This window comes from Leucoraja erinacea, chromosome 21 (genome assembly GCF_028641065.1).
Source record: "Leucoraja erinacea ecotype New England chromosome 21, Leri_hhj_1, whole genome shotgun sequence".
Classification (NCBI taxonomy): domain Eukaryota; kingdom Metazoa; phylum Chordata; class Chondrichthyes; order Rajiformes; family Rajidae; genus Leucoraja; species Leucoraja erinaceus.
In genome coordinates, this window is record NC_073397.1 from 18,874,028 (window position 1) to 18,942,623 (window position 68,596).

Consider the following 68,596-nt stretch of genomic DNA (forward strand, 5'->3'; position numbering starts at 1 on the left):
GAGGATTAGCGTTGTGCAGGTGAGTTCAAGAACCTGATGGTTGTAGGAAAGTTTCTGTTCCTGAACCTGCTGGTATGGGGCTTGAGGCTTCTGTACCTCTTGCCAATGGTAGGAGTGAGATGTGGTAGCAGTGAGATAGCACCCTCAACATCCCTTTTATGATAATTGAATGTAGATTGATTGGTAATCAGTCAGACTAGATTTGTCCCAGCCAACTTTCCACTATTGTCTGAAGAAGGATCCCAACACTAAACGTCACCTATTCATGTTTTCCAGAGATGTATCCAGACCCGCTGAGTTACTCCAGCACTTTTTGTCTTTTTTTTTTTTTTTAAAAGCATCTGCAGTTAGAATTGGAAATACAAGGATGGAGTTAAAGGGAAAGAGAGTATAGGAAAAGTTAAGAAAGACACCAGAATTGATGGGGCAGAAACTCACGAAGGGATAGGAGAGTATGGCCAAGTCATATAGGAATCGATGTGAAAGGTGGGGTGAGTAATGGATTAAAAGTATTATATATGAATGCACGAAGTATTAGAAATAAAGTGGACAAGCTTGAGGCTCAGTTAGAAATTGGCAAGTATGATGTTGTGGGAATTACAGAGACATGGCTGCAAGAGGACCAGGGCTGGGAACTGAATATTCATGGGTATACGTCCTATCGAAAAGACAGACAGGTGGGCAGAGGGGGTGGGGTAGCTCTGTTGGCGAGGAATGAAATTCAGTCCCTTGCAAAGGGTGACATAGAATCAGGAGATGTAGAGTCAGTATGGATAGAACTGAGGAATTGTAAGGGTAAAAAGACCCTAATGGGACTTATCTACAGCCCCCCAAACAGTAACCTGCATATACGGTGCAAGTTGAATCTAGAGTTAAAATTGGCATGTCGTAAAGGTAATGCTATGGCTGTTATGGAGGACTCAACATGCAGGTAGACTGGGAAAATCAGGTTGGTTCTGGACCCCAAGAAAGGGAGTTTGTGGAGTTCCTCCGAGATGGATTCTTAGAGCAGCTTGTACTGGAGCCTACCAGGTAGAAGGCAATTCTGGATTTAGTGTTGTGTAATGAACCGGATTTGATAAGGGAACTCGAGGTAAAGGAGCCATTAGGAGGTAGTGACCATAATATGATAAGTTTAAATCTACAATTTGAGAGGGAGAAGGGAAAATTGGAAGTGTCAGTATTACAGTTGAACAAAGGGGACTATGGAGCCATGAGGGAAGAGCTGGCCAAAGTTGACTGGAAAGGGACCCTAGCAGGGATGACAGTGGAACAACAATGGCAGGTATTTCTGGGAATAATACAGAAGGTGCAAGATCAGTTCATTCTAAAGAAGAAGAAAGAATCTAAGGGGAGTAAGAGGCGACCGTGGCTGACAAGGGAAGTCAAGAATAGTATAAAAATAAAAGAGAAGTACAACGTAGCAAAGATGAGCGGGAAGCCAGATGATTGGGAAACTTTTAAAGAACAACACAAGGTAACTAAAAAGGCAACACGGGGAGAAATGATGTACGAAGATAAGCTAGTCAAGAATATAAAGGAGGATTGTAAAAGCTTCTTTAGGTGTGTGAAGAGGAAACATATAGTTAAGACCAAAGTTGGACCCTTGAAGACAGAAACAGGTGAATTTATTATTGGGGAACAAGGAAATGGCAGACAAGTTGAACAGGTACTTTGGATCTGTCTTCACTAAGGAAGACACTAGCATTATCCCAGATATACTAGTGGCCAGAGGACCTAGGGTGACGGAGGAACTGAAGAAAATTCACATTAGGCAGGAAACGGTGTTGGATACACTGATGGGACTGAAGGCTGATAAATCCCCAGGACCTGATGGTCTGCATCGCAGGGTACTTAAGAAAGTGGCTCTAGAAATCGTGGACGCATTGGTGATCATTTTCCAATGTTCTTTAGATTGAGGATCAGTTCCTGTGGATTGGAAGGTAGCTAATGTTATCCCACTTTTTAAGAAAGGAGGGAGAGAAAAAACAGGGAATTATAGACCAGTTAGCCTGACATCAGTGGTGGGGAAGATGCTGGAGTCAATTATAACAGGAAGGCAGATTATTATGGCCTGGGCGAGACCTGGGCGTCCTTGTACACCGGTCACTGAAAGCTGGCTTACAGGTACAGCAGGCTGTGAAGAAAGCTAATGGAATGTTGGCCTTCATAACAAGAGGATTTCAGTATAGGAGTAAAGAGGTTCTTCTGCAGATGTATTGGGCTCCGGTGAGACCACATCTGGAGTATTGTGTACAGTTTTGGTCTCCTAATTTGAGGAGGGACATCTTTGTGATTGAGGCAGTGCAGTGTAGGTTCACAAGATTGATCCCTGGGATGGCGGGACTGTCATATGAGGAAAGATTGAAAATACTAGGCTTGTATTCACTGGAGTTTAGAAGGATGAAGGGAGATCTTATAGAAACATGTGAAATTATAAAAGGACCGGACAAGCTAGATGCAGGAAAAATGTTCCCAATGTTGGGCGAGTCCAGAACCAGGGGCCACAGTCTTAGAATAAAGTCATTTAAGACTGAGGAGAGAAAACACTTTTTCACCCAGAGAGTTGTGAATTTATGGAATCCCCTGCCACAGAGGGCAGTGGGGGCCAAGTCACTGGATGGATTTTAGAGAGAGTTAGATAGAGCTCTAGGGGCTAGTGGAGTCAAGAGATATGGGGAGAAAGCAGGCACAGGTTATTAATAGGGGACGATAAGCCATGATCACAATGAATGGCGGTGCTGGCTCGAAGGGCCAAATGGCCTCCTCCTGCACCTATTTTCTGTGTTTCTATGTTTCTATATTACCTGAATTATGTCAAGTTAGGAAAATGAGAAGTACAATGAGATCTGGGTGTCCTTATTCATGTCAATTAAAGTAAGCATGCAGGTACAGCAGGCAGTGAAGAAAGCTAATGGCATGTTGGCCTTCATAACAAGAGGAGTTCAGTATAGGAGCAAAGTGGTCCTTCGGCAGTTGTACAGGTATTAGTGAGACTAAACCTGGAGTATTGTGTGCAGTTTTGGTCACTAAATTTGAGGAAGGACATTCTTGCTTTTGAGGGAGTGCAGCAAAGGTTCACAAAGTTAATTCCAGGGATGGTGGGATATGTTGATAGAATGGAGCAACTGGGCTTGTATACATTGGAATTTAGAAGGATGAGAGGATATCTTATTGAAACATATAAGATTAGTAAGGGATTGGACATGCTAGAGACAGGAAACATGTTCCCGATGATGTAGGAGTCCAGAACCAGGGGCCACCGTTTAAGAAAAAGGGGTTGGCCATTTAGAATGGAGATGAGGAAATACTTTTTCACCCAGCGAGTTGTGAATCTGTGGAATTTTCTGCCTCAGAAGGCAGTGGTGGCCAATCTTCTGGATACTTTCAAGAGAGAGTTAGATAGAGCTCTTAAAGATAGCAGAGCCAAGGGATATGGGGAGAAGGCAGGAACGGGCTACTGATTGTTGATGATCAGCCATGATCACAGTAAATGGCGGTGCTGGCTCGAAGGGCCGAATGGCCTACTCCTGCACCTATTGTCTATTATGTCTGCAATTTTCTATATTGTTGTGTAGAACCCAGTATTATGATTGTACTGATACAGCTTAGTTAGAGGCATAGTTGGAACATGGAACAGTACAGCTCGGAACAAACTCTTCCGTCCACATTGTCCATGCCAAACATGATGCCAAATTACTAACCTCTTAAATATTTATATTACAGCTAAAGCTAGAAGGCCACTGACCAAGTGCTGGTAGATGTGATTGGTACGGATGGGTACTTGATGGTTGGTCTAAGCGCAGTGGGAGAAAGGGCCTATTTCTGTGCTGAATGGCTCTGTGACTCTCCAGCTGAAATAGAAATTCAATGTTTTGCTGTTAACAGGATTAACAGGACCAGACCACCTCGGCAGCGCAAACTTTCTGTATCGATGAGGTTACGATAACAAAATGTAAATAGGCCACAGCTGCCAAAACAAATCTTGTGGAAATTCCAAATTAATTGAAAATAATCTAGCATGGACAGATATATTAAGCAGTGTTTTCTGAACCAAGCACACTCGAAGCACCACTAATCAAAGATAGAAACAGCCTAAGGCATGTGGATAAGAGTTTTCAAAGGATATGCCCATGGAGCTAATTTCAAAGAACATTTTTTTTTTTTTTAAATTTGATTCGGAGACAATCCTCCAACTGATTGAATGTTTGGGCAGGGAAGTGGCCTGCTTATGTTTTCTGCTACAGCTGGTGGATTACTTTTATATATTCCAAAGCCATTCAGTCCAATAAGCTTAGGCCAGCTTTCAGAGAATTTCTGAACGGCCCTTCCATAAAGTAAGGTACTGTTTAATTCACCTCTACCCAGTTGTGGACATTGGACTTTGTCTACGGAACTGATGGGCAATGATGCTGAGCTATTTTCTAGTGAGCTTTACTCGCTAGAATTTAGAAGATTGAGGGGGGGGATCTTATAGAAACTTACAAAATTCTTAAGGGGTTGGACAGGCTAGATGCAGGAAGATTGTTCTCGATGTTGGGGAAGTCCAGAACAAGGGGTCACAGTTTAAGGCTAAGGGGGAAATCTTTTAGGACCGAGATGAGGAAAACATTTTTCACAAAGAGAGTGGTGAACTCTGGAATTCTCTGCCACAGAAGGTAGTTGAGGCCAGTTCATTGGCTATATTTAAGAGGGAGTTAGATGTGGCCCTTGTGGCTAAAGGGATCAGGGGGTATAGAGAGAAGGCAGGTACGGGATACTGAGTTGGATGATCAGCTATGATCATGTTGAATGGCGGTGCAGGCTCGAAGGGCCGAATGGCCTACTCCTGCACCTATTTTCTATGTTTCTATGTTTCTGCACTCTTTGCTCTATCTATTGGACTTAACTTTGAACTGATCAATGTTATGGTATACCTGATTTGATTGAGTACCATGCAAAATGAAGCTTTTCACTGTACCTCTTTCCACATGACTGCTGTTCCTTCCTACACATTTTGTCTGTTCCACTGCAAAATCTCCTCAAGGTGTGCCTACTTTGAAGAACTTCTCCTCTCTTCAATGGGAGTTCTGCAACTGCCTCGCTTACTGCTCCCCCTCTGTGTATCGGTGTGAGCTCTGATTTTTCTGAACCTGTGACACATTTACATTTTGTTATTGTAACCTCATTGATACAGAAAGTTTGTGCTGCCGAGTTGGCCAGGCCCTGTTAATTCAGAGCATATTAGTCAGTGTAATTGAAAACATAAGCCTATTGTGAACGGATGATCAATGATCAGCGTGTGTCTTTAAACTAAACTAAAGTTAATCGAGTGTGTGGATGACAATGTAAAAGAAGGCTATTTGGCCCTTCTACTATATGCCGGTTCTCAGAGCAATCCCATTAACTTGATTCTCTCATTGAATTTCTCTGGATCCCTTCTTCTCCCACATCCCTTTTCTCTCCCTCCTTGCCCTTCAAGAGTGAGGCTTTCAATCAGTGTGAGTGTAAGAGCCATTTTGACATACACATAAACTGGCAGGGAGTGGAAGGATATAGGCAGTGCAAGCAGGCAGTCAAAAGACATAGAAATAGGCCCTTTAGTCCAACTCGGCCATGCTGACTAAGGCGCCTATCTAAGCTAGTACCATTTGCCTGTGTTTGACCGATGTTCCACAACACCTTTCCTATCATGTACCTACAATTTGTATCTTACAGAATTTAAAGTTAATCTCCATTGGAAGTTCACTTGATTCAGATCTGCTAAAACATGGTTCGCTCCTTGGTATTAGTGCTCCTGGCTAGGTGAAGAAATATCAACTAGGATTCCCCTCCTGATGACTAGCCTGTGTAATGGACTGTGGATTGTGCATTTGCAAAGAAGACCCAGGGAGGGGTGCAAGGTGTCTTGTCACAGCTCATCCCTAGCAGCTGTAGAACAGAAGACACTCCAATCTAGGGGCTATTCCCAGGGACTCAGAGAAGAACATTAGGTGCTGCTGGAATATCACCAGTGAAAGACACTCTATTGTCTGCCTGAAACCTGTTGCTCTCCCAGCACAGCGAGATGTCCATAAGGGACTGTTGCCAACTGGCCCATTCCAGACTGCAGGGGTACCTGCTGTGGGACGCACCAAGGCTTGTACACTGGAAGATCTTGTCGGATGACCTGTCCTGAGCCCAGTACATAGATGTAATCGCAAAGTAGAGCAGCACCTCAACTTTCTTAAAGTTTAAAGGGATATGGCATTGTCCCAAATGCTCGAACAAACCTCCACTGATGCAGTATAGAAATGATCACTGGTTGCATCATGGCCTGATGTGGCAATTTCAACATATCGGAATGCAAAAGACTGCTGAGAGTGGTGGACTCCAGCCTGTCCATCACAGACACAGCATTCCCACCTATGTACATGAGGCACTGCCTCAAGAAGGCGGCATCCATCATCATGCATTCTTCTCGCTGCCACCGTCAGGCCGGAGGTACAGAAGCCTGAAGACCCACAACACCAGATTCAGGAACAGCTACTTTCCTACAACCATTGGGCTCGTGAACAGACCAGCACAACCCTAAACCTACCTGAGTAATGTAACACTATAGACCATTTCTTACTCTACAATGGACTTGTCAACTAATTATGTTTTACACACTGTCTTGTATTACTTATGCTTTTATGTTTTGCACTAATCACACCTTTTTGCAGTCTTTTATATTTTTACTGTCTTGCAAGATTTTTATAATTTATGTTCTATATGCCTATGGTGCATATACAAAGCAGGATTTTCATTGTGCCTGTACTTCACTGTACTTGTACATCTGACAAAAAAACTAACTTGAACCCAGAAAGTGACAGTGGCAATGGTGTTCTATTCAAGAAATATAAAAATAATATGAATGTATAGAACTATAACTGAATGTATAGACCAAATGGCACTATGAATGTAAAGAGAGCCATTGAAAATATTATTTTATGAATAAAAGTTTAAAAGTTTATTTATGAAATAAATAAGTGTAAATTTCAGAGGAATAACACATCTGTTATACATCCCTTTACATTTAAAGCCTGTTGACTTTGGTCGCCAGAATCTCATTTGGGCGACTAACACAAAGATGCCAGAAAACACAAACTAAAGCCCATTCTCCAGCCTTGTGAGAGAGAACAAATTAGGCAGAAAAATGTAGGACAGTGTTTTTAAAGCCAAATAAAATATTCTCAATGTGGAAATATATTCAACTAAATGTTTGAGACCTTCTGAGCGATTTGTGAGACTACACATGGAGATTATGGTCCGAGAACAATTATTGCCTTGGCAGTAACAATGTCCACTTGGACAAAATCTATCAAAACAGATTAAAGTTCGTCATGTTTAGAATGATTTTTTTTTTAATCAGTTGATGATTAAGGTCCGCACTCCTGGACTCTGCCCTGGCTCATTGGCCCTCTGTGTCTGCAGAATTCACATCGCTGTAGCAACTCACCTGTTACGTCAATGGCCCTGGAAAATCTTCACCACATCATATGGGGCAGCACAGTGGTGGAGCAGCAGAGTTCGTGCCTTACAGCGCCAGGGTCCTGGGTTCGATTCTGACTACTTGTACAGTGCAGCGCAATCCAGTACATTCTCCCTGAGACCGCGTGGGTTTTCTCCAGGTGCTCCAGTTTCCTCCCACATTCCAAAGATATGCAGGTTTGTAGATTAATTGGCTCTGTATATTGTCCCTTGTGTGTAGCATGCAAAACTGGGATAACATCGAACATGTGTACGAGTGATTAATGGTCGGCCTGGATTCGTTGGGCAAAAGGGCCTGTTTCCACGCTGTATCTCTAAACTAAGTCTGATACCTTGAAGAGTGGGGAGGAGTCTGTGAAGATTTAATTATGTTGAGTATTTTAGTTGCAAGAAACGTTAAAGTAAATTTACTTTAGTTTAGTTTATTATTGTCAGGCGTACCGAGGTACAGTGAAGAGCTTTTCTTTGCATGCTATCCAGTCAAAGAAAAACCTATGCATGATTACAATCAAGTCATCCAAATAAGCAACAGTATGTGCGCTGTTAGCAATTTCTGAAATTCTGTGGGACAAAGGAGCAATCAATGACATCAGATGTGGACGTCCATGGTGAAGATGAGGGGGTGAGGGCCTAGAGAATTGAATGCGCGGAGACGACGGAGAGCGTCTGAGGTGTCTTGAAGATAGGTAGGGAGGGATTTAACCAAGGGTGATAGGATGGAGTCAAGGTATTTGGAAATGAGTTTGGTGGGGCACGAACAGGCGGAGACAATGGGTCTTCCGGGACAGTCAGGTTTGACATCAGATGTTCATGTTGGTAGGGATAGTGCATAATTCACTGAATAAATGAGGCTTTCATTCAAAAAGTTTGAGAAACACCAGGTTAGTTTACAACTGCTGCAAGAACACTGTCACTCGTAGTCACTCAATCTACCCAAAATCAGATAAGATGTGAGAATGGACATTGTGGGCCGTTGGGACCTATTCCTGCGCTGCACTATTCTATGTTCTATCTCCTCCTCATCTTATAGTCGTGATATCTACTCTTTCAATTCCTTCTTTCATACTTTCTTTAACAGGGGTGGCACAGTGACACAGCCGGTAAAGCTGCTGCCTCACAGCACCAGAGACCCAGAATTGATAGTGACGTCAGGTGCTGTCATTGGGGAGTTTGCACGTTCTCCTTGGGTTTCCTTCACCTATTCTGGTTTTCTATCATATCACAAGACGTGTGGGCTTGTAGGTTAATTGGACTTTGTGAATTGTTCCTAGTGTGTAAGGAGAGTGCGCGAAAGTGGGATAACATAGAACTAGTGTGAAAGGGGGATAGATGGTCTGTGTGGACTTGGGCATGTGGGCCTATTTCCATGCGGTATTTTTCGATCACTTCACACAATCAATAGAATACAGCGTTCACCTCACCTTCGGTGGTCTATTCTATTTGAGGGACAGTTACCGACCTACGACTATCTACGACTACCTACGACTACCATAACGACCTACTACGACCTACCTGTGACCTACCTACGAGTAAAAAGTATCAATTTTTTCCACGCTGACCTTTTTTTTACTCGTGGAAATTTTTTCAGGCTGGAAAAAACGCCGCGACCTACTTGAGGCCACGAGTACGCGGAGACCACTCACGAGCATGAGGAAGAGTTATGAAGACCTCCTACGACCTCGTGGCGGCCATGCTGCGAGTATGAGTCAAGGACAAACTCGGCAGAGGTCGGCAATTAGGTCGTGAAAGTGGGACGGGGCATTAGGAATGCACCAGAGAGCATGTGGTGCCTGTCGAACTGGCCCTGGTGTGAATCTGTGCCCAGGAGAGGAAATGAATAGACAAAGACAAAATAAAAGCAGAAAGGTAGAGATTGAATGTAATCTGGAACAGGTATGCACTGCAGAATGCCCATCATGCAATCACTACTAGTCTGTCAAAACATAGGAGGCAAAAGTATCCTTAAGACAGGGGTGTTTGCAGGAATTTAAATATAACTTCTTTCATAGGGACATTTTTTATTAGTGATTATTTTACATATTCGTGCATATGTGTACATCATTAAAATGCTGGGGTCAAAGAAAGCGTGTTCACATCGCGGCCCTGTTAACACTAATCTTTCCACCACCACGCACAAGAAGCACAAGAAGCGAAAGACCTCATTGTATGCAGATGCCGAGAAGTGTGTCAGCTCTGGCTGAACAATTTCTAATCTTGTGATGTGGACTCGATAAGAAGAGTAATATGCTTGATTTCTTTGAGGGTTATAGAGTTACTGCCTCACAGCACCAGGGACCCAGATTCCGTTCTAATCTTGGGTGCTGTCTGTGTGGAGTTTGCACGTTCTCCCTGTGATCGTGTGGGTTTTATCCAGTTGCTCAGGTTTCTTCCCACGTCCCAAAGATGAGTGGGTTTGTAAGTTAATTGGCCTCTGTAAATTGCCCCTAGTGTGGAGGGAGTGGACGAAAAAGTGGGATAACATTGATCTAGTGTGAATGGGTGATCGATGGTCGGTGTTAACTTGATGGGCCTAAGGGCCTGTTTCCTAGCTGTAACTCTACAATAAACTAAACTAAACCATCAGGTGTTGGAGCAACTGAAGAAGGGTCCCAACCTGAAATGTAATCTGTCCAGTTCCCTTTACAGATGCTGTTTGACCCCCTGAATTCCTCCAGCACTTGTGTATTTTGCTCAAGATTCCAGCATCTGCAGTCTCTTATGTCTCCTTAATGTGTTAAATGATATGCAATCCCCATGTACATGTATCTCTCACCTATACATAGTCATGTTCCAGTGTAAGGTTAAATTGATGATCTCAGATTAAACCAAGAATTTAGAGGAGTGATAATAAAGAGCCTGTATTTGAAATGGGCAAAATATGAACAAATTAATTGTTATTCAGATCTAAGTTACTTTATTGTCATATACGTCAGGGTGCAATGAAATTCCTTGTTTGCCTGAAGCTCACAGAATCAACCGTATACACGGTAGTTATAGATGAAACACAACAACAAAAAAAGCTGAAAGGTGCAAAGATTGTAGTGCAGTCTGAAGTCGTGCAAAATTAATGCTAAAGTGCAATAGTGCAAAAACCGAATGAGGTAAAGTTTAGGTTGAGAATATGTGACAGAAGCTCTGGGTATGGGGTTTAATAAAGGTGTTTGATTCAAGAGTGGGAAAGATGCTACTTTTGATTGTGGATGTCCAGGCTTTCAAAGTCCTGTATCTTTTCCCAGAAAGCATAAGAGAGAATGGGGAATGGCCAACATGACAGGCATCCGTGGTGACACTGCCAGCCTTTATGTTGCAGGGCTGGTGTTCTGGCCCCATGACGCAAGGTTCTTGATCTATTTCAAGTATTCCATCTCTTCGTGGCTGTTGATCTGGCCAACGCTGGAGGCATCAATAGTGAACTTAAATATTGAGTCGGCGCTGTATTTGGCCACATGGGCATGGGTGTACAGGGAGTAGAGCAAGGAACTGAACACACAACTCTGAGGGGTACCAGATTTGAAGATCAGGGTGGAAGAAATGTTCTGACCAATTCTAACCAACTGAGTTCCACCAGTCAAGAGATGGAGAAGACTGGAAGGCCAAGGTCCAGGATTTAAGAGTCTTGAATATAATCCGGTATACAAATTGTTTTGGAAGGAAAGAGAAAAACTAGTCACAGTATTATTGAAAGAGAATATTACCATGCTTAAGAAAAAGGATGTCATGAAGGAGGGGAGGGTTAATGGGGGATAGATGGAATCTTCAGAGCTAATAAACTGTGGTGGAGTATGTGTGAATGTGTATATATACTGTATACACACTGAACTTTTTTTTTCCTGTTGTGTACTATGCTTACATGTTCTGTTGTGCTGCAGCAAGTAAGAATTTCAATGTCCTATCTGGGACATATGACAATAAAACACTCTTGACTCTTGTCTTGGAACATTGCGTGCACACTACAATTTGTTAGCATTGCTGGACGTACACTACAGATCACCAATTTGTGGGAGACATGCAGAGGAACAAAGACGCAGGGAGAATGCAGAGATGTGTAAAAACAAGAAGGTAGCTGGAACGAGGGTCTTTAACTATTCTACTATAAACTGAGATAATGATAGCATTCAGGGCAGGGAGGGTAAGGAGTTTCTAAAATGCTTCAAGGATCGTTTTCTTGGTCAGTACGCTTGTGGTCTAATGAGAACAGACTTTGTTGGATCTTGTTCTACAAAACAAGGTGGGTCAAATGTACCAAAGTCTTGCTGGAGGAACATCTGGGCGATAATGATCACTACATCATCAGATTTTGGTTACCTCCGGAAAAGGAAAAGGACGTTCTCAACACAAATAATTAATTGGAGGAAGGCCAATTTGAATGGGATAAGAGTGGACCTTGTCCAAATGTTTTTAGGCGAAACTAACAGAACAATGGGCTGTTTTTAAGAAAGAAACAGTTCAAATATAGTTGAAGCTTCACTTCAAGATCCAGTGCCAGAGCGATGTTGCACGCACAGTGGAAGAAGAGCACCTCATATACACGGGTAGTCTACAACCCAACATCATGAGCATTGAATTCTCCAGTTTCAAGTTAAATACCAACCCCTCCCCACACTACCTCTGGCTCCCTTCTTCTCCTCTACCCAGCTTCTCCCCCAGCATTTTCTCTCCCCCCACGCCAACCCCCCCCCCCCCCAATTCTCTTTGGCCCACCATCCCTAGATTTCACTTCCCCACCTTCCTTTCTTATCAGATTCCACCATTTGCATCCTTGTGACTTCCAAACTTATCACACCCATCCTTCGTTAATATCACTACCCTTCTTTCCTCAACCTTTCATCTGCCTGTCAATCCCTCTTCATCTGGGTCCTCCTTTCACTTGGCAGCAATTTCTCCACCCCTTCCCCCAAACCTCTTACTAACAGCTTTCTCCCTTCTACGCCATCAGTCTGAAGAAGGGTCCCTGACCCAAAACATCATCTGTTCATTCTTCCATAAATGCTGTCTAACCTGCTGAGTTCCTCCAGCATTTTGGGTTTTGTTCAAGATTCTAGCATCTACAGTTCCTCGTATCTGCTCTATACTGTTAGTTTTTAATATATTGATAGTGTCCTATCAGTTTCAACTGTTACTTTAGAAATAGTATTTTCTCTCATGAAGAAAGATGCAAAGAACTTATGTTGTACCTGTACTGTGTTCTCAGCATCCATCTGCACATTCTTACTTTTGTCCTTAATGGGCCCCAAGCTTCCATGTAATATGCTTTTACTATTTATCTGCTAGGACAAATGTTTGAATTTATGTTTGCAGCTAACCTATTTTCCATATTTTCACTGTGCCTCACTTATTTTAATTTTCAGACTGATTCTTTTGTATGGTATTAGAAAAAATGACGGATCCTAAAATACTTGCCTTAGTAGGACCAGGTGGGATACATTCTAAGATTTTAAGGGAAGTATGGAGGACGTTCTTGGCGCACCAACAAGAATTTTTCAATATTTGTTGCTTCCAAGGGTGGTGCCAGGTATGAGGATAACAGGGAAAAAAGGAATAAATATTATCTCTGCGAGTTCTGCCAGAACAGTTTAACAGTGGTGGTGAGAAGGCTTTTTCTATCTGGAAGGTACAGGAACCTGAACACTGTGACCACTAGGTTCAAGAACAGCTTCTTCCCAGCAACCATCAGACTCTTGAATACTACACAAAACTAACCGCAGCAACTGTGATCTTCTGTGTACTGTGTCTTTAGTTGCACCACACTTCAATCTTCACACTATTATGGTTGCCTAGTATTACAGCTATTAATTTATTATATACAGTGTTTGATTATTATATATTATATGTGCATTATCATGTTTATGGGTCAGCTAAGCTGCAGCAAGTGAGAATTTTATTGCTTGGTTTTCAGTATATATGACAATTAAAGACTTAACTCTCTTGATTTTTAGAAATATTGATCTCCTACTGGATTAAATAATTAAGGCAAGTCAGCATGGATTTGTCGATGGAATATCACGTTTAACCAATTAGATAGAATGTTTTGCTCTTACGACAGATAAAGTCATCAAGGGTAATGCATTAATTGAGGTACATATGGATTTCCAGAAAGATTTTGATACAGTTGGCTAAACAAGGGGCAACAGAGTGTTGTTGCCACTGATTGTTTCTGACACCACAGGAAGATGAACAATGGAGTCCCCCAGAGATAGTATTGCAGTCATTGCTTCTGTTTTTGATCTATACCACTGACCTGGTCTTGGGGAGCAAACGGCAAGTTCTCAATTTGTCGATGACACAAAAGCTCGTAGTATTGTGAACTATGAAGGGGATAATAGTAATCGATTGCAATGGGATATAAACTCACAGAATGGGCACATGGATGGCATGTGAAGTTTAATGTTCAGAAATATGAGCTGATGCATTTTGTCGAAAGAAAGAAAAGAAGACAACGAAGAATAAAATATACTGTTCTGAAAGGGGTGGTAGATCAGTAAGACCTGAAGCTTTGGGTTCACAAGTGATTGAAAGGGAGAGCGGGCAGGTTGAAAATGCTGTTAATAAGGTATGCACAATTCTAGGCTTAATCAATAGCGTCAAAAGCATATAAAAGAAGGAAAGTTAAGGTGAACTTTTTTAATACGCTGATCTGGCCTCAGGATATGTTATTGAAGCAAGGAAGTACTTTGAATAAAGAGAGTGCATCAGATTGATTCCTGGAATGAAGGATTTGTTCTGCATACAGAGATTATGCACACAGATACTCCTTAAAGTTTCAAACAGTGGGAAATAATCTCACTGAAACATGAACATTTCTAACAGTTAAATCCGGCAATGTTGTACCTGGATTAAGGCACCGTAGACTCAAAATTATAGGGTAACTGTCGAGGAGTGAGATGAGGAACTTTTTTGACAGAGACGGAAGTGAATCTGTGGAATTCTCTTTCAAAAGTCTGCGGAGACTCCGTTGCTAAGAATACTCAAGGAAGTGATTGACAGATATTTTTAGATATTAAGCAGAATACCTAAATGTCCAGAAAGGGACATGGGATTAGTGTGAGGAATAGGTCAATGGAGTAGAAATGAGGAGCCAGCTTGCCCACTCTCACATCCTTGTCATCTATATGATATTTTCCAGCATTAGATATTTTCTCTGGCAGTTTAATGGGCACTCTATCAAAGTATTCTGAACAGAATTACTGGTGAAAAACACAAATGTGACGTGGAAATTGGTCCTGCCAGGTAAACTGACAAATACAGAAATCGAGTTTACATAGTTGAAAAATACAATGGTCGTTTTCAATTCTTGTACAGTTCATCTGGAAATCTGAAACAACGGTAAAGTCTGGATTTTATTTTTGTTACTACGCAACCTACTTCATTTGGAGACTTCACAAAAGCAGAATCTATATGTACAGATCGGTCATTGAGACAGGACATGGGAAATTAGTTTCCTGCTTCAACCATCTTGGTAATTCTGTTATGATGTAACCTATGACCCTGAAAAGATATTAGTAGAATGAAAGAATAATTACTCAATGAAAATTATTAGTGTATACTATACACATAAGGTATACATTACATTGTGTATAATAAAAACCGCATTATATAATACAGTGAAACAGCAACATTAGATCCTGCAATACATTAGGGAGACTTGCAATAAAACATCAAGTACAATAAAAACGATTTTACATACTGCACTAATTAAGATTAACATTGCACTTGGAGAAATAAGAATTGTATTTTTCTCTACACTGGGACTTCATGTCATGTTTCCTTACAGCCAATTCCATAATTTACAGCTACATTAAAATATTACACAACAACAGTGACAACAATATGCATTTAACACCTTTAATGTAGTCAAAGGAGTGTAGGCAAGAAATGAAAATCTAAAATTGAAACCAAATGATTACAATGAAATCTATTTAAGAAGAAACTGCAGATGCTGGAAAATCGAAGGTACACAAAAATGCTGGAGAAACTCAGCGGGTGCAGCAGCGTCTATGGAGCGAAGGAAATCGGCAACGTTTCGGGCCGAAGTCTGAAGAAGGGTTTCGGCCCGAAACGTTGCCTATTTCCTTCGCTCCATAGATGCTGCTGCACCCGCTGAGTTTCTCCAGCATTTTTGTGTAACAATGAAATCTATATTTTGTACACTCACCAGCCACCTTCCCCTCTACAATCAGTCTGAAGAAGGGTCCCAACCAAAACGTTGCCTGCCTATCGATGTTCTCCAGAGATGCTGCCTGACCTGCTAAGTTCCTCCAGCACTTTGTGTCTTTTTTTGAAGCTTAACTATTGTCTTCCAGCGAAAGGAGCCTACCGTCCTAACCTGGTCTGACCGATCCCTGAAGTCTAAACCAGCCACCCTATTCAGAAGCAATTAGGAATGCACCATTGCTGTGTGTGTCCACCTCCCAAGAATGAATAAATAAATAAAAAAACACTGATCAACAACAGTAGATTTTAGCAATAATTCACATTCTAAACTGAATACAACCAATACTGATTTACTGTGAGCGCCAGGGGAATTTTTTGGAAGGGGAGGGGGAACTGGGTATAAGGTGCAAGGGTGCGCCTCTGTTTGACCCTACACTCCATCCTAATATATCGTGTATCTTACGTGTTTAACGCGCTTCTCCAAAAGAGAACAAATTTAAATCCCTTCACATGTATCTACTGCGTGCATTTAAATATTACCCTCAGTCCCATAAACAAATATATATACAATATATGTTGCATTAAACATTACACAGTGCAACCAATGTTGATTAACACTGTACACTGAATGCAAAGGATATTAAATTATATTTTATAATGTGTGCAACGAGCACTATAGCGCCGATAACAGCTAATGCAATAAATGCTGATTTACACTTTACAACGCGTGCCAAGATTAGATTGCGCCGAGTGCAATAAATGCCGATTTTACATTGAATGCAATAAATATTGTACATTACGATGTGTACAAATTAACTATACTGCAGTTACGTTGTGTACAATTATCACATCAAACGTGATCCTATTCACATTTCATTGAACGCAATAAATGCAGCACAATAACTAAGTATAGACATATCTAATCAGATGGGATCGGATAAGTACCGGACATATAATAATCCTACATCACAGCGTGTACTTAGAATGAATATGTGGCGACAATTTGTAATAAAGCAGAAACAGCAATTTTCACCGCGTTGCTATTTCGGAATTCCTCGAGTTTTTCTTAAAAACTGAATATAAAAATATATAAATGTCCGCATATTTCACTGGCGAATGAAAATTGTATTGTTGGGAATTCATGCGTTTAAAACATAACTATTAAAATAATGGTTTCTTCTTTCAAAATGGAAGTTGGCGCTTATCGATTTTTCCAATTCAAATATAATCTATTTTCGAATCAAATTTCCCACTTTTCTCTCTTATTTGCTATCTGCAAGTGTTGGGCAGGTTTATACTACGACTTGACCTTTAATTCTTCAAACTTCGAGGGCATCCGATACTCTCTCAAAGACGGCTTTCCCAACAAATCTGGATTCGGTTGAAAGGGAAGCATTGGAGTTAATTAACTTTCCAAAACGTTTAGTTTTAGCAAAGACGATCTTAAAACATAGTTTTCCGGGATATTTTGTTTTCAGTTGATATAAAGAGATGTAATTAATATTTGCGACTAAACACACAGTGTAACATTCGTTCAAATGACTTTGATCGCGAATTCAAGAGTCGAGACCGTTTAATTGTCGTATGTATCGACGATAAAACAATAAAACATTCCTTACTTGCAACTGCCTAACAGGCCTGTAAGCACAGTACACAGAGATAATATATAACAAACAAAAAATAAGTAAATTAATAACCACAATACTAATGCAAAATAAAAAACTGAAGAAAACCCAAATAAATAATTTCAATAAGATATTCTGTAAACTGTAGAGACAGAAACAGACGATGAAAATCTATGTGGTTAGGGCTGTTTGTTAATATGAAATGGAGGTCACATCCGTCACGGTTGTCATTCCGATTAATAATCAATTATTGGAAATTTAATTGAAACAAAACGAAACTTTAAAATTATATAACAATATCTATTGTTTTTTTCTGAAACACTACTTTTTATTTCTGAAATTTATTGGATACATTAAATATAATGGAGACAATAAATATTTAACTATCATGTAATTTCCTGTTTCGTACGCATGTGAAATGTACAAATATAAAGAGAATATACAGAGGAATAATTGTTCCCAGCGAGGGACGTAACAGAAACTAATGGGAGAAAAAAACATTAAGTTTGAAAATGACCAGAGACAAGAAATAGATCAGCTGTTTTAAAAAGCAATTAAATCATAGGATCCTTTTAAAATTTACTCATTATTTTATAGGGTTTATTTGTAAAGACGAACGCGGTTAAACTGCAATAACCGATATTTTCTATTACGTGTTTCTCTAACAGGCAATAAACGCAAATGCGTTCGTGTTAATGCAACCTCATTTCTGTCTGCAAAAGTTGCGTTCTCTTTAGATCGATTAGCAATCTTTACCGGAGGTGTTTTTAAAAATATGCTTCTGCACGTGGGTTTGTATTTACAATTTTTGTCGCCGTTGTCCAATATCAAATTCCAATTCACTGCATTCAAAACGATTGCAATTTATTTTTTTCCAAACAAGTTTGATGCAAAATATATTTTCCTGCATTTGTTTCTTTAAGCATTTCTATTTCCCATCCCATGAGTGGGCAAATTGGAATCCAACATCACCATTTTTTGCTGCAACCAGCGCATCAAAATGCGGATGCGGGTGAACAATTTGGCGGGCTGTTTGGTCGTGCAATGGACTATATGCATCCAATTTCGCGTGTTATTCGAGTCAATTAGCATCGTCTTTGTATTGAGCGTGGAAACCCACATGAACCGTCTAGGATTCGTGTAGGAAAGATATCCATCCACCAGGAAACCGCGAACAATCCGCGAGCGATGACCCGATTTCTTCCCAAAACCATCTCAGGGTTAAAATATTCAAATTTGGTAACAAGCCCCGCCTCTCTTTTACTTTTGTTTGCATATGAAAAGCCAAAATGATATTAAGATACTACATTAACTTGTTCCACACAGTTCCATTAATTGGAAGTTACAATTTTATTTTAACTTTTGTTTAGCATCCATTTTAAAGCAATCTCCCTTTTCACTATCATGGTTCGCATATTTATGGGATTGTGTTAAAGAAAACAGCTTTGTTCTTAAAAAGATCTCCAATTATTTTTAAACGCCAGTTCTAAGGCCGAGTAAGCCTTCAGAACGCTAGCACCACATACATCTTTTCTTGCAATGAATGGCATGTTTTTCTCAAACACATCTATAGGATCTTTGGTTTTGGCCTCCAGGCTCCCAAATGTTTGTCAACTACAGTACAGCTATTCTTCCCAGTCCCTCGCCTTCAATCCCCACCCCTCTCCCACCACCACTACCCCGACCGCCAGAAGGGGAGGGAGAAAGTAATTTGCTGTCTCCAGGTTACTTTGAGAAGAGGAGGAGGAGACGGGGGGAGATGGTGGGAGGGGGAGGGGGGCGGGGAGTCTTTATTTAAGTCGTTCCCGGATGGCTGTACATTTGCAGAGCTAAGAAGCAACTTTCACTGAACAGCGAGGCAGTCGGAACGGGTAGGTGCTCTTCAAACAGTGCCATTCGACCTGAATCTTTAACAATGAACAGCTAAATGAGCCAGTTCAGGGGATATCGTGTACACTCTTCTGTTCGCTTCCTATATAACGAGCCATCCGGTAGGCTCCAATAATCCGTCTAAATATTGTTTCTTTGAAAATTTCCCTCCACATATAGAATATTTATACTAGTTAGCAGATAATATGTATCTGAGGTTTCAGTTTCATGTAATATGCCTTTGTAATTTCGAGTTTGATTATATATACATTTCTCGACATGAAAATTGTCTTATTTGTAGGTAAGACTAAGGGAGGTTGGCGGTGATCGTTTTAAGGCATAACAAATCTTAAAGAGCACTGAATAATATATATGTTATTAAATAGTGGACGTTGGACTCTACAAAGTGCTTTGACCAGGATTTGAAAGAATGTGGCCGGAGTGAAGCAATGGTTTTATTTATCAATAAACGTGTTTAATTCCATGATTTTAGGAGGCACGCAAATCTGCAGCATTCTGGGCCGAACTATGCGCAGTTATCGAAACAAAAACATCAGGGATTCTGCACGCAACGCTATTGCGTACGTGTAACGGACCACAAAACTCGGCGTTATTTTGATGGAAAGCAATGTGTGGCCGCTCTGATTAGTTGGAGCAATTAAGAATTTCCTTTGGCTCTTGTAACTGTTATAGTTACTGTTACCGGATCTGTTAGTTTATCTTCGTTCCATTCCGTGCAAACAAAGATCTCCCAAATAATGCTAAATTAGAAAGTGCCAAATATTACTTTAATGTTCACAAGATGACGAGGATGACTGTTTTAGTGGTGTCAGCATCTAGGGTACAACAATAAAAAAGAATGGTTTAGGATTCCACACTTAGCTGCAGTGAATATTTAGTAAACCGTTAATTAACATGTCAGGAACAAACGAGGCATTAAACTGTTCCTATTGAAATCGTTCAGCTCTATGAAACATTCATTGGCCCAATTCAAAGTAAGGAGTACTTCATTGCCTTTGTGCTCTTAAACAACAAGGCCAAATATATATATTTTTGTGGGATGTGGCTACACACAAGGATTATGTGAGGTAAGGGAAACTAGTAAAGTAGCTATGGATACTATGAGGTTCAAAGTAAAAGAAGCGCTGACACTTTTGGAAAATATAAAAGTGGATAAGTCTCCAGGTCCTGACAGGATATTCCCTAGGACATTGAGGGAAGTTAGTGTAGAAATAGCCGGGGCTATGACAGAAATATTTCAAATGTCATTAGAAACGGGAATAGTCCCCGAGGATTGGCGTACTGCGCATGTTGTTCCATTGTTTAAAAAGGGTTCTAAGAGTAAACCTAGCAATTATAGACCTGTTAGTTTGACTTCAGTGGTGGGCAAATTAATGGAAAAGATACTTAGAGATAATATATATAAGCATCTAGATAAACAGGGTCTGATTAGGAACAGTCAACATGGATTTGTGCCTGGAAGGTCATGTTTGACTAATCTTCTTGAATTTTTTGAAGAGGTTACTAGGGAAATTGACGAGGGTAAGGCAGTGGATGTTGTCTATATGGACAAGGTTCCTCATGGAAGGTTGGTTAAGAAGGTTCAACTGTTGGGTATAAATGCAGGAATAGCAAGATGGATTCAAAAGGGGCTGAATGGGAGAAGCCAGAGGGTAATGGTGGATGGCTGTTTATCGGGTTGGAGGCAGGTGACTAGTGGGGTGCCTCAGGGATCTGTATTGGGTCCTTTGTTGTTTGTCATGTACATCAATGATCTGGATGAAGGTGTGGTAAATAGGATTAGTAAATATGCAGTTGATACTAAGATAGGGGGTGTTGTGGATAATGAAGAGGATTTCCAAAGTCTACAGAGTGATTTAGGCCATTTGGAAAAATGGGCTGAAAGATGGCAGATGGAGTTTAATGCTGATAAATGTGAGGTGCTACACCTTGGCAGGACAAATCAAAATAGGACGCACATGGTAAATGGTAGGGAATTGAAGAATACAGTTGAACAGAGGGATCTGGGTATAACCGTGCATAGTTCCTTGAAGGTGGAATCTCATATAGATAGGGTGGTAAAGAAAGCTTTTGGTATGCTAGCCGTTATAAATCAGAGCATTGAGTACAGAAGCTGGGATGTAATGTTAAAATTGTACAAGGCATTGGTGAGACCAAATCTGGAGTATGGTGTGCAATTTTGGTCGCCCAATTATAGGAAGGATGTCAACAAAATAGAGAGAGTACAGAGGAGATTTACTAGAATGTTGCCTGCGTTTCAACAACTAAGTTACAGAGATAGGTTGAATAAGTTAGGTCTTTATTCTCTGGAGCGCAGAAGGTTAAGGGGGGGGGACTTAATAGAGGTCTTTAAAATGATGAGAGGGATAGACAGAGTTGATGTGGACAAGCTTTTCCCTTTGAGAATAGGGAAGATTCAAACAAGAGGACATGACTTCAGAATTAAGGGACAGAAGTTTAAGGGTAATATGAGGGGGAACTTCTTTACTCAGAGAGTGGTAGCGGTGTGGAATGAGCTTCCAGTGGAAGGGGTGGAGGCAGGTTCGTTGGTATCATTTAAAAATAAATTGGATAGGCATATGGATGAGAAGGGAATGGAGGGTTATGGTATGAGTGCAGGCAGGTGGGACTAAGGGGAAAAAAAAATTGTTCGGCACGGACTTGTAGGGCCGAGATGGCCTGTTTCCGTGCTGTAATTGTTATATGGTTATATGCCTGTGTTTTAACTTTGGTTAGAAGTACAATTGGAGTTGAAATATAATAAACACCCACTTCCTTTTATACTGCGTCTTCATAAGTGTTACCAAACAAAATTTTTCAACTGTGTCACATAAGAAGATATTGCGATGTTACCAAAGTTTAGTTAGAGGTAGAATTTAAGCATCATCTTAAAAGAGAAGGGGCAAGAAGTCTGACAGGAGAGAGCATGGGCATTCCAGGGTTTAATTGCTAGGCAACATTGGAGCAATTAGAATCTGGAATGCAAAAGAAAGATTAGAGAAGCGCCGAGGCCTGGAGATTGTCGGTCTGAAGAATGTCGAGACTCTTTGGTAATGGGTAATGTTTTGACTCAGAACTGCCTTGTCAGGGAATTGTAGTTGAAGTCGTTATTGTCACATGTACCGAGGTACAGTGAAATACGTGTTTTTCATGCTATTCAAACAGATCAAACATACCATACAATCAGCTGAAACTCATGTACCATAGATAAAGCAAAGGGCAAGATACAGCAGCAAAATAATATAGAGCATTACACGTCTGAAGAAGGGTCTCGTCCCGAAACGTCATCCATTCCTTCTCTCCAGAGTTGTTGCCTGTCCCGCTGAGTTACTCCAGCTTTTTGTATCTATCATAGAGCATTACAGCACAGGAGCAGGCCCTTCGGCCCATAATGTATATACCAAACATGATGTCAACATCAATTCTTCCTACACATGATCCTTATCACCCCCACCCCTTCACATCCATATGCCTCACTAAAATACCACCATCATATCTGTCTCCACCACAGACAGTGTGTTCCGGGCACTCACAGCCCTCTAAGTAAAACACTTCCCCTGTGCATCTCCTTTACTGTATGCCTCTTTCACCTTAAAGCCATGCCCTCTGGTATTTGATATTTCTACTCTGGGAAAAAAGTTCTGACTGTTTATCATATCTATGCCCCTCATAATTATATATACTTTTATCAGGTCTCTCCACAATCTGACGTTCCAGAGTAAACAATCCAAGTTTGTCCAACCTCTCCCTTTATCAATACCCCCCTACTCCAGGCATCATTCTGGTAAATTTGTTGAAGTCCAATTCCTTTCGAAACGATAAAGTTGCCCCCCTACCTGTCCGCTGTCAGTAACGCCTTCTTTGAAATCGCGTGTTCCTTTATGCCTTGTCTGCGATTTATTAGCGCACAGACATTTATTTCACGAGCAATGGAACTATTGTGCTGACAGAAGAATTTAAAACCCAGTGAGCTAAATACTTTGACAGATTTATTTCCCAAAACTTACGCCAACAGATGTATTATTTCAATTATAATCTCTAGGATAAATTGCAGGATTCCTAGCAGTAAATTCAAGTTTTAACTATAAATCCAACAAAATTGATATTTTTACGACTGGCAAACTTTCAATGAACAGCATTTTTCACTCAATTATTTAGAAGCTTGAAATTACTCCCTTGGTACACGTCAAGAGTCAAGCGGAATTAATTATCATGTAGACCGACAACGGAACAATTAAATTCTTACTTGCAGCAGAATAACAGACCTGTAAATGCAATACACATAGATAATTTATATTACAAGAAAAAAAAGACAGTAATATTGGCATTGGTATTAATATATTACCATTTCATGTAGCATGGTAAAGTGTTCAATCTTCTATATCCTCTGTCTGATGGGAGAAGAGAGTATTTGGAATGATTAGGATGATTATATTGTATTTCCTGATAGCATGAAGTATAAATGGAATCGATGAGGGAGGGGGAGTGAGGAGGGTGAGGGGGGGGGGGGGGGGTAGGGGGAGGCTGGTTTACGTTATGGACTTGATTGCATCCCCAAGTCTCTACCTTTTGGAGTATACTAACCCACATGTGTTTTGGATGTAGGAGGAAACCAGAATAGCTAGAAGTATTCCTGTGGTCGCAGGGAGAACATGCAACTCCACACAGTCGGGAGCAGATCCCAGGATTGAACTCGGGACACCGGAGCTGTGAGGTGGCAGCTCCGCTAGTTTGTTTTCAAATCTCTCCATAGTGTTATCCTTCCCTACTTCTGTAATTTCCTGTAGCCCCTTTAAATCTTATGCTCCTCCAGGTCTGTCCTCTTAAGCAGTATTGATTAATTGCTGGAACAATGAGAGTTTAGTTTTATTATTGTCACGTGTACTGAGGTACAGTGAACATCTTTGTTTTTCATGCTATCCAAACCAAGATATATTACACACAAAAACAATCAAGTCAAACTCAAGTAAAATAGATAGCGCAAAGGGGACACATGCCTAGTTGGTCATAGCGAGTTAGTTTTGTTTAGAGATACAGCATGGAAACCGCTCCTTTGGTCCACCCACCATAGTCAGTTGGCTCCCACACTCTCAAATTCTCTCTACTGCGTTCATGCTATGACTTCTAATTCTTCAGATCACTTTTTTAATATTTCTGAATGTGGCTTTGTGTTGGATTTTGTTTTATAACATCCCAGTGAAATCTCTTGGGTTAATGGTCTGTATAAGCAAATCATGGAGACAAGACCAAGGATTATCATCACGGATGAGCCAGTTAAACGAGCAATAAATGATCTTTAGTTTTAAATACAATTGCATGTTATGGATTGGCGATTGCATGATGCTGGCTAACGTTGGGGAAAAAAATGTTTGAAAGTGTAATTTATCACAGAAGCCCACTAAATCTATTTTAAACATTATAAACAATAAACAAATACTCTGGCCACTGGAAACCTGACAAAAACTCAGAACAATTATGAGAGTCAGGCATCATCAGTTGAGATGATTGAAGATTGTTAGTATTTTTACATTGTTGCTCTACTCATAGCGTATTGGAAATAGAACTATACAGCTCAAGAACAGGCTCTTCGATCCATGATGGTTGCACCAACTATGATGCCAATTTAATCTAAACCCATCTGACTGCACAAGGTCCTTGTAGCTTTATTCCCGGCTGGGCATGTGGCTACCTCAGGGGAGGGGAGCCTTTTCATGGTGGAATGCCACATTAAGTTAGTTGTAATCTTATAAGGCTGCATCCAAGAAACTTCAATTAGATATACTTCAAAATGTACATTATTTTGTAAAAATCTAACTACTATGTACTAACTTCAAGAAAATGAAAACATTTTGTTAATTCTAAAGTTTTTTGGGGTTTTTTTTAATTTATTTTATTAGAAGCTATTGTACAGGGATAAGGCGATCGACATAACAGTTATACAATTATTGTACAGCTTCATTTTTAACATTGAAACCTAAATTTTAAAATAAAAGGAAAAAAGAGAAAAAAAGAAAGAAAAATAAGAGAAAGCAAGAAAAAGTCTCCCAAGCTACTAAAGAAGTGCAAGAGAAAAGAAATAAGAAAGGATGGAGACATAACTCCTTCTACCACCCCCCCCCCCCCCCCCCCAAACCCCCCCCCCCCCCCCCCCCCCCCCCCCCCACCCATCCCTGGCATCGGGTTTAAATTTGTGTTTTAACCATTCTGTTGTTGCAGAAATTCAGTAAAAGGCAACCATGTCTTGAGAAATTGATCTGCTTTTCCCGCCAAGACAAGCCTAATGTTTTCTAAATGTAGTGTCTCGGACATATCAGTAATCCACATCTTCACTGTGGGGACTGTTGCCTGTTTCCAAAATTTGAGTATTAGTTTTTTCGCCATTATTAGGTTGTAATTAAGGAAATGTCTTTGAAATATTGTTAGCTTTCAGCAGGCCTCTGACATACGTAATGTGATTAGTTTTATATCTGGCTCCAATTTAATTTTAAGTATTTTGGAGAAGATATCAAATATTCCCCTCCAGAAGTATTGTAACTTTATACAGGAAGCGAAGGAATGGGTTATAGTCGCTTCTTGGAGGTGACATTTATCACAAATAGGAGAGAATTTTGGGAAGATCTTGTTCAATTTGGTCTTTGAATAGTAGAGTCTATACAGTATTTTAAATTTATAGTTAATTCTAAAGTTAGCTAACCTTTTAAGATTTGAAAGGTTAACCTCTGAAGAAGGGTTTCGGCCCGAAACTTTACCTATTTCCTTCGCTCCATAGATGCTGCCTCACCCACTGAGTTTCTCCAGTATTTTTATCTGCCTTCGATTTTCCAGCATCTGCAGTTACTTCTTAAACCGTTTAATTACTTTGTTGTGACGGCTTTTTGTGGGAAAGCATTTGAATATTTAATTGCAACATGGAGGTATGCAGTTTCAGCTGATCTTCTAGATGGGTGTCCGTCATTTGTGACCTTAAGGGCGTCTTGATTTGGGTTAGGTTGGAGAATGTAGATTCGCAGCAATAAGTAGTTGAAAAAATACAGCTATTTTCAAAATGACTGAATTTTTTTGCCACAAATCATATATAGATTTATGCCCCTGTCCCACTTAGGAAACCTGAACAGAAACCTGTGGAGACTTTGTGCCCCACCCAAGGTTTCCGTGCGGTACCTGGAGGTTTTTGTCAGTCTCCCTACCTGCTTCCACTACCTGCAACCTCCGGCAACCACCTGCAACCACCTGCAACCTCCGGGAACCGCACGGAAACCTTGGGTGGGGCGCAAAGTCTCCAGAGGTTTCCGTTCAGGTTTCCTAAGTGGGACAGGGGCATAAGTTTTACCTTGCAAAGAAACATTCAAGTCGTTTTGCTTTTACATGATATCACACAGAAATGCAGTATTTCTATAGAAATCTTCTTTCAATAATTTACATTGCTGATTCTGTTCTTCATGTAATTTAACTATCTGTTCTCGCAAAGATAAACATTTTGCTAACACATGTGCCTGCGATAGCCAATGCACTTAACAATGATATGGCAAATCCACACTGAATGCCTCATCGTCCAACTTTAGCATATTACGAAACTGACGATGCCATGTTGCATTTGCACGAATATAGTTAACAATAATTATAACTTGTTGCAAAGTGTCACTTACAATCAGCACAGAGATTTTGCTGATGTAAGATACAGTGAAAAGAAATGAGAGCATCTGGATCTGATAATACCTTTTTTATCTGTGCAATAAACCCTTCACGTTTTTCTGTCATGGAAGATGCACCGTCTGTACATACGCTCACTAAATTAACCAAAACCAGTCCAACTTCACAACATTTATCTTGAAAGTTGTTGCAGAAATCTCTTCCTCTTTACCCATGTGCCCAAAGCGAGTAACTCTTTGTAACAAAGCAAATCTTCTGTTATGGCCCTGATGAATTATACAACCTGCGCCGTCAGTAGTATCCATCGATTCATCCAAAGCGATTGAATAATATATATTTTCCTTTTGGAGTATTGCGTGAAGTTGTTCTGTTACATTGATGGCTAATTCATCGTAATCATGCATTTGTAAACCTGCTCAGCTCTTCTGCAAAACTCTCATACATATTAACAAAAGGAAGGACATCTGAACCTCACCTTATACTCAACTTCCATCTAGGGTTCAGACTCTTTGGAGCTGTGACTCACAGTTTGCAACTTTCACAGAAAGTGCCCAAGCAGGCTTTGCAAATACAGAGATTCTCCATTTTGTGACATCTTGTATTTGGCCAATTACAATATTTGGGTTCATTCAAAAGGCCGCACTTAATGGCCTAGAATTATGGCCGCAGGTTCCCCACCCCTGGGCTACATAAATGCTTCTTGAATATTTCTATCATAGCTACTTATAGCTAATCTACTAATACCGTTTAATCCAGGCAGCATTTCGGGAAACCACAATCATAGTCATACAGCACAGAAACAGGTCCTACGGCCCAACTCGTTCATGCCGACAAAGACGCCCCATCTAAGCTAGTCTGCCTTGCGCGCATTTAGTCCATATCTCTCAAAATATTTCCTATCCTTGTCCAAGTGTCTTTTAAATGTTGGCTTGCACCTGCCTCAACTACCTCCTCTGACAGTGGGTTCCATATAACCACCCTCCGTGTGAAAAAGTTGCCCCTCAGATTCCTATTAAATCTTTTCCCTCGCACCTTAAACTGATGCCCTCTGGTTCTTGATTCCCTCACCCTGGGTAAAAGAGTCTGTGCATTCACCCAATTAATTCTCCACCATAAGATCACTCCTCAATCTCCTGCGCTCCCAGGAATAAAGTCCTAGCTTGCCCAATCTCTCTCTATAGCTCAGGCCCTCATGTCCAGGCAACATCCTCATAAATATTCTCTGCACCCTCTCCAAATCATTCACATCCTTCTGTAATGGGGCGAACAGAACCGCACACGATCCTCCAAATGCGGCCTAACCAAAGTTTTATAAAGTTGCAGCATGACTTTCTGATTCTCATATTCAATGGCCCAACTGATGAAGGCAAATTGCCATTCTGCAAGTGGATCTCGGGAAACGTTAATGAATTGAATAGTGTCTCGGGGTCAAACACAACTTATTTCCACTGCAGTGTGAGAGGACTCCAAGTTGCCAGAAGAGTCCTCTGTGGAACAACAAACTTTGACATGGGTGTAGGAGGCAATGTTTGATGGGGAGGCTGGGTGGGTTGTTTGGGATGCAGCATGCTCCTCTGACATTTGTGCATTCCCATAAGGTGCTTTGCAGATGTTCCATCTCTATTTTGAATGTCACAGATAGGGGCAAAGAGGTCCTTCTGCAGTTGTACAGGACTCTAGTGACACCACACCTGGAGTGCAATTTTGGTGCAATTGTGTGCAATTTTGGTCTCCATATTGAGGAAGGACATTCTTGCTGTTGATGGAGTGCAGCATAGGTTCACAAGGTTAATTCCCGGTATGGCGGGACTTTTATATGCTGATAGAATGGAGCGGCTGGGCTTGTATACTGTGGAATTTTGGAAGGGTGAGAGGATCTTATTGAAACATATAAGATTATTAATGGTTTGGATATGCTAGAGGCAGGAAACATGTTCCCAATATTGGGGGAGTCCAGAACCATGGGCCACAGTTTAAGAATAAAAGGGGTAAGCCATTTAGAACAGAGATGAGGAAATACCTTTTCACACAGAGAGTTGTGAGTCTGTGGAATTATCTGCCTCAGAAGGCAGTGGAGGCCGGTTCTCTGGATGCTTTCAAGAGAGAGTTAGATAGATCTCTTAAAGATAGGGGAGTCAAGGAATATGGGGAGAAGGCAGGAACGGGGTACTGATTGTGGATGCTCAGCCATGATTACATTGAATGGCAGTGCTGGCTCGAAGGGCCGAATGGCCTACTCCTGCTCCTATTGTTTATTGTCCATTGTCTATAGCACCACCATGAGTCACTAAGGATGTTGCATATCTCAAGGAAACTTTGGCCACATCTTTGAGGTATGGCAATTCTACACCTTGACCGACATCATTATGCATCCCTGAAATCTTTGGAATATTCCATCCCAAGGGTTGTGGAGGCTAAATCATTGGGAATATTTAAAGAAAATATTATTTGGTTACCTCATCCAACCTGAACTCAATACTTTGTAGTATGTGGAATCTTGAGCAAAACTCAACAGATGATCCTGAGTTTTTCCAACATACTATATATTGGACAAAACATAATGAGTCTGAAGATGGATCCCAACCCGAAACGTCACCTTTCACTTTCTTCCACAGATGCTGCCTGACCTGCCTTGTGTCTACATATTGATTCTTATAAATGACTCCCATATCTAGTCACACAGCCAGACTGGCCCTTAGAAACATAGAAACATAGAAAATAGGTGCAGGAGTAGGCCATTCGAGCCCGCATCGACATTCAATATGATCATGGCTAATCATCCAACTCAGTATCCTGTACCTGCCTTCTCTCCATACCCCCTGATCCCTTTAGCCACAAGGGCCACATCTAACTCCCTCTTAAATATAGCCAATGAACTGGCCTCAACTACCTTCTGTGGCAGAGAGTTCCAGAGATTCACCACTTTCTGTGTGAAAAATGTTTTTCTCATCTCGGTCCTAAAGGATTCCCCCTTTATCCTTAAACTGTGACCCCTTGTCCTGGACTTCCCCAACATCGGGAACAATCTTCCTGCATCTAGCCTGTCCAACCCCTTAAGAATTTTGTACCTTTCTATAAGATCCCCCCTCAATCTTCTAAATTCTAGCGAGTACAAGCCAAATCTATCCTGTCTTTCTTCATATGAAAGTCCTGACATCCCAGGAATCAGTCTGGTGAACCTTCTCTGTACTCCCTCTATGGCAAGAATGTCTTTCCTCAGATTTGGCGACCAAAACTGTACACAATACTCCAGGTGTGGTCTCACCAATACCCTGTACAACTGCAGTAGAACCTCCCTGCTCCTATACTCAAATCCTTTAGACAAATACTCTCAGAATTTCCATGCCCTTGGCAATACCAGAGATATGTTTGTAATTTGTATATTTTTGCACTAATCTCTTGTGTTTTTCTTTTTTCTTTTCACTATGTGGCAGAATTTGATGTGTAATTTATGTATGTTGTTTCTGTGTATTTATCTACCTGTGATGCTGCTGTAAGCAAGCTTTTCATTGCACTTCTTCCTCACCATACTTGTGCATGATAATAAACTAGGTTTGACCTGATATTGATTTATTCATTACTATTTTGAGTTTCCATGTGATCTTGCCCACAAATACAGTAAACAGTCTAGAGAGGAAGCCCCACAAATAAAATGAGTAGGCAATTAATTTGTTTTGGTTGAGGGATTCATATTCACTGGGATGTTTTGCTCTTTGAAACAGTTGTCATGGGATGTTTTACATCCACTTGAACAGGCAGACAGGACCTCAAGTTTCACACTCGACCTGAAAGACAGCAACTCCCCTATGTAACAGTGAAACATCAGCTTTAAATGTGTTCTTAACCATTGAAAAAAGGCTTTTACCCACAACTTTCGAACATAGACATAAAGGTTCCATCAATAAAATGATTTGCGAGTTTGCAAGTTAATTGACCTCTGTAAATTGCCCCTCGTGTGTCAGGAGTGGATGAGGAAGTGGAATAACGTAGAATTAGTGTGAACAGGTGATCGGTGGTTGGTGTGGACTCGGTGGGCCGAAGGGCCTGTTTCTTTGCTGGATCTCAAAACTAAATTAAACTAAACTACAATACTCAGATTTTTAAAGTTTGTAGCAGTTTTTGTATTAGTGAAAGAGAGACCTGATTACTCACACCACATATGATCTTCACAAGGGGTACGTCAATGCTTGGTATGCTCAACGATCAAAACCTATTCTATGGAATACTGTCACCACTTTCATTTTCCATAGATTTTGACTGTCATGATATGACTTCTTTGAGCTTTTTTCTACAATTACTCAATGGTAACAAAGATTGCAAAGTCAAATTTACCCCCTACGGAATTATGGAGCCACACCAGGAAGTCTCTTGGCTTGATCTATGTAAGTTGAAAGCAGATTTTAATTTTAATAAGCAGAGTTTGATTTGACACCTTACAACCTTCTCAAACATTACCTTCTATTTTAGTGTCTCTGTGAATTTAAAATTAATTGCCTTTATAACATGGGTGTCAGGGGTTATGGGGAGAAACCAGGAGAATGGCGTTAGAATGAAAAGATAGATCAGCCTTGATTGAATGGTGGAGTAAACTTGATGGGCCGAATGGCCTAATTCTGCTCATATCACATGATCTTATGACCTTAAGAGCAAGCCAACGGAAAATTCTATTTCACGTTTGTTTTCAGATGCACAAATACAGATAGAGGTACAATTAAAAAAATCTTGCTTGCAGGAGTATCACAGGCATATAGATTCAGACAACATACAAAACAAATTATACATAAATTGCACGTAAAATGTTAAAAGAAAGACTGGGCAAAATCTAGACATTAGTATGAAAATGTTATTTTCTTTACTCCTTATGCACCCACGATCGTGCAGCCAAGTACAAATCCAAGCCATTTTACAAATTTGTGGGCCGGATATCAAACAATGAGACGGAACAAAGGGAGGAGGTTGAGAACCTCGTAATCTGCCGTGAAGACAATGTTTCTCTCAATGTCAACAAGACAAAGGAGATATTGATCGACTTCAGGAAGCGAAGTGGTACACGTACCCCATTATACATTGATGGCACCGAAGTAGAGATGGTTGAAAGTTTCAAGTCCTTAGGATTAAATATCACCAGTAACTAGTCCTGGTCTACTTCCTTACAAGGCTTAGGAGGTTCAACATGTCCCCAACAACTCTCACCAACTTCAACTGATGTGCCATAAATGCATTTTATCGGGATGCATCACAGCATGGTTTAGGAGCAGCCCAATCCAAGGCCGCAAGAAATTGCAGAGAATTGACCATCACGCAAACCAACCTGCCTTCCTTTGACTCCATCTATGCTTCATGCTGCCTCAGCAAGGCTACCAGCACAATCAAAGACAAGTTTCACCCTGGGGCCTCCCTCTTTTCCCCTCTCCCATCATGCAAGAGCTACAGAAGTGTGGAAACCCATACATCCAGATTCAGGGACAGTTTCTTCCCAGCTGTTATTAGGCGACTGAACCTTCTTATCACCAACTAGAGAGTGTTCCTGAGCTACCATCTACTTCATTGGAAACCCTCGGATTATATTTAATAGGACTTTATTGGACATTATCTTACACTAAACATTATTCCCTTTATCCTGTGCCTGTATACTGTGGACATGTGATAAAAAAATAAATTAAAGTAAACTAATTAGAATTGTTTTTTTTTAATTTTTTTTAATTTAAATTTTTTTTTTTTTTAAATGGTAGTATGAGGTCCATATTGTTCTGTTGTTGGCGTAGGATTAGAGCGGTGTGGGTCACTTCAAGACCCTGATAGTTGTAGGAAAGTAGCTGTTCCTAAACCTGGTAGCAAGGGACTTCAGACTTCTGTTCCTCCTGCCCGACGTAGCAGTGAGAGAGGGCAGGGCTGGATAGTGGGGATCTCTGACGATAGATGCCATCGTTTGAGTCTGCCTCTCATGTAGATGCTTTTGATGGTGGGATATGTCCGTAATGAACAGAGTTGAGTCCATATCTCTGCAGCCTCTAGCATTCCTATGCGTTGGAGTTGCCATACCAGGCCAAGATGCAACCACACACGATACTTTCTACGTCAGCATCTGTAGTGCATCTGTAAACATACGTTTGAAATATATTGTACGATCAATATTAAACAAAACTTTGTGTTTTGTCAGAGACGCAAGAGACTGTAAATGCTGCAATATGGAGCTGAGTTCCCCCAGCAGTTTGTTTTATATGCTTTGTCATTTAAATCTTTTGAATGAATTAATAAGTTTATTGGCCAAGTATTCACATACAAGGAATTTGCCTTGGTGCTCCGCCCGCAAGTGACAACATGACTTAGTGACAGTTAGGAGTGACACTATCAAACATTAATAATAAAACATTATTGATTAAACATGTAAATTAAATACCAGAGCAAAAGGCTACAGATTTTTGGCTATTGAGTAGAGCTACTACTCGTGGAGGAAAAAAGCTATTTTTATGTCTGGCTGTGCCAGCTTTGACAGTCCGGAGTCACCTTCCAGAGGGAAGCGAGTCAAAGAGTTTGTGGCCGGGGTGAGAGGTGTCCGAGATGATCTTACCCCCTCATTCCTGGGTGTACAGTTCATCAATGGAGGGAAGGTTGCAGCCATTAACCTTCTCAGCTGATCGGACGATTCGCTGCAGCCTCCAGATATCGTGCTTGGTGGCTGATCCAAACCAGACTATGATGGAGAAGGCAAGGACAGACTCCAAGATGGCCGTATAGAATTGGACCATCATTGCCTGTGGCAGATTGTGTCGCAGGAACTGCATCCTCCGTTGTGCCTTTTTGACTGTGGAGTTGATGGTAACCCCCCACTTAAGGTCCTTGGAGAGGATGGTTCCCAGGAACTTAAAAGACTCCACAGATGTGACTGTGGTGTTGTTGATGGTGAATGGGGTGAGGGGAGGGGTAGCTCTAAAGTGTATTATCGATTCCACTGTCTTAAGAGCATTGAGCTCCAGGTTGTTGCGATGACACCAGGACGCCAGCTATGTCACTTTGTGTCTGTAGGCAGATTCTTTCCCATCCTGGATCAGGGTTGTGTCATCCACAAACTTGAGAAGCTTGACAGAGGAGTCAATGGAGGTGCAGTCATTGGTGTAGAGAGAGTAGATGAGAGGGGAGAGTACACAGACTTGCAGTGCTCCTAAGCTGAGGGTTTGCAGCACAGTGAACTTGAAACGTTTGGAATGTAGTAGCTGTGGCACAATGCACTTTCGAATGCAGGTGTTAAATGCAGAGCTAAAATCAACAAACAAAATCCTCGCATAGGTCCCCTGGCGGTGGATGAAGTACAGGGCCAGGTTAACTGCGTCATCCACAAATCTATTGGCTCATTATACAAATTACAGAGGGTCCAGCAGGGGGTTTGTGATATTTTTCAGCTTGGCCAGTACCAGGTCCTTGTTGAACCAGGTCCGGGTACCTAGTTGGAATGCAACTGTCCTCACAAAAGCTGACATATGATGATACAGTGTCTGTATATTCATCGAGACTTGTGGTAGCTTCTCTGAACACATTCCATTCCATGCAGTCAAAGCAGGATTGTAAGTTCTCAATGCCCTTGCTTGTCCACCTTTTCGTTGTTCTGACCACAGGCTAAGAAGATTTTAGTTTCTGCCTGTAGGTCGGAATAAGGTGAACTGGACAATGATCAGAGAGACCCAGACCCGCCCGGAGAACAGAGCAATATGCGTTCTTGATTGACGTGTAACAGTGGTCCAGTGTTCTCTCCCCCCTGGTGGGGCAGGTAACCTGAAGTCTGTACTTTGGAAGGTCACGGCTGAGATTAACTTTGTTAAAGTCCCTCAAAACAATGACCATGGAGTCCGGGAAGTCACTCTCTACCCTCATTACCTGGTCAACGAGTTGCATTTGCGCCTCACGTACGCAGGCGAGTAAAAGGGTTTGCAGTTTATAAAGAAGGATTCTAGGTAGGGAGAGCAGAAGTTTGACATTACCGTGATGTCACTGCACTAGTCCTGGATAGTATAGAAGCATATTCCACCGCCTCTTGATTTCCCCGCTGTCTCCACTTCGCATTCCGCTCTGTGAAGTTGGAAGCCAGCCAGTTGCAGGGCACTGTCCGGGGTCGACTCACACCGCTAGCTCGGTGAAGCACAGGGCAGCGGCTCGAGAGAAGTCCTTGTTTGTCCGGCGCAGGAGTTGTAGTTTGTCCACTTTGTTATTGAGCGAATGTACGATTGCCAGGAATATGCTCAGGAGTGGTGTCCGTGATCCTCGTCGCCGGAGTCAGGTGAGTGCTCCAGAGCGCTTCCCACGAGTCTTTCTCCATCTGAAAACCTGGAACACAGCCACAGCCCCGCCGACGAGTATATCTAAATAATCCAGCGAATTAGAGAAATCCGGAACGATGTTTGGAGGTACTGTATGTCCGATGTTAATGAGTACCTCTCTCATGAAAGTAATCTTTGTAGGGTTTTCACAGACGACACAAACGAACAAACACATAAAAAACAGCAAGGAGCAGTACACCATGGCAGCCATTGTCAGTGCCAGCAGCAGCATTAGTTATGTATATATTGGAGGAAGATAATAGACCACTTGACTGGGAGGGATAGATTAATGCACACGTTCATGTGATAAAACAGCCAGGAATATATACATACATAGTTAGCAACTGGACTTACACATCACAGTCTGATAGTGTGGTTTACAGGGATTCTCTAATAAAGCACTGTTTATCTGAAATATTACCCTGCCTTTTCAGAGAAATTACATCTTCGGTAAAGATTAGCCAGTTCACAACCCTAGAGTAACTGAGTGCATTAAGTTATTTTCCAACCTTCATATAAGCATCTGCATTTCCTGTATTTAATTTTGATCAGTACAAAGGTTAACCAAGAGATGTAACTAATTCCTGAAAATCACAGTTTATTTGAAGACGTCTACCTTAGCTCAGGAATAATTTACAATGGGAGGAGCATATGCTCTAGATGCAAGTACCCATTTAGAAACATAGAAAATAGGTGCAGGAGTAGGCCATTCGGCCCTTCGAGCCTGCACCACCATTCAATATGTTCATGGCTGATCATCCAACTCAGTATCCTGTACCTGCCCTCTCTCCATACCCCCTGATCCCTTTAGCCACAAGGGCCATATCTAACTCCCTCTTAAATATAGCCAATGAACTGGCCTCAACAACCTCTGTGGCAGGGAGTTCCAGAGATTCACCACTCTGTGTGAAAAATGTTTTTCTCATCTCGGTCCTAAAGGATTTCCTATTTATCCTTAAACTGTGACCCTTTGTCCTGGACTTCCCCAACATCGGGAACAATCTTCCTGCATCTAGCATGTCCAACCCCTTAATTTTGTAAGTTTCTATAAGATCCTCCCTCAATCTTCTAAATTCTAGCGAGTACAAACCGAGTCTATCCAGTCTTTCTTCATATGAACGTCCTGATATCCCAGGAATCAGTCTGCTGCAATTCTTCTCCAATCTCGATTTGTTCAAGCAGAGTAGATAGTTTCTTCAAAGCAATAATGTCAGGTCAAGCAATGCAAGAGTGTTCAATTGACTTATGTATCAATAACAGAGCAAACTGCAGTTTAACAGGCCAATAACACACACATCTCTGGAGATATTGTGGCTTCATGTCCCAACTCAAGAGATTTGTTAATCCAAATCCTTTTCTGATGTGTTACACAGAGGGAGTGTTACACTGTAAAGGGTTGATATTGGTTTATTATTGTCATGTGTACTAGAGTACAGTGAACAGCTATCCAGGTAAAATATCCATGCACGAGTACAATCAAAACATGTAGAATATAGCATTTCAGCTACAGAGAAAATGAACATAAAATGGTGCAAGGGCTGAAACAAGTAATTGGGAATCCAATCTTAGCTTGTGAAAGGTCTGCTCAACAGTCTGATCACACTATACGCGAGTACAATCAAGCCAGTACACAGCATAACATATAGTGGAAATAGAAAATAGCAGAGGGCAGAAGATAGTGCTCTAGTGTTAGTGTTACAGAGAAAGTGCAGATAAAAAAAGTGCAAGATATACAATGAGGTAGGTTGGAAGATTGGGACCTCACCCGAGCTTATGGGAGGGCATTCAACTGTCTAGTAACAGTAGGGAAGAAGCTGTTCCTGAATCTGATGGTGTGTGCTTTCAAACAGGAGAGGAAAGAAAATTGAATGATTGGGGTGCGAGTGGTCCTTGATGATATTGGCTATATCATTCTGTGGATCAGACATTAAACTGAATCTGTAGCTGCATTTTCTCAGTCATCTTACTTTTTAAGCAGTCCAAGGGGTCGAGGATGACTTGGTCTCACTCGACTCTTGAGCAGTGAAGGATACCTGTGTGTGAATTCACTTGGTGTGACGGGGGAAATCGGCACCACATAGTCTGTTCCGAGAGAGACCTTGGTTGAGAGAATATATTTATTTTTATTTTTAAGTAAAACAAAATGCTGGAGGAACACAGTGGGTCAGGCAGCATCTGTAGAGGGAATGTACAGGCAACCTTTCAGGTTGGGAGCCTTCTTCAGAGAGTTGGTGGGTGGTGCAATGTACATTTGGAACAGGAACTGTTTGACATAACCAACAAAGTGGCAGGGACAGCTGGGGCGCATGCGAGTCCCCATGGCTATATCTTTGATGTAAGAAAGTGAAAGGAGTCAAAGCAGATCTGAAATCAGAATAACTATCAGGGTCCAATTGTCACCTATAATCAGTCCGAAGAAGGATCCCCACCCGAAGCGTCACATATCTAAGGAAGGGTCCTGACCAAAACGTCGCCTATCCAAGTGCTCCTGAGATGCTGCCTGACCCACTAAGCTATACCAGCATTCTTTATCTTCTTTTATAAACCATTATCTGGAGTTCCTTGTTTCTACAAAGGAGAAGTTGTTCATAGTGAGGATGAACTCCGCCTGGCCAAGGAGAGTGTTCCTTGATTCAACTAATTGATTGAGATTGATTCAAGGAAGAATCAGAATGCCCCGAGACATTCCGGGAAGAACCACTTCCATTTGGCTATTCGTACAATTGAACTATTGTTACATTACTAAAGGTGAAACGGAGTGTGGGCCCCTGAGGAAAACAGGTTTTTTGAAGGTGAAGGAAGACATATTTTAAAATATGTATTTTATTAAGGAATTCTGTGTTGAGTTACCAGTTTACTCTACTGCTGTTAAATAACTGGAAGATGTGGAGATGTTAACTCAGAACATACCAGAAATGTCTCAGCACAATCACATAACTGTCAATCAGAGTTAACAGTAAAAGCTAAGTGCCAAATCCTGTTCTTTGTTTGCTCACAGTATTTTATTGAGGATTATGTAGTGGTGCAGAAGCATTCTTTGAGGTCATTTTTATCTAGCCTGCTTAGGTTTAAAATCTCAACTGACATTACCCCGAGTCTAATTCAATTTCTGTGAATCTAGAACAAAAAGTAAACAGCTGAAGGAACTGAGTGGTTCAGACAGCATCTGTGATGGGTTGAGACACATCTTCAGTCTGACCAGTCTCATCAGTTTGAAGAAAACATTATCTGTCTTTTTCCCTCCTGAGCTCCTCATCTGAGAATTTAATAACAGGAAGGATATTAATTATCCTCTCCTCTGTGAACCAGAAATATGTACAGGTACTTCTCCCGTCTCAGACTGATAGGGTTGCTTCCTTCAGTAGCCAGGCATCGACCTTACCAGACTACAACCCTGTGATAGTCTTTTCATTTTACATTCCAAACTAATGCACACTCTTTAACAAAGCCCAGTCACCCCCATAACCATGACTAATTCTCTGTCCTTTCAGAACATGTAATATTTGTCCTCTCACTGTCCAAGCTAGATGTCTTCCTGACTGATTAATATGTGGTATCATTCCTTCTGGAATCATATATTTTTATTTATCCAAAATAAAGGGATGAAAGTATCATTGGGACAGAAAAGATTAATAGGTGATGCTTTGTTCCGAGAATGATTTTGCATTTGGCCATGAAGCTAATGAACCTGGAGACACAAGGAACTGCAATGCTGGAATTTTGAGCAAAACACAAAGTGCTGGAGTAACTCAGCAGGTCAGGCTGCATGTGGAATGGATAAGCAACATTTCAGGTCAGGACCCTTCTTCAGACTGATTGAACCTTAAGGGCCTAACATTACATTTTCAAAACCTTTCTCTTGACATTTCAAAGTGGCGCTGAGGGATGGGATCCTGCTCTCCCTGACATAGGTGGGAATGTGTTTAAAATGACAACGAGTTTAATCACTGTGCGACAGAGAGAGTTCTGGAAATCTATAATATATAGGAAGCCTATTTCACAGTAAATACGCTGAAAATTGAGGAAATACTAACTATATGAATCAATGGTGACAGAAATTTTTGAATTCTGCAGGCACGAGTCTGTGGCAGTCTGCCCTGTTTGTTCAGATGGAAGTCACGGTTACCCAAGTCCCTGGATCATTCGAGGCAGTAATGTTGGCTGACATATGCCATGCTTCTTAGTTTGCAGCATACAAATACAGAAGAGACAACAGGGAAAGAGATATTCCTTTCTTTACTCTTACTCTTTAATCTAAGGACATTCCACAGGGGCACCATCAAGAGTATATTGACCTACGACATCACTTCCTGGTTTGGGAGCTGCAAGGCTTATGAGCAAAACCAACTTAACAGGATAGTGAAGACAGCCAGTAGGATCATTGGTGCCCCATTCCCTTTCTTGTTGGAGATCTATCAGAAGCGGAGCATCAGCAGAGCCATCTCCATTATTAAGGACCCCTATCATCCATCACGCCACATCTTCTCCATTCTGTCATCCGAGAAGAGGTACAGGAGCATCAGCTGCAAAACCAGCAGGATGCTCCACAGCTTCTTTCCATAGGCAATAAGATTGGTTAATGGACTGTGTCCCCTCCCCATATATCATACACCCACACATCTAACCTCGCCCATACTGTGACAGCTAGGCACCTGTCAAAGCAAAGCCACGGCTCAGTCTGAAAGTCTGTTTTTATTTCAACTATTAGGCCTATTTTAGATATGGTAATTAAAAATTTTAAAGCTATATGTATTTATTCTGTTTTTATTAACTGCACTGATGGGAACTGATTGAGAAACAATTTTTTTTGTTTCATCTGTGTATGCAAGTACTCAGTTAAAATGACATTAAAGTAAATACCGAATACAACCAATAGGCATTGGGATATGTGGATTTGCCAGAATTCCAGACTTCCTGGAGATGTAGTGTGATGGACTACACTCATATGGCATGTAAATGCAATTCATATCCTCATCAACAAAGGCAGAAAGTCAGATTTTATCTGTGTGCCAACAAAAGAAAACCTCTCGGTCATTTCAATTCATGAGAATCTCATGTTACACGTGTCCACGGTGCCCACCATACTTCTGTCACCAGGTGGAGATTTGGCCATGGATAAGGGGTAACTCTTCTATACTTGGCAGCGTACTGTACTCCAGGTTTCTCGTGGTGCAGGAGAGTTGAATTAAACTCTTTAGTGCAAAGTGTCACTTGGAATCTTCAAATTAAGTTCCATTCTCTTGGCTGTTCATGGATGCTGTGTATCACTCTCACATGAGGAGCCAGACTTACCCGCTATGCCTCAGCAAGGTAAAGAGGGACAGAAGTAATTAGGTGGCAGTGAGCAACAAATCAAGGCCCTATCTGGACATGTAGTCAATGCCGTGTCTTTTAGCCCTGAGGTGTACTTGACAAACCAATCCACTAACTCATGGTACAGCCTTAATACAGCAAGTCCTTACAATCGTTTAACGAGGCAAGAGGTACAAACGTTTGAAATTGTATTCCTTCAGATTCAGGGATACTTTCTTCCCAGCTGTTATCAGGCAATTGAACCATCCTCTCACCAGTTGGAGAGCGATCCAGACCTCCCACCTACCTCATTGGACCACCTATGAACTATTTTTAATCAGAGTTTATCGGACTCTTTATCCTGTATCTGTTCACCGTAGACGGTTTGATTGCAATCATGCATAGTCTTTTCATTTACCGGATAGATCGCAACAAAGGCTTTTCACTGTCCCTTGGAACACGTGACAATAATTAACTAAACTAAACTACCTTAGTACATGTGACAATAGTACACATAAACCTACAAGGAACTGCAGATGCTGGAAAAAATCGAAGCTAGATAAAAATGCAGGAGAAACTCAGCGGGTGAGGCAGCATCTATGGTGCGAAGGAATAGGTGACGTTTCGGGTTGAGACCCTTCTTATAGGCTAATATATCCTTATTTCATGACATTGTAACCCTCCAGTGAAGGTGTACTGAAATAATATCTTCTTCCAAGAGAAACTTGCCCAGACCTGCGTATGTTGTTCATGATATAGATAACACTTTGCTTTGTTGCTGTCAATTTTTTAAATGATCTTTTGGTAGGGACTTCTTGGTTTCACATACCAGTCTATTACCATGAAGAAAGCATTCATTCTTAGTTCTCAGCTGCAAAGACTGGTTCCATTAACAACTCTCCTGCATATTGGTTTTCCTTTATTATACCGAGCTGCAGTGAAAAACTTTGTTTTCCAATCTTGTTCATATGAAGAGGGTTAAGAGAAAAGAAATGAAGATCATTTCTGAATTTAATTTTCCTACTCCGATTCACAAAGGACTCCCATGAAGTGCTTTGCGAATAATAGCACAAAATAAATGTAAACATTGAGTAACAATAAAAGAGATCTGGATGCAATTACAGATCACCCGTTGAACGTTTCATGTCAACATAAAACTGTTATGAACAAAGATAATCAAATACTTCAGGATGTGGGTCTCAGTAACTGAGCTAAAGTCCAAATAAGTAATTCTATCATACGATGACACATATTTAAAAAAATGTGTACTTTTATGCATCCTACTTTCAAAGGCACCTTGATTATTTGAAGAAGCTTCAGAGAAAAGAAATGTGGTTCCTTTCTGAATGTATTTTTTCTGTTCTGATTCACAAAGCTGCCATGCGAGCTCCATTTACTTTGATTTGAAAGAAAACAGTGAGTGGTTCTTGGACCTTAGAAACCTCAACAAAGTTGTTTAGTTTTGGCAATGAACACACAATTAAAGATACAAAGCACCAGACCCCCATCATTGCCTCCAACTTCATGCTGCCTCAGGAAAGCAGCTAACATAACCAAGGTACACAAAAAAGCTGGAGAAACTCAGCGGGTGCAGCAGCATCTATGGAGCGAAGGAAATGGGCAACGTTTCGGGCCGAAACCCTTCTTCAGACATAATCAAGGATTCCTCATACACCGCTTATTGCTTCTTCTTCCTGTTGCCATCAGGCAGAAGATTCAAAAGCTTGAAAGCATGTATCACAGACTCAGGAACAGCTTCTTTTCCTCTGCTGTCAGACTTCTAAATGATCCTCCCCTAAGCTAGGTGTAGTCACGATCTTCCAACCTACCTCACTACAGACACTGGACTATTTTTTCAGTCATTGTATTGCTAAAATGCTGCAAAACGATATTTGGCACCTTTTCTCTTTGCGCTGCCTGTTATACTTGTATTCGGTGTGATTGTATTCATGTATAGTAATATCTGATTTAATTGGATATCAGGCAAACAAAAGCTGTTCACTGTAACTCGGTACATGTGACAATAATAAACCAAAACCCTTTACCAATATATAATTAACACAGATTGCAAGTCTACAACGGAGAACTGGTAAAATAAGAGTTGTGAAGGCAGTATGTTTAAAAAAAAAAGTTCTGCTATATTGGAAGTTTTCCTTGCCAAGCACAACCTTCTCTCCAAGATTAAATCAGAAAGGTAGGTTAGATATCCATTAATAGAAATTAAAATAGGTTAAAAATACTGAAAGAGGTCACTTGGACCATTCTTCTTATGTTGAATATTTATTATAACATTGCAAAACTCTCTCAGTTCCGGCCCTTTCCCCAAGCGCCCACCTTCTCCGGTTCCTGCGCCCGCCGTAGTGCGCTCATGGGCTGGTCGTAGCGCACGTCCCCATGTCCGTTTCATGCCTCCGGTTCTTTGGGCGGGGGTCCTGTGGCAGTTCCTGGGGAGTAGGCTACACCCTGGTTCATCCCCCCTCGGCACTTGATGGACTGGTCGGGGGGAGGCTCCCAGCTATGGAGATAAGAGCAGGGATTTTTGGCACGAGACCAGTCTTCAGTCTCTCACTGAAGCAGAGAAGTAGTGTGCTGTGCTCATTAAAGCCTTTACAGAATTTGCCTGGCTCCTCGCCTTCATTCCGGGCTCTCTCACGCACCCGCAACACATGTAGCATACAACACAAGCATTAGACCTTGGAGGCACAAGGAATTGCAAATGCTGGAATCTGGCATAGAACACCAGAAGTACTGGAGTAAATCAGCAGGTCATGGAGTACATCTGGAGGACATGGATAGATGATGTTTCAGATTGGGACTTCTCGCATTTGATTTTATACAACTCAAGCTAAACATCAAATTAAAATACAATAAACTTGCAAGTGAGGCAACACTTGAGGAGAGAAACAGAATAAATATATGATGGGAAGATTCAGCAACAAATCTCCATTGCCCTAATACTTTGTAGTTTTCCTACTCCAGACCTATTAACTATTTCCAGCATTTTCTGTTACCTTTGAATTTCCAGCATTAATTAGTTTCATCTGCAGAAATTGAAATAACAGAAAATATTTTCAATCATATTTTCAATCCGCCAGGGAGGAATAGAATGTTTAATCAGGGAACTAAATATCTTTTTTTGATAACATTCAAATCTTGGCCATGATCTAGAGCATAAGTTTTCGAATTGCATTCCAAAGAAAATGCAGAGAGATTCAACACAGGCAGATTGCAGTAGAAATGTTGGCCGTTCTTCCTTTCTTTAGCCAGATTAATACTGAGGCCATCTGCAGTTCATTTATTAATGTCATCTGAAGTCAGTCAACTTAGCATGGACCTTCCCGAGCTAAAATGCGTCTGTGTCACTTAGAGAATATTTCAGTCAGGATCAAACATGCACAATAGGATACCATGAAGAAGAAGATTGCCTGAACTATATTTCCCTGCCTGATATCCATATATCTTGATCCTCCTCTTGAGTCTAACTCAGCCTTCAATGTATTCAACGATTAGAACACTGAACATAATACAGTACGGCACAGGGAAAGATTCTTCGGCCCACATTGTTTGCGCTGAACTTGATGCCAAGCTAAAGTATTCTCTTCTGCCTGCATATGATCCATATCCTTCAATTCCATGCATATTCATTTGCCCATCCAGATGCCTCTAAAATGCCACTATCGTATCGACCTCCCCAACCACTATCCCCGCCAGCGCATTCCACTCTGCACGTAAAGCCACTCTGTGTAAAAACCTTGCCCCACACTTTGAACGTTGCCCCTCCACAGTTGTGAAACAACCATGGTGGTGCAAATTACATAGGAGTTTAGTGCTGAGGTAAGTTGTGGTTAGAGATGTGCAGGGTTGTTCAAGAGCCTGATGGTTGATGGAATAAAAACTGTTCTTGAACCTGGAGGTAACTCCTCTCATGCCTGTGTATATTCTTATCTACTCTTTTTAATTTGGAAGAGGGCAAACACTATTTCGACAGCTATCTCCTTCAAAATTATTTTTATGTGGGTCCTGTCATTTATTGTGTTTCCATGTCATTAATTTCTCCAACCTTAATTGATTATGAATGCAAATTTCTTTCAGCTCTGTTTACTCTAGAGGCACAAGAAACTGAATCTGCAGCTAATCTAAGCTGCTGGAGTAACTCAACAGGTCAAGTAGCATCTGTAAAGGTAATGAATGTCCAATGCAGGGTCTCAACACAAAATATTGACCATCCCTTTCCCACCACAGTTGCTGCCTGACCTGCCGAGTTCATTCAGCGGCTCATTCTTTGGTTTGTTTACTCCAAATCAGATGTTTTCCATCACTTCAATGAGGTTTTCTAGGTCTTCGTCTATGATGCATATAGGACGCTTCACAGACCCAAAATATGGTTCATGTATCAATATCACTAATTGCAAAGTGAATCATAATTAAATACCAAATGAAACCATACAACAATCATGCCGCAGACCGCACCTTCATCTTATTAGCAGAGTAAAATATTTTATGGTACATGACAAAACACAGAATTTTCTCCGAAGTATGAGATACGGAATGGTAATTGTCTAGCAATTCAATAAATAATCTTCATGCAAAATAATAACATGTCAATGCAATTTGTCAAAACTGCAAGTATTTTCTGTTTCTTAGTTCGCATGGCATACTTCAGTATATTATTAAGACACTTACATATTTTCAGACAGTGCCTGGAGACACAAGCAAGAACTGCATCTGCTGGAATCTTATTTATTTATTTTTTATTTATTAGAAGTACAGTAAGTTACAGTAGTACAAGCCACATATATCTTATTACATTTATTGTACCCCTTCATTTTAAGCTAGAGAGAGAGAGAGAGAGAGAGTCATGTTGGTGTGAAAGTGTGATCAAAAAGAAAAAACAATTAAACAATTAAGAATTAGAGAAGAAAGTTAAGAAATAGGCCATAGAAAAGAAAGAAAGAAAAAGAAACACAAGCTCTACTATAAAAACCGTGCAAAAAGGGATATACCAACTTTTACATATTTTTCATCCCCCTTACCAGAACCCGACACCATTTCTTTTTTAAAGTATTGTTGCACCTTATACTTGTAGTAAGTTGATAAATGCAGACCACGTCTTTTGGAAGTTTCTGCTGGAATCGTGACTTACCAGGTACATACAAAGTACCGGAGGAACTCAGCTGGTCAGGAACCATCTCTGGATAGTCGATATTTAGGGTCGGGACCCTTAGGGTCGGGACCCTTCTTCAGACCGATTGAATAAAGGTCCTGGTCTGAAACGTCACCTAACCATGCCCTCCAGAGATGCTGACTGACCTGCTGAGTTACAACAACACATTATGTTTCAAACTTCAATTATTATGCTCAGGGATTGTATTAATAAGACAGTGCTAAATTAGATATAAAGTAGTAGTGGTTACTGCTTATCTAAAATGCAACAAAAGAAATACAGGCCCTAACTTCCATGTGTTCCACACATGGAGAGTAGATTGCTACTTCATAATCACAAACCCTGATCCCCTCATTTCATGTCCATTAATCTTTGGAACATATTTCTGTTAATTTGAATGTTCTGCATCATTCACTAAGTTGCCAGACTCCAGACACTCCTTCCACAGTATTCAATTTTCTTCAGAAACTACCCGATGCTCTGAAATCCAGAGTTATTACATGCAGCAGTTCATAGATTACATTTGTATGTGGATACCACACTCCAAAAATGTACAGGTTGGTAGGTTAATTGACTTTGGTAAAAAAAAAAATTGGAGATTGTCCATAGAATGCAGAAAAGTGCTTGTGTACTTTAGAGATACAGCACGGAAACAGGCTCAGTGATTCCACGTCGAACAGCGATTGCTGTTCTGCGTGGTATCGGTGGGCCAAAGAGCCCGTTTCCACGCTGTATCTCTAAAGTCTAAAGTTAACTGGTTGAAGGTCAGAGAGTAAAAATAACCAGATTGGAAAATTGTAAGATGGCTACACAGGTCAGTACTACCCTCTCAGCTTTCCACAACTGATTAAAAAGACAAAGTGTAAAGTATCCAACTTTGCCCAAGATAAAGGTTCAATGGGCAAGTGAGTGGCAAAGGAAAAATAAATATATCATAAAACATAGAACAGGACAGCACATGATCAGGTGACCTAAATGAGCCCACTGTGTGGATGGATTCTGGTATCCCAAAGTTCATCCATGAGCCAACTGAACCTTGAATTGACCAGATGAATTACTTTTACACTTCACTACAATATGTAAGATTTTACTGAGCATAACTAAATGTTCATATTTGTCCGCATAACGATAATAATTACATATCAAAAGTATATGACTGACTATAATATATATTAGAATAAAATTCTAATATTATGTTCTCTATATGAGAATATTCAGATGTTCTATAATATAGATACTCAGATTTTGGCCATTTTGAGGTGAATAAAACTGTAAATTTGCAAGGACTTTATTTCTATTAAAATACATGGTTATTCTTGCTGCAGGTGCACAGGTAATGACTGATTTTATTTTGCCCACTCTATAGTTCTTCAACATCTAAGATGGCTAGGACCGTGTACTGCTACTGGATTCTCCAATGCACCTGCTGCATCCTTGTATACTCACACATTGTTATTGAAGAAAGAAAACCCGAAATTCCACAAAACAATAACATTTCGGATCTTCATCAATCCAAGTACACCGGCATCTCCATAGTGGGTCAGTTACAATTTATTGGTTATTTGGCCAGCAAATAAAATATTATTCTATTAACTGTGTCAGTGTTATTCAGAGGGTAAAGCAATTAACGGAGTGTATTGAAAATCACTTTTTGGTGTGAGTGAGTAATTCATTTAAAGTCACCGTACTCTGTGATTGAAAAGATGCACGTTTAATTCTGATGACATTAGGTTTCCAGGAAATGTTACCCCAAAGGACACAAAGTACTGGAGTAACTCAACAGGTCAGGCAGCATCTCTGGAGAACATGGATAGGTGACGTCTCGGGTCAAGACTCTTCTTCAGACTATAACCAGTTATTAACTACTGTTTTCAACTCTCAATACACAGCTCAAGGCTCCTCTACTTGCTCTGATAGTAGTTGTTTTTTTGAGGGACAAGCCTTTACTTTTGACGCTGTTACACTTTTAGAGGTGCACAAGGCCCTGAGATGTTTAGACACAAAAAAAAAAAATCGGCAGGTCCAGACAACCTTGAGCCTTACTTCCTAAAGTTAGCACTGATTTTATTGCATTGGCTCTGACTTATCTTTTTAATCTATCCCTGGAGACAAACGAAATTCCCCTTATTTGGAAATCTGCCTTTGTTCTCCCACTGTTAAAAAGGGGGGACCCCACTGTGCTAAACAACTCTAGGCCCATCTCCAAACTGTCTGTTTTAATTAAGGTGCTGGAATCCATTGTAAACCAACAACTGAAGGACTTTATCAACTAACAGTATTTTATCTGAATTTCAGTCTGGTTTTAGGAAAAAATATAGTACGTCATCAGCTACTTTAAAAGTAGTAAATTATTTTATTGAATTTTTAGACAAGCAACACTGTGCAGCCCTTTTCGTTGACCTATCAAAGGCTTTCGATACTGTGGATCATGCCTTATTGTTACAAAGACTATGCAGCATCGGTTTGTCTGATCAAGCCGTCTGTTGGTTTAAAAACTATCTATTAGGCAGATCCCAGTGTGTGCAAGCAGAAGGTATTACTTCTAGCTCTCTTCATGTATCCAAGGGTGTGCCACAGGGATCGGTTTTAGGACCTTTATTATTTACTATTTATATTAATAGTCTAGATCATAAAGCTCCGAACGCAAATTTGCACTTTTATGCTGACGACACAGTGATATATTGCTCTGCGTCTACCCCAAATCAGGCTCTGTCAGCTGCAAACTGCTTTTAACACTGTGCAACGTAACCTGTGTGATTTAAAACTTGTTTTAAATGCTGACAAGACAAAGCTTATGCTGTTCACTAAAGCCAAATCAAAGCCCTCGGATCTCCCTCCTATCACCACTTTGCAGGGCTCTGTGATTGAATCTGTGTCTCAATATAAATATCTGGGAATTATAATTGACGATTCTCTCTCTTTTAAACCTCATATCCAGCAACGTGAAAAAACTAAAGATAAAATTAGGTTTTTACTTTTAGAAACAAGTCTTGTTTTTCTTTTGAAGCCAAAAAAAGACTTGTTGCTGCAACGTTTATGTCTGTGTTGGACTATGGTGATGTTTTATATATGAATGCATCTTCAAAATGCCTAGTCTTTGGACACGGTCTACCACGGAGCACTGAGATTTGTTACAAATTTTAAAACCCTCACGCACCACTGCTCATTGTATGCTCAAGTTGGATGGTTTGCCCTATCCACCCGCAGACTCCATCATTGGCATATCCTTATTTATAAGACTGTCCTCGGTGTTCTTCCTTCATACCTGCAGAAGTATGTAATTTGAAAAAGCACAGGAACTTATCAGCTCAGCTCTGAGGACTTGTTCTTATTAACTGTACCTAAAGTCTGTACTGAACTGGGGAAAGGGGCATTTAGTTATGCTGCTCCCTTCGCATGGAACCAGCTGCAGAATGAACTGAAACTTAAGGAGCTGGTTTCTATAAACAGATTTAAATCCCTTCTTAATGATGTTGAAGCGGGCTCTTCTGTCTGTACATACTTTGTTTGATGATGTTCTGACTGACTCTATTTATATGTTCTCTGTTGTTTTTTAAATTATTGTCTGTAACTGTGGAACTGTGCTGCTGCCTGTCTTGGCCAGGACTCTCTTGTAAAATAGATTTTTAACCTCAATGAGACTTCTCCTGGTTAAATAAAGGTTAAATAAAAGAAAAAAGAAAATAAAAAAACTGCTGAGGTTACAGCAAAATTTGGCTTCAAATGATAATGCCAAATTGCCACATTTTTATTGATTTTTCCAACTGTTCCACAAACGTCACGGAGTTTATTAACCAAATATATTCTTCTACTTGTCCCTCTAGGTGCGGTCGTGAGTTTGGAAAATTATGTTGGCATAGTCTTGATGGTTGCTTGAGCATATTTGCAGATGGAGTGTTGGTGATGGAGTGAATGGTCAACCTAGTGGATGGTGTGAAATTTAAGGAGGCTGCTTTATCCTGGATGATGGCAAGCTTTACAGAAGCCTCACATCCAGGGAAGTGGAGATTATTTTGTGTCTTGTAGATGGTGGACTGTGTTTTAGGCAATCAAGTCACTTGTCCCAGCAGTTACTACTCACATACTGCACACATTTACCCTCACAATGGCTGCTCAAAAAAAAAAAAAACTTTGAACAGACTCTTTCCTGTAGGAAAATAATCTCTGCCTATCCGATCTCTCTCCATAACTAAAGTCCTCCAATCCAGGCAACATTCTGGTGAATCACCCATGCTGTTATTGCTATTTTGCTATTTTAAACATTTTGCTGTTATCCCCAAGACCAAAAGAAATTGTAGTCCATCACACAGACTCTCCACCATTGACTCCATCTCCATTTCTCTTTACCTTGGAAAAGCAGCCAACATAATCAAAGATCTGCCCCACCATAGTCATTCCTTATTCTTCCACTCTGGCAGAAGGTACAGAAGCTTGAAAGTGCGCACCACCAGACTCAGTAGCAACGTCTTCCCCTCTGGTATCAGACTTCTGAACGGTCCTTTCATAAGCTAGAGTACGTTGGACTCATCTCTGGAACTGATGTGCCACATTGCTGAGAACTACATTCTGCACTCTCTATCTTCCCCTTTGCTCTATCCATTGTACTTGAGTTTGGCTCGATTCTATTTATACCATTATCAGATCTAATTGGATAGTATACAAACATTGCTTTGCATTGTACTTTGACATGCATGACAATAACAAACTTAAAACGTATCAGGGGACTTGACCAGACAACCTCAGAACCAACTACAGGATGGCTTCCAAAGTGCACAGACTGGACTACAACTAACAGTTAACATTTCCTCTAGCATTAACTATTCAAAATGGGAGCGATAAAAGTTTGAAGGAGTAAAGACCTGCCCACAGCACAAGGGAGCAAGCAAAGCATAAAAATGCAATGTATGGTACTTACTATCATGATTGACAAAGGATTTTATTAATGCAATCCCTGGCTGCAATCAAAATATAGCAATTCTTAATAATTGGCCATTGGAAGCTAAAATAAATTTTAAGGACATTGTGGTTTTTATAGATTTGGTGAAGGCTTTTGATTCTGTCAGATAATTGTTATTTATTTGGGCCCTGGATAGATTTGGTGTGTGGAAATATTTCATTGATATTGTTTTAGATATTTACACACTCTTCTACAGTTATTGAGAGAAAGAAGGGAAGGAACGCTCCTATTCACATTAGGAGAATCTACTCTCCCTATAATGAATGGGCATTTTATTATATTTAATGGAAAGGGTTGGAAATGGGTTTAACTTGATTGACATGAAATGAAACAGAAAGATTGTACCTGCAACTATTATTGTGAATTATGAATGAGATACTGTCCAGTGATATTGCTGAAATATATGCAAGAGAGTTTCTCACTCAACTAGGAAACGGTATTCAGTCAGACATGCAGCATCGAAGGTTGGGACCTTTTTTTCCCCACACTGAAGAAAGGTCCCGACCCGAAACATTGCCTGTTCATTATTGCCTGACCCCCCCCCCCCAAGTTCCCCTAGCACTTTATGTTTTGCCCAAGATTCCAGCATCTGCAGTTTCTTGGATCTCTAGGAAAATATATTGTGAGAAGTGATGTTGAGGAGAGAAGTTGATCTAATGGATGAAACATCAGTGTTTAGTGGATATATATTAATAATGGAGAAGGGCAAGGAGTTATCTATTTTTGGAAGAGGGTAACCTTTTATTGAATGAGAAGGAATATATCCAAGGTAAAATGGAATTAAAGTTTGACAGTGCAGACCGTTACAGAACAAAGGATAACCTTTAGGGAAGTGATGCTTCCAGTACCGCTAGGTTTATTCTAATGAGAGGAAAGCAGAACCCAGGCTCCTTCCATGAGAAGAGAGATGGAGAAAATAATGAACAAAAATAAAGGAGCATGTAAGCCATACACTTTTCAAACAAGAGCTAGGCTAGTTACAATAAAATATATAAAATATATAAAATAAAGTATATAAAATTATGAGAGGCACAGATAGGGTAGACAGTCTAAACCATTTTCCTGGGGGTGGAGATTTCAAAGATTAGAGGGTATAACTTTAAGGTGGAAGGGGCAAAGTTTAAAGGAGATATGCTTTTTAGACAGAAATTGCTGGGTGCCTGGAACGTGATGCCAGGGATGGTGGTGGAGGCAGATACAAGAGTGGCTGTAAGACGTTTTTGGATAAGCACATAGGCAGGAAATGGAGGGATATGGATCATGTGCAGGCAGATAAGATTAGTTTAACTTGGCAGCATGTTGGGTACGGACATTATGGACTAAAAGGCCTGTTCCTATGTTCAACGCTATTCTATATTCAATGTGAAGTAAATGAGACTGGGAAAGAGGAAAATAAGAAAATAGTTCATGTAAGGACCCAGAAATCTTATAATAACATTCAACTAGCCAATGAGTACAATGCCTGGACCTGGTAGGGTCAAAGATTACTGATAAGAGCTGCAGGGAAAGCCTCAGATTATTAATGAATACTTTGTATCAATTTCTACTTAGAATGAGTAAAGTGACAGGGTAGAAACAGAGATGTGAGAGATACTGGATGATGTGAAAATTGATGGATGGGATTGACAAGAATGACTGGTTATACTGAGAATGGATATTACCATGTTTAGTTAATTGCATCCCAGGTTCCTAAGATAAGTGATCAGCCATGATCATATTGAATGGTGGCGCAGGCTCGAACGGCCGAATGGCCTACTCCTGCACCTATTTTATATGTTTCTAAGTGTGAATGATGGCAGCAGATGGCTTGCCGGGGGAATTTGAAAATCGCAAATCGTTGCCTCCTTGATTGAGAAAGGAAGTAAAGATATTCCAGGTAATATTCTAACACTGCTATTCTCTTATGTTACAGCTTAGGCCTGGGAGGGATGCCCTCTCCCCATAGGCCTCAGACAATGCAGCACCGAGAGCTGAACGATTCACTTCTCTTCAACATGCAGTATATTTAACTACAAAGTTAGATCAGCTGTGGCTTCAGTGGCAACGAGCAGCACTTGTAAATTTAAGTAGATAGCAGCACTAAGGCAAAACGATCAATTACATCATTTATTTTTGAAATTTGTCATTATGTCTCTAAAGTTTTGTTCAAGTTGTATCATCACATTTTACAACATTTTTCAAAATTGCACTCAATACTCCAACCGTCTTTTGTTCCTTACAGAATTGCCAAGTAACAGGAAAATGAACTTCAGAAGAGAGAATGGAAGGAAAGTCCCCATTCAACAGAAAAGAGTGAGTAAAATCAATCAGCCACTGAGGGCTGACTCCTCCTGCAATATGAATTTAATATAAATATTTTTGTCCACTGCCCATTCTATTACTGTGCCATACCTCCAGGAAGGTTGTTGGTCCTATTTTTGGTCTGGCTATTTAGTTTGACCTACAGTAGAAGAATTAGCATTAACCTTACGGTCCTGAACAAAGCAGACTAAATACTAGCCAGGATCCCTGCATCCAATTATCTACTTATCTCTGCTGGAATGCATTTGTGTGAATTGAGGATAGAAATGGACTATCCTTAATCTTCTTCTTTGGTAGTCCCTCAGGATCAAGGGCGACTAGTTTCCTCTCCAGAGGTCCCTCTTAAATCTCTCCCCTCTCACCTAAAGCCTATGTCCTCTAGTTTAGAATCCTCCACCCTGCGAAAAAGACTGAGCGTTCATTTTAACCATGCCCCTCCTGATCTCAATGTCACCCTTCTGCCTCCTACACGCCAAAGAAAATAAGGCCCAACTTATCCAACCTCTCTCCATAACTCAAGCCCAATTTCTTGGGAATCATTTCTGCACCCTTTCTAACTTTCATTGTAGCTGAACACATTGTTCTTGTAACAGCCCTTTGATGCTAGCCACAATCATTCACCACATTCCCATGCAAAAGTGTGTGGTTAAGTGACCAGCTGAACTGCTACATCTCCAGAGAATTGTTGCTGTTCCCAGTGATAGAAATCCGAAGTGTTAAATGCTTCGAAGCTCATTCTAAGGATTCTTCAATTTGGACAATCTCTTTAAAGGGATCCAATGCCAACAAGGTACTGGCAACGTATGTGTTTAGTTTAGGGATACAGCGCAGAAACAGGCGCTTCAGCCCAGCAGTCTGCACCAACCAGCAATCCCCACACATTAACACCACCCTACACATACACACACAAGGGACAACTTTAAAATTTACCAAGCCAATTAACCCACAAACCTGTACGTTTTTGGAGTGTGGGAGGAAACTTGACCTCCCAAAGAAAACCCATGCAGGTCACAGGGAGAACGTACAAACTCCGTACAGACAACACCACTAGTCAGGATCAAACCCGGGCTTCTGGCGCTGTAAGGCAGTAACTCGACTGCTGGGCCACCATGTCGCCCAATTATGTTATGGCCATTCTCACTGAATTTGTGTGATAGAAGTAAAATATGAACAATTTTTATTCAACCTGCATTTCTTGACGTGCAGATTATGCAGTTCTGTGCAGATAATATCTCGCCTCTCCCACCCAATGTAACATTGACCAGAGGTAAACAGATGTCCCCCACAAATGTCAGCCAATTGCTAAGGAGTTACTTACAAAGTTGAGATTAATGCAGCAGAAAGAGTCAAAGCACATTTCAATAATAATGGTTAAAACAATGTCACATAGTATGATACAATCGAATGAAGAAAAATAAAAATATGAATGGATACTGTACAAATGCAATCCTCTTGACGTCTCCTTGTTTATTCTTGCTATCAACTTGCCCAGTCCCAAACATTGAAGATAAAGTTATGCATGGGATTCTTTCTAGTCATATTCTCTTTGTATTGAAATCAATACAGGTGATTATTTAGTTTAGTTTAGAGATATAGCATGGAAATAGGCCCTTCGGCTTCGTGTCCACGCCGACCACCGATCATCTAGTTCATCAATCACAAAGTTATCCATTTTCTCATCCACTCCCTATACATCAGGGACAATTTAACAAGAGGCCAAATAACCTACACGTCTTTTGGCTGTGGGAGAAAACCCCGAGTACCTGGAGGAAACACACAAATGGTCACAGGGAGAATGTTCAAACATCGCAGACACACCCGAGGTCAGGATCGATCCTGGGTCTCTGATGATACGAGGCAGCAGCTCTACCAGGTGTGCCACTGTGCCGCCCTTGCGTCACTGTGTTGTAAAACTCTTTCCATCATTCAATCTCCCTTCCCCTTACTGACAATTAAAAGCAAAGCTTGATGCTATATTATGGTTGGGTTTACTATATTTTCTATCTCATTTTCTTCACTTTTTAATGGTGTCCTGAACTTTGGACCTTCTCTCAATTGTTTGATTAGGAAAAATACAGATCAATAACAAAATTATATTCTTCTTCTGTAAAGTAACATTTAATACAGTGATTTTACCATAATTTTCTCACCTTTACTTTTCATTTCCTTAAATTCAGAACGGGATTACAATGATCCACAAGGTGAAGAAGCTAAGAGCGTACAACGGTCACTGTGTGCAGCTCTGGGGAATGTGCCTACCACCATCTCCACCATGTTGCAATCCCTGCGCCTTCTGCCATTGTCGTTTCTTCAACACAGTCTGCTATTGCCGGAAGCTGAATTCCAAGTGCATGGACAGAACATAAGTGGTTGACTTTGTGTAATTTACACAAAGATATACAAATGAAAAATATATAATATGCATGCCTTCTCTTTGGTTATTGTTGAATTTAATATGGGTAAGGGTAACAGTGGATTCCAATCGACTAAGAATTATCTACAAACCACTAATAAACTCTTATAGCCTTTCACCATATTTGATGTAAGCTACTTCTGTGGAACTTCTGTCTCACAAAAATGTTTGGCTAAAGAATGAGGAGTGGAGGAATACAGGTGGAGTAGATGTTCATCAGCTTAATATCCAATTAGTTTATTTTATAGCGGCTTTCATGAATATGCAATGATTTTTCAAATCAATTTGCTTCACACTTTACCATGAAGACAGTTGCTTTGAAGAAAGAAACACCAATAGGATGATATGAGATTGGAGAGGCCGGTGGGGGAAGGGGGAGGAAGAAGGGAATGGAGTTAGATGGCAATTGAATATTTCTTGTTCAATGTTATTTTAGCAGTTCATATTGAAAGGGTGCAAAGAATGAGCTAAAACGGTTTAGCTCATTAAGGTCTGTTTTACCATTTATGAAAAAATGAAATTGGTTAGGACAGAGGAAATCAACAGGAAGATTTCTATTGTACAATTTGGACATAAAGCATTGTCAAGAAAAACACAAAAAGAAAAACTAGGTATGGTCTGTTCTATTGCACCTGTATCTGCACATGTTAGTTCTGATTAGTCAATGTTTTCTGCTCAAGCACCAAAGAGCAATTGGATCCTAAACTGTGAATTGCTTTCTCGTAGGTCTTGCCCATTTTTTTCCTTCTCATGTTAATATTTTATCTCTAGAAGTGCACCAAACTGTGTCAAAAGCTTTTTTTTAAAATACCATTTTAGTAGCTATTTCCAAGAAAACACTATTTTTAACCGACTATGTTTTTTCAGTTTCTTCACTTTTAATGCAAGGTCAATTCCAGTTGAACGATTTGCTCAACACAATCATATAGTCTTTGACTTGTGTAATCAGACAGATCATCTACAGTGCATTCAGAAAGTATACAGACCGCTTCACCTTTTCCACATTTTGTTATGTTACAGCTTTATTCTAAAGTGGATTAAAACATTTTCTTTATCATTAATCTACACACAATACCCCATAATAAAAAAGTGAAAACAGGTGTTTTTGCAATTTTTGCAAAGTAATTAAAAAGAAATAACTGAAATATCACATTTACATAAGTATTCAGACCCTTTACTCAGAACTTTGAGGCACCTTTGGCAGCAATTACACCCTCAAGTCTTATTGGGTATGACGCTATAAGCTTGGCTCACCTGTATTTGGGTAATTTCTCCCATTCTTCTCTGCAGATCCTCTCAAGCTCGGTCAGGTTGGATGGGGAGCTTCGATGCACAGCTATTTTCAGGTCCTTCCAGAGATGTTCAATCGGGTTCAAGATCGGGCTCTGGCTGGGCCACTCAAAGACATTCACAGACTTGCCACGAAGCCACTCCTGCATTGTCTTGGCTGTGTGCTTAGGGTCGTTGTCCTGTTGGAAGGTGAACCTCCGACCCAGTCCGAGGCCCAGAATGCTCTGGAGCAGGCTTTCATCAAGGATCTCTCAGTACTTTGCTCCGTTCATCTTTCCCTCGATCCCGACTAGTCTCCCAGTTCCTGCTGCTGATTCCCCATAGCATGATGCTGCCACCACCATGCTTCACCGTAGGTATGGTATTGGCTAGGTGATGAGTGGTGCCTGGTTTCCTCCAGACGTGATGCTTGGCATTCAGGTCAAAGAGTTCAATCTGTTTCATCAGACCAGAGAATCTTGTTTCTCATGTCTTTTAGCAAACTCCAAGTGGGCTGTCATGTGCCTTTTACTGAGGAGTGGCTTCTGTCTGGCCACTGTACTATATAGGCCTGATTAGTGGAGTGTTGCAGATATAGTTGTCCTTCTGCAAGGTTCTCCCATCTCCACAGAGGAACTCTGTCAGAGTGACCATTGGGTTCTTGGTCACGTCCCTGATCAAGGACTTTCTCCCTGATTGCTCAGTTTGGCCGGGCGGCCGGCTCTATGAACAGTCCTGGTGGTTCCAAAGTTCTTCCATTTAAGAATGATGGAGGCCACTGCGCTCTTCGGGACCTGCAATGCTGCAAAAATTGTTTTATACCCTTCCCCATATCTGTGTCTCGACAGAACTCTCTCAGAGGTCTACGGCCAATTCCTTTGTCTTCATGGCTTGGTTTTTGCTCTGACATGCACTGCCAACTGTGGGACCTTATATCGACAGGTGTGTTCTTTTCCAAATCATGTCCAATCAATTTAATTTAATACTGGTGGACTCCAATCAAGTTGTTGAAACATCTCAAGGATAATCAATGGAAACAGGATGAACCTGTGAATTTTGAGTGTCATAAAAAAGGGTCTGAATACCTATGTAAATGTGATATTTCAGTTATTTATTTTTAATTACTTTGCAAAAAGTTCTAAATACCTGTTTGTGCTTTTTTATTATAGGGTATTGTGTGTAGATTGATGATTAAAAAAATGAATTTAATCCATTTTAGAATAAGGCTGTAACGTAACAAAATGAAAGGGTCGGAATACGTTCTGATTGCACTAAATATCCCGATGAAATATTCTGCAGTTAAGAATTTGTAGAAGATGCAGATCTGTACTGGCAAATTATGCCAGAGGAAGCTGTTAAGGCAGGTACATTTAGACAAGTACATGGATATGAAAGGTTTAGAGGGAAATGACCAAATGCGTGCAATGGGACACCCTTAGATGGGGCATCTTGTTCGGCAAGGACAAGTTGGCCCAAAGAGCCTGTTTCCGCATTGTATGACTCAATGGCTCAATGATAAATTGAAGTTTGTGTTATGGTCAACCAAGGAGTACAAAGCAAAGTCACTGGCATTTATTAGCCACTGACAGGGAGAAAACTCATGAAACTTTCTTGGATTAAAACTCCAGGAAGCAATCATGATATTTCACTGTCAGCCTTATTTTCAGCTTTAAACAAGGCTACCACAGCAAGCACACATCATGTGTGCACAAAAAGCCTTCTACTATATCTTAAATATGAAGAATTGAATATTTAATGTTTCTTGTAGTCTGTCATCATTAAAAGATTAACAAAGCACTACGTCCACATGGCCCCTAATATAGCATTAATACATGCAGCCCACCATGTGCATGTCAGCCATCAAATACCTATCAGCATTCAGCCTCTTTTCCAGAACTCTGCCAATAGCCTTCTATGTCATAGTGCTTCATATGCTCATCTTAATCATTCTTAACCCAGTGAGAGTTCCAGCTTCCAATATGTAATTACCAGAACTGCATACTGTATCTCAAAAGTGGGATAAGAAAGATATAGGCATAACAACATATTTTTTCACTTGTTTCCACTGTTAATGTCAAAAACTAAATATGTTTTATCATCTATGCTTTTGCATCTCTGAAGGTGCCACCTCTTTTATATGCAAAATAAAATGCCTGAGACCTAACATGTCTCTGGTAAAATCATGTTCCACAAAAAAATTGACCACTTCGATAACCCAAAGACTGCTCTAGTAAAATTGTGTTTGCCGATCTAACAAAAAAACAATTTAATAAGTTACCTGTGAATTTGGATAAAAGTGAAATTTGACAAATTAAACCCTTGTGGCATAATGAGACAGTGGCTTTCTTACTAATTATCCAATTAACAATAGTTCAGAATCATTGAGAGCGGAGGGAAAAATATTCAGTTCTCAAAGGTAGGTCTTCTCTCTCCACATCCCAACCATGTAGTAGTCTGATTAGTCATCATCAGTAATGCTCCAGAAGAGAGTATTAGTGGAAATCAAACAAGTTCCAGCCATACAATAATACAATACCATTTATTGTCATTTGAGCCTCAGTGAGGCTCAAACGAAATTCCGTTTCTTGGAAAGGACAGGTACACAAGGTATCTCGATATTTCTATTCACATGGATAGTCTTAAAGCTTGTGAGGGAAGATAAACCAGACACCCAAAATTACATCCTTTCCAAGTGGGAATTTGAATTAATTGTCACGGGTATCATTTCCTTTATTACATCTGAAACACTCAGTTCTCAGGCAAGGAGATAGAAACCCATTTTATCAAGGCTTCATATCTATTAATTTATTGTTCTGGATTTTCGATCTGTGTCTGGAATAATCACAGACCCAAAGTAACAATCCAGGATATGGCAGAAGAGGGACCAAAAATATATTTGTGTGTATGATTGAAAAATTTTATGTTGATTCTCAAGTTTTGTAAATAGCCAGATGTGACAGACATGATGTATCTTCCAGTTCTGTAGATCATACCTTATGCTTACTTTGTGTAGTGATTTGGTTATATAAAGTGTAAACATATGATGTGCCAAGTTTTGCAAAATTCCAGTCTCAATTAGAAAAATTCTTATCTTCTACTAACATGTACAGGAAAGGTTTAGATGAATAAGGGCCAGATGTTGATAGCTTATTTAACCTATCTATATCCATCCATAGTCACTTTATATGCTCTTCACAAATGTTCCTACTTACCATTATGTCTTCAGCAAATTCAGTAACCACACAAATCATCTGTTATTTATATAAACTGGACAGCACTCAAGCCTCAGTAATAATCCTGCATAAAAACACTTGTGAACATAAAATCTTGCCAACCAGAAATGGGTCCGTTTATATCTCCCCTCTGACTCCTGTTAGTGAGACGATCTCCTCTCCATACCCGTATGTTTTCCCTACCAAAACATACCCTGTATGTTCCTTTTAGAAGTAGGACTATAGAATATTATTGGCCTCTACAACATGCATCTTCATTGGCATCTTCAGAGAACTCCAATAATATTCCAAATGTTATCTACCTGTTACAACCATGTGACTTCCCTTGAATCTTTCTAACTCCTATGCTTTTTCATTTTTTATATAAGCTTCCAGCATTTTCCATATGACTGATGCTAAACTAACCAGCCAGTAGATTCTTGTTTTTTTTCAGTAAAGGAGTTACAGTTGCTGTTTTCCAACCAAGGGAGTTTAGAAAAGATTAAACTGACTCATTTATTCATTATTTTAAGGCCCTGTGATGAAGTCAGGTTTACTCCCACATCCAAAGCCTTGCTGGTAAGTTAATTGGTTGATGTAAATGACCCCTGGTGGGGGACAGAAGAATTGACAGAAGATGGGGAAAATAATTGGGGAAACTGGGTCTTATGAGAAAGTTTTGAGATTCAGAATAGAGTTGATGGGCTGAATAGCCTTCTTCTAATTCGATCTTAAGGGAAAGTACATCAGGACCAAGGCCATATCAGCCTGTACAACTCCTCCCCCTTCTGTCGTGGGTTAGACTGACACCCCAACCCCCCACCCCTCCCCAAATCTGTGCACATCCCCAATCCTTTCCACTCACCACTTTCATTTCATGTTTCATGTATCTTGTGTTTTATGACTGTTGGCAGATCAATTTCACTCCTGAGGTAAATAAAATTCTATCGTATTGTATCGTTTCGTAATTTTACTGAGGTCTTTCCTCCATCCCAATTCCAAATGAAGTGAGGGTTTAAATAAGGGCAGTGATGTCACTTTCTCTCAATCTGCCCTTTTTTTTGCTTACAATTATGAAATAGAAAACCAGCAGAATCATCGACAAAGATGTTAACATGGGGAGGTGCAGTACAATGAGGTGCACGGACAGCAAGGAGACAAGATGAACAAGCAATAAATATTATTAAATATTCCAAATAAGGGAACAAGTATATAGAATAGTTATCCAATACCATAGAATTACAGCTGTCAGAACAGTGATGGATATGCACAGTAGCAATAACCAACAATATCTAAGATTTGATACAGACAATAAGTAGCACAAAATATGGATGCCTATAATTGCAATAAATGTAATAATTTAAATAAAACAATGGGAGCATGTTCCATTATTTGAATTCGCTCTCGTATGAAAGTTATGATGTTTTATTAAAATATCTCTCCACCTAATGCAAACTGGAATTCTTTGGGGATAATCAAAACTCAAGAAATACAACAAATAATCCTCCGCCATTTCCGCCACCTCCAACGTGACCCCACCATTCGCCACATCTTCCCATCTCCCCCCATGTCTGCCTTCCGCAAAGACCGCTCCCTCCGCAACTCCCTTGTCAATTCTTCCCTTCCCTCCCGTACCACCCCCTCCCCGGGCACTTTCCGTTGCAATCGCAAGAAATGCAATACCTGTCCCTTCACCTCGCCCCTCGACTCCATTCAAGGACCCAAGCAGTCGTTCCAGGTGCGACAAAGGTTCACCTGTATCTCCTCCAACCTCATCTACTGCATCCGCTGCTCTAGATGTCAGCTGATTTACATCGGTGAGACTAAGCGGAGGTTGGGCGATCGTTTCGCCGAACACCTCCGCTCGATCCGCAATAACTTACCTGAACTCCCGGTGGCTCAGCACTTCAACTCCCCCTCCCATTCCCACTCCGACCTCTCTGTCCTGGGTCTCCTCCATTTCCAGAGTGAGCAACACCGGAAATTGGAGGAACAGCACCTCATATTCCGCCTGGGTTGCTTGCGTCCAGTTGGCATGAACATTGAATTCTCCCAATTTTGCTAGCCCTTGCTGTCTCCTCCCCTTCCTTAACCCTCGAGCTGTCTCCTCCCTTCCCCCCCGCCCTCGGGCTCCTCCTCCACCCTTTTTCCTTCCTTCTCCCCCCCCACCCCCCATCAGTCTGAAGAAGGGTTTCGGCCCGAAACGTCACTTATTTCCTTCGCTCCATAGATGCTGCTGCACCCGCTGAGTTTCTCCAGCATTTTTGTGTACCTTCAAGAAACACTCAGATTGGGCAGGTGATTCTCATATATTAAGGTGATGAATGCAATGGAACTATATATATATAATTGAGGAGATGAATATAATTGAGGAGATGAATGCAATGGAACGTTTCTACCTTATAACTTAGAAGCTAGCCAGCTCAGTTTCCTGAATTTCTGGGCCATTAAAAGAAAGGAGCATAAGCAGCCCACTCAAACCAATCCTACCATTCAATATAATCATTGCAGATCTGTCCCAGGGTTCACCTCCTCTTCCGCGGTAGTTCCCCACGATCCTCAATTCTTTGATCTACTTTATAACATAGATTCACAGAAACAGGCCCTCTCGCCCGCCTCATTCATGGTGACCGTGTCTATCATAATCTCATTTATAATCTCATTTATTTATATAATAACCCTCATTAGGCCCATATCCCTTCATATCTTTCCCATCTAAATCGCGGTCCAAACACCTTCAAGACAGTAATTGCACTTGCCTCCATCTCTTCTGAAGGGGCTTTCCAAATATTCAACAATGAACAAAATAGAGCTCCAAATTTCTCACCTCTCACCTTAAACCTGTGCCCTCTAGTTCTGGACTGGACTGGCCTGCCATAGGAAAAACAAATTCTGATTATCTATCTTATCTATTACCTTTACAAATTTGTAAACCTCTATGAGGTTATCCTTCATTTTCCTACAGAACAGTGAGAATAAACACAGCCTATCCATGGTTTACTGTACCCTATCAGATTGCTGTGAAGACAAATTGTTTGAGAGGGTGTTTGGGTGAGGCGATACAGACCATTCTCCTGAGTGACTGGGCACCCCAAAACTCGATGAGCCCCCTTGTTACAAGTAGCCCCAATACATTGCAAATTACAGATTTAGCTTGGAAGAAGTGACTGAATCTTGAAACAAAAGAAAAACATCAAACTCCACTTTCATATCCCACATTTTATTTGCCTGGTAGGGCACTGCACACCAGCATGTGCAGTGCCCTACCAGGGGCTCAAACACACTGGATAAAGTGTACACCAACATCAAGGATGCATACAGAGCTCTCCCCTGCCCATCCCTGGGACAATCCGATCACCTCTCACTGTTTCTACTGCCTGCATACAAACCCCTCATCCGCAAGACCAAACCTGCGAGGACTCCACCCTACAGCTCCAGGACTGCTTTGATCGCACCGACTGGGACGTGTTTGCACAACAGGCTACCAGTGGTACAGAGGTAGACTTGGAGGAGTACACATGTGCTCTCCTACATCAACTGCTGTGCGGAGTCTGTCACAGTGGACAAGAAAGTAAAGATGTTCCCAAACCGGAAACCGTGGATGAACAAGGAGGTTCAGAAGGGCACCTTCTAAGGGCACGCAACAATGCCTTTAAATTCAGTGACACTTCTGCCTACAGTGCTGCCAGGTCAAACCTGAACAAAGGTATAAAAAAGGCCAAAGACATCCACAGGTAAATGGTGGAAGACCACTTCAATACCGCGGACACCAGAAGCATGTGGCAGGGTGTCAGGGACATCACTGACTACATGAGCAGCCCCGCCTGCCCCCACAGTGATATCACACTGGCCAACGAGTTAAACACCTTCTTTGCCCGCTTCGAAACTGGCAATACCACCAGGAGTGGAATAACCACGGCCATGGTGGAGGGACAGGCCTTAACACTGAGCACCCAGGAGGTACAGTGCGCTCTGCGTAGGATCAACCCACCCAAGGCTGCAGGCCCAGAGAGTCCAGGGAAGGGTACTAAAGGACTGTGCTGTACAGCTGGCTAAGGTATTCACGAGGATCTTTAACATGTCTTTATCTCTGGCAACGGTCCCCAAGTGCCTGAAGACAGCTACCATAGTGCCGGTGCCGAAAAAGTCAAAAGTCACCAACCTGAATGACTACCGCTCGGTTGCCCTAACTCCAATACCCATGAAGTGCTTTGAAAGGCTGGTCCTCTCCCACATCAAATCCAGCATCCCTGCCGCACTGGACTCTCATCAATTTGCAAACAGGGCAAATAGATCCACAGAGGATGCCATCTCTCTGGCTCTTCACACTGGCCTGACTCACCTGGACAGACAGGGCATGCACGTGAGGATGCTCTTCATTGACTATAGCTCTGCCTTCAACACGGTCATCCCCACCAAGCTCACCATCAAACTCCACCAGCTAGGCCTCAGCTCGCCGATCCTGAATTTTCTGACGGAGCGACCGCAGGCAATGAGACTGGGCCCGCACCTGTCCTCCACTATCACCCTGAGCACCAGCACACCACAGGGCTGTGTACTGAGCCCCATGTTCTACTCCCTCTTCACATACGACTGTGGTCCTGCATTCGACACCAACACTATCGTCAAGTTTGCAGACGACACAACAGTGATTGGGCTGATCACCAACGGTGATGAAACCAACTACAGAGCGGAGGTGCAGAACCTGGCGGACTGGTGCTCACATAACAACTTGTCCCTAAACACCTCCAAGACCAAGGAGCTGATTATCGACTTCTGGAGGACACATAATGGGGAATACGCCCCAATCTCCATCTACGGGGACAGTGTGGAGAGAGTGTCCAGCTTTAAGTTTCTAGGCACACACATCTCAGAGGACCACATGGTCCACCAATACCGTTGCACTGGTCAAGAAGGCACAGCAATGACTGTTCTCCTGAGAACATTGAAAAAGACTGGTCTGCCCCAACAGCTGCTGACAACCATCTACCGCTGCACCACAGAGAGCATACTAACACATGGCATCTCTGTGTGGTATCTCAGCTGCACGGAGGCGGAGAGGAGAGCTCTTCAGCGCGTCGTTTACAGTGCGCAGAAGATTATTGGGACACAGCTACCAGCCTTGGAGGGCATCTACCACACACGGTGCCTCAGAAAGGCCATCAGCATCCACAAAGACTCCTCACACCCTTCTAATGGACTGTTCGAACTCATACCTTCCGGCAGACGTTACAAGGCCTTCTATGCCCGCACCTCCAGACTCGGGAACAGCTTCATCCCCAGAGTTATAGCTGCTCTGAACCGGCCCTGCTGAGTGCCCCCCACCCCCATGAACTGTTTCCCTCAGATGGTCACGTCGCACATCGACCCGGCACAGACACATTTGCACTTTAGACTGTTTTACTGTTTACTGTTCTTCTTATAAATCATGTTTCTTGGGGTATCTAAATCTAAATTTTAGTTGTTTAAGTTATGACATCGGATGGAAGGTGCATATCAAATCTCGTTGCACATATGTGCAATGACAATAAAATATATTATTATTATTATTATTATTATTATTTGGTTACAAATTGTAGTTCTTCTTCGTCTCCTCTCTAACATGGTAGGCTTTCCGTCTCCAATACTATTCAAAAAGCAAAGACAGGAAACTGGGTCAATTAACATCCTTGCTGATGGACAAATCATGCACCAAAGTGTTTTAGCTCATGATAGTTTGTTCTTGCAATCATTTCTAGATGAAATAACACCCTTTAGGAATTAAGACCAACAAATCTGACATTTCCCTGGCTTCATACAAGCATCTAACTGTCATCACCATTCACACCTACATCATCATTAAACAATTACAGTACAACCAGAAAAACATAGCTACTTCACTGTATTTATCATTGTTTAAAATACATTGCCGATTCAAGAGAGCTATGGGGCAGGTTCAGAGCACACTGCAGCCATGCTCATGTACCTTTCAAAGAGCACAGAGTGCATTGAACAAATAGAATTGAGAACAGTACAGTTCAGTCTTTTGGCCCACAATGCCTGTGCTGAACATGACACTGCTTCAAACTAATTTACTCTGCCTGCATGTGATCCATATTCCTCTATTCGCTGCATATCCACGTGCCTCCCTGAAAGACTCTTTAGCACCACTATTGTATCTGTCTCCGTCACCATCCCTGGGAGCATATTCAAGGAACCCACCATTCTCTGTGTAAAAAACTTGCCTGCATACCTCCTTTAAACTTTGCCTCTCTCAAATTAATGCTATACCCTCTAGTCTATGACATTTCCACCCTGGGATAAAGATTCTAGCTGTCTACCCTATCTCGTAGTTATGTATTTTTATTAGGTGTCTTCACAACCTCTGACAATCCAAGTTTGCCCAAACTGTCTTTATAACTAATTATAATCCACTCAGCATTCTGGTATACCTCTTATGCACCCTCTCCAAAGCCTCAACATTTTTGTTGTAATGGGACAACCAGTAGTAGACTAAAGCTAACAGTCACTAGTTTCTCGATGATCGCAGCACTATCATTGAAGTCTTTGATATGGCAATAACCTATCACTCAGGTACCAGTAAAACTTTAGGTACACCGCATCTTACCTCCATTTTTCAGCTGAGCATATACAGTATTTACAGGCTAAGGATCTATACACCTGTTAAATGCTACATGACTTGCATTTGCAGTGTTCCCTAGATGGTTAAAGTCACTTTGATTCTCAGCTTCCGCACAACAGATCATTCCACATGGTCACCACAGATCTCTAACATTTCTAACAGTTTGATCCTCACCGCTGTCAGAGGTCATCCAGGCACTGCATTCACATGGTGATGACTTTATTCAGCAAACTCAGTGGGACAAGCAGAATCTGTGGACGGAATTCAACGAGGTTTGTGATCCAAAACATCGCCTGCCCGTTCCATCCATAATACTGCCTGATCGGCTGAGTTACTTCAGCTCTCTAGAGTAAATGTTTGGCCTAAGATGCCAGCACCTGCTGTTCCTTGTTTCTCCACCTGTGGAGGGAACGGACGACGATGTTTTGGGTCGGGATACTTCTTCAGGCTTCATTTTCTTTCATTTCTGCAGCAGATCTCAGGGAAAACCCACGCATGTCACAGGGAGAACGTACAAACTCCGTACAGACAGCACCCGTAGTCAGGATCGAACCCGGGTCTCTGGGGCAGTAAGGCATTAGCTCTACCACTATGCTACCATACCACCAATGTCTTCCTGATATTTTGGGAAAGATTGTTGTCTTTGCACCAAGGTAGGAGTTTATCAATCTCCTTCCTGTTCTCTGTCACATCATTATTTGATATCCAGTCTATTATGGCGGTGTCACGATAAGCTTGTAAATTGAGTTGGATTAGTATCTGGCTGTACAGTCATGAAATTATAAGAAGTGTGGCAAGGGGCTGAGAACACATCATCGCGAGCACCAGTGTTTCATAAGGAACCTGTCAAATCATAGCCTCAATCCAAGCAAAGTAGCTCTCTCAATATTACAATCCTCAAGAATAATACATTTCATTGATAATCAATTTGGAAAACATAAAACAAACTGAAAATCATTTCACATTCTGTTTTGCAGGCCCATATGTAAAACTTACCACTATAATAAGAAGGTAGATAAAAATGCTGGAGAAGCTCAGCGGGTGAGGCAGCATTTATGGAGCGAAGGAATAGGTGATGTTTTGGGTCGAGACCCTTCTTCAGACCGATATGGGGGTGGTGGGGGCGATATAATAGATATATAATATAGTAAATGTATAATATAATATATATATATTATATATATAATATATAATAAATAATATACAATATAATATAATATTCTATAACAAAATAATATACAATATAATATAATATTCTATAACAAGAATGTCAATGGCATTGAGACAGATGATCTGTATTTCTTGATGAGTGGTACTTTGCTTAACCACACAGCGTTCTATGCACATACCATACTTACCTTGCATCAGCTCAGTTCTGTAAATCCAAACATTGTTTGCTCTCATGAACAGACAGGGATAAATATAACTCTGATCAACATTACATTAGGGTGGAGGAGAGGATTCAGATGTATACAATGCAGAACAAAATGGCTGGTGTATCGTGAGTTTAAATATGTAAATATTGAACCACTGCAAAAATCTTAAAGCTTTTAAAGGTATAATGCCCAATTAATATTCAGACACAAATCAAGGTTTAACTTTTAGACATTCACATGGCACACATGACATTCATCATCTTTCAGCCACGAGGCAGGGCAGGCTTTGCAGCAAGGACTAGTAGCTGCCACAAGGGTGTGTCATATCTCTGTATTATATAGTATGATACTAGCACTAAATGAATGTTTTTCAATGTTATTGTCTCAATAATGCCAAATCAAAACATACAATCATGGAAACATACTTCAGTAAATTAAAATATTCCAGGGTGTATAGTCCCCTGGTATCCCCTGACACCTTCTACAGATGTACAGACCCTGCTACCTTCTTCAGGTATATAGTCCCTGCTATCTTCCACATATGTATGGTTCCTGCCTAACTTTCGACCTTCTACAGCTGTATAGTCGCTGCTACCTTCACACTTATATCTGGAGTCAGTTGTCTGTACAATTTCAACAGGATTCTGCTCACAATGAAAAGTGTGCATACTGGAGAATATATTTCTGGTCTTCCTAAGAAATTGAGTTCCCATGTACCATATCTCTATTCCTTTAGATGGGGTTTCTGTTTACGTGTGGAATCTCTCTGTTTATGCAGGAGCACAATCTGCTCTTGTGTAGAATTTCTCAGTTCATGCAGAACAGCTGCTGCATATGCACAGCATCCCGTGTAAAGGCCTGTAATCTTGCT

The 68,596-nt window shown here is 40.9% G+C and overlaps 1 protein-coding gene across 2 annotated transcripts; it reads left to right on the forward strand.

Moving 5' to 3' along the window:
* Positions 1-19,044: 19,044 nt before the first annotated feature.
* Positions 19,045-55,369, forward strand: asip1 (agouti signaling protein 1). 2 transcript variants are annotated; one of them, XM_055652292.1, is made up of 4 exons: positions 19,045-19,138; positions 46,942-47,114; positions 52,754-52,824; positions 55,011-55,369. In XM_055652292.1, exons 2-4 carry the CDS (start codon positions 46,958-46,960, stop codon positions 55,197-55,199), a joined length of 417 nt encoding a protein of 138 aa, XP_055508267.1. In that variant the 5' UTR covers positions 19,045-19,138; positions 46,942-46,957; the 3' UTR covers positions 55,200-55,369. The 2 variants fall into 2 exon arrangements, with proteins under 2 accessions (XP_055508267.1, XP_055508266.1); XM_055652291.1 differs by lacking the exon at positions 19,045-19,138 and adding an exon at positions 44,504-44,592.
* The last annotated feature ends 13,227 nt before the right edge of the window (positions 55,370-68,596 follow it).

Coding starts and splice junctions, on each gene's coding strand:
- asip1 (XM_055652292.1), top strand. CDS start 46,958: ATGGCTAGGACCGTGTACTGCTACTGGATTCTCCAATGCACCTGCTGC. Junction 47,115..52,753: donor CACCGGCATCTCCATAGTGG/GTCAGTTACAAT, acceptor TGTTCCTTACAG/AATTGCCAAGTAACAGGAAA. Junction 52,825..55,010: donor TCCCCATTCAACAGAAAAGA/GTGAGTAAAATC, acceptor CCTTAAATTCAG/AACGGGATTACAATGATCCA.